Genomic DNA, 70,619 nt, shown 5'->3' on the forward strand with positions numbered 1-70,619 from the left:
TCCCCTTTACAATCTGAAGAGGTGAAGAAAAATTTGGGGTTTTCGGTTGTCAACTCGGAAAAAATCGAGCAATTTAAACGTCAAATCTGAAAAAGTCATACGTTTCGATTTTTTTATTCGATTTTGTTGAGAATTTTCCTGCACCGACTTTTTCAAATTGATTATTTCATCAATGAGTTAAATTTGTGGATGAAAGTTACGTTTAGTTTGTTTTAATAAAAAAATTAGATAAATTCGAGTTTTAGTAAATACCCCCCTTAGTATGCATTTGACATTTTAAAGACAATTTACCAATGGTCATAATTTGCAAATAATACAATAAAAAAGAAAAGATCAAATTTAGCACAAGCAGAAATTGCTTTAGAATACCATTGACTATATAAGGGTAATAAAAAGCATTGTAACTTATATATAGTGAATAAAGTACCCCCTCTTGTAAAATATAAGGATATTATAAGTTACCGAGGAGTTTCATGACCATATAAAATCACGAGGCCGAAGGCTCGATGTAACTTCTAATATCCTCATATTTTACAACTGGGGGTACTTTATTTATTATAATACACAAATTTCAGTGAGTCATGTGACAGAAATGACATCAGAACTCACCGTTTATAAGGATATAATTTACAAGATATTCATAGCTTTTGTGTATTTTATATATATATATATATATATATATATATATATATATATATATATATAATACAAAAAAGCCATGAATATCCTGTAAATTATATCCTTATAAACGGTGAGTTCTGATGTCATCATCAGTTATAAACGGTGAGTTCTGATGTCATTTCTGTCACATGGCTCATTGAAATTTGTGTATTATAATAAATAATGTACCCCCAGTTGCAAAATATGAGGATATTAGAAGTTACCTCGGTATATATAGTGAATAAAGTAACCCCCTCTTGTAAAATATAAGGATATTATAAGTTACAGAGGAGTTTCGTGACCATATAAAAACACGAGCCCGAAAGGCCGATATATATATATATATATATATATATATATATATATAGAAAGCTCCAAAATATTGGATTTCTCCCATGAGTTATATAATTTTTTTTGTTGTTTAATGTTGTAATGTTTTTAATGCCTTAAAGTATGGTAATTTAAATTATGGAAAATATTCAGAATACCACTGGTCCAAAGCCTTCCAGATAATAGAACCAATATTGTACATGTATTTGTTTATGCCATTCTGTTTGGGCTACCAATTCATTGTTATGGATACTGTTCTAGAAACAGTACCAAGCAGTAACTTTTATAAGAATACATATATGTTTCTGTCATTATATTGTTGCTTTCTGTATGTAGTGAAGTACTGAAAGGGCTTGAATTTATTTAGGGCACGCAGTAATTATATGACTTTATTTTGTAGTTCAAAGCGCTGAAAAAAAAGCATCACGGTTTAGTCGACGCAAACAAACTGCGCCACCCAAAACAGTAAGTCTCTCTTTCTGAATTGTGCATATATTTTTTTTATATTCACATTTGGATTTATAAACTATGCAATATTTTGATGGCATGGAAACATTTAGGGTTATTTAACTAATATGCCTAAACATGAAATTATTCCCAATTAATAAGCTGAAATAATGCTAAACCTTATCCAAAGTCTGTGTAAGTAATTCAATTACGCAATTACAATAGAACCTCAATTTTACATAAATTACATTTTGAATTTATTTCTAGCTTACATAGAACCCAGAATTATTCCATAAATATACATTTTCTAAGGTTTTTCCTCTGCACAGCTGCACATTAATTAGTGCAATCTGCCCCATGGGTCTGCACTTCTATATATTGTACTTGTGAGTTCAGGAAGCCTTACATTCTTTTGTTTTGGAGACTCAGAAGCTGATGTATATCAGTTAACTCTCCTCCACAGAAGTCAGACAGTAGAGGAAATTTGCTGAGGATTCGGACATGTGCTAGAGCACTAAGGGGTGCAAAAGTGCACCCCTTAATTCCAACTTTAAAAGCTGGCCATGCTCTGCACTTAGCATCTTATTGGAATTCAAGCACTAGGTGCAAAACACAGCACTGACAAGCAGTAAGTACTGGGCTCCCTAACTTGTTCATCTGATTGACTTGCAGAATACTTACCTGTTTTTATGTGCCAGTAAAGGATAACATTAGAGTTATTATTATAACATATTTATTAATCATTAATATATTCCTCAGCACACAAATACAGGTATGGGATTCATTATCCGGGAAACCATTATCCAGAAAGCTCTGAATTACAGAAAGGCCATCTCCCATAGACTCAATTTTACCAAATAATCCAAATTTTTAAAAATGATTACCTTTTATTTTCTGTATTAATCAAACAGTACCTTGTATTTGATCCCAACTAAGATATAATTAATCCTTATAGGTTTATGTAATGTTTACATTATTTTCTTGTAGACTTAAAGGGGTGGTTCACCTTCAGGTTAACATTTGGTATGTTATAGAATGGTGAATTCTAAGCAATTTTTAAATTGGTCTTCATTTTTTTTTTCTTAATAGTTTTTTAAGTTATTTGCCTTCTTCTTCTGCATCTTTCCAGCTTTTTCACTGAGCCATCTTAAAAAACAAATACTGCGTTTGGCTACAAATTTAGTGATTGCTACTTTTTATTACTCATCTTTCTATTCAGGCCTCTCCTAATCATATTCCAGTCTCTTATTCAAATCAATGCATTGTTGCTATGGTAATTTGGACCCTAGCAATCAGATTGCTGAAATTGAAACCGGTGAAGCACTAAATAAAAAGCTAAATAACTCAAAAACCACAAATAAAAAAAATGAAAACCAATTGCAAATTGTCTCATAATATCACTCTCCTCATCATACTAAAAGTTAATTTAAAGGTGAACAACCCCTTTAAGGTATGAAGATCCAAATTATGGAAAGATCCCTTATTTGGAAAACCCCGTGTCCTGAGTATTCTAGATAACAGGTCCCATACCTCTATATCCATTTACATAGACATATATACATTAATGCCTTGGCTAATTATCTCCTATGTAGATTTGTGTTTTCATTAGGGATGCACCGGATCCACTATTTTGGATTCAGCCGAACTCCTGAATCCTTTGCGAAAGATTCGGCAGAATAACGAACCGAATCCTAATTTGCATTTGTAAATTAGGAATGGAAAGGGGAAAACATGTTTTACTTACTTGTTTTGGGGCAAAAAGTGACGTGATTTCCCTCCCCGCCCCTAATTTGCAAATGCAGAAGGATTCGGCCGAATCCTGTTAAAAAAGGCCGAATCCTGGATTTGGTGCATCCTTAGTTTTCATTCAGTATTTTCATCAAAAGTCACCTTTTTACAATATATATATAAAGGTTTGTTTTTTTTATCAAGGTCCGTATTTATCTCAGCAATTCTAATATCAAACTTCGAGCAACTCTGAATTCCCGAATGGACCTTATTTATGAAGGGAAAAGCCCGAAACAATAGGGTCAGGCAAAACTTCAGAGCTTCCCCGAAAACTCCCAATTGTTCGGAGTTCCCTGCAAAAACTAAGATTTTTGCATCGAAACCCCTGGGTTTTTTTGCGCTGAAACCCAGAAATCATCTGAGTTTTTAGACCATCGGACTTTAATAAATCTGGTTTTTTTTTGCTCTGAAAGCTACTAATTATTCGAGGTTTGGATATTCGGAGCTTAATAAATAACACAGTGTGTTTTGCTCACATCATATAGAAAAGCCTTAGAACGCCGCCAGCCTGCAGCACAGACAAACAGAATGCCCCCACTGTGCCGGCTTCACCCTCCAGCTACGAGACACTGGGGTAAGTTGGCTTCTTCCGTGGACACCCCCTCTCATGACTCCAAGTACAGATGCTGCTCAAGTGACAATAGTGCACTGTGTAATTGAAGTAGGTCAGGTCCCTCATACTCCCTTGACTTAAAACAGTGACAGGTGGCCTAGGTTAAAGGTCATCTCTTTACCATAAAACTGTGTCATGCAGAAATTATCTCATTTCAAACACGTGTCCTGTGAAAAAAAACATATATTGATTTTATAGTGCATTTAAATTTTAGACACTACTATTGTTTAGTGTGAATATGGTCTACAAGGGCTTATACTGCAATATACTGCATCATTGCATTCCTTTATTTATTTAGGAAAGCATGCTTGTTGTACATCCTTGTTTGAACAACAGACTACATTTCTGCAATCTTCCTAAAATTGAAAATAGGTATCTGTTCTTCCAACCTCAGGGTTCATTATAAACACTGGGCCACTTTGCACATGGGCAGCTACCCATAGCAACCAGTGACTGGCTTTTTTTCAGACAGCTGCAGGTTAACAACAAAAGCAAATATTTGATTGGTTGTCATGTCATGGTTACTGCCCAGGTGCAAATTTGCCCAGTTTTTATAAATGAGCCCCGGTACTTGGTGCATAACCATTTGGTTTTGGAAGTATCACAAAACAAGTGAATGTTTGCCCAGTTTTGGATTGGATTTTCCAGATGGCCTGATCAATATATTTGGCATCATCTGAGGGTGGCTGTCATTTTGGTCCCATACAAAGTCAAAAAGCTGCCATTCTGGTCACTCATGTAAATAATAAATTAAAAAACATCAACATTATGCCACAGATGTCTACATCAAGCTGAGGACAATGGCTGTTTTAGCCCCGGACTATACAAGTGAAACTATTTACAATTATCTCATAGGGCTACACCCAAAAATCTGTTCTGCTGATGCTATAACCTTATAGGTGGATTTGCAGTACACAGATTAATATTCTCATTGATCTCCTTCATCAGGTGCAGAGAGCAGCGACCAGAGAACCCCAAAGATGAAGCCACTTTGCCCCTTACTGCTCACAACATCCCAAAAAAAGCACCAAGTCTACTGGAGAAAATTGGGCTGAAACTAAAGAGGACTGTGGAATATATTGGGGCTTCTAACTGTGCCTTTGAAGACGACTGAAGAAAGATAAACCAAAATGAACAACTCAGCCAGTCTCTTCCCTTGCCAATGACTGTAACAAAGCCAAAAATAATGAGAATGAATTAATGATATAATTCTTTCTACTACTAGTGCACTAGCAAATCATTTGCACAAAGGAAAGAATAGCACAAAGATTGAGTTCTAGGTTGTCTTACTGCTTCCCAGTAACTTTGTTTGGAATAACTGCTGCAGCATTAACATGCTCAGCGAAACGAGGTGAACGCTTTGGGGCAGATTTACTAAAAGGTGAAGTGGTTAACGCTAGCGACAATTGGCTAGCGTTACCACCTGCAGGGACATCGCCGATCAACTAACGGGCGCAGGTGCCAATTCGCTAGCGGAAAAGACTCGCTCTAGCGATCATTCGCACTCTTATCGGCAGGCAACTTTTCGCTCTGGCGACTGGTAGTTACTCCGCAAATTCAAGTGTGGATTTTACTGAACGTTACCTCTTTTGCCAGAGTTGCTTTCGCCACCTTCGCCTTCAGACCAGGCGAAGTGCATTAAAGTAGATAGATCTTCCTCAATCTTTTGTCACATTATGTTCTGTGAGACGAAAATGCATCAAAGTCCTTGAACTTGAACTTTTTTTGGGAAACCGGTTTTCCCCATACATTTACAAACATACAGAACATTCATTTTACAGTGGCCACATGTGTAGGGCATTAGAATAACTCTATTGTCTTTATTAAGGTTCCCTGGACATGTGTTTTTAAAAAAACATAATTTGTGAGTATATGCACCAACATTTAACATAAAGACGTCCATACAACTTTAAATTTCCCACACTATGCAAATTGACCTGAGCGCAAGATCCCCAGCGAATTTTCACTAGGCAGAAATGAACGCTAGCGCATCTTCACTATCAAATGCTCGCTTTGCCGAAGTAACGCTAATGAAAAGTCGCCAGTGTTCTGCGCCAACGACAAAACACATTTTAGTGAATTATCTGGCGATGTGTAGCAGTGGGTGGGAAGCGGTTGCTGGCGACAATTCGCCCTTTAGTAAATCTGCCCCTAAATCTTTTTGTTTCACAACATATTTTTGTTATTTTGAAATATTGAATGTTTCTGTACAATGATCCTTCCAAGTAAGATTGTTTTCAGATCTGCAACCAACTGGTTCATGGTGTCTAATGGGAATTCAGCTAGACATTTCCAATAATGGTCTTTTACTTTACCGCTAGAGTCACACCAGGGAAATCGCTGATTCACATCTGCCCTTTCAAATCAACGGCGTTCCCCCCCACACCCCCGGGGATAATGATAATTGATTTGCACCAGAGGAACATCTTAGTTAGAGAGTTAGAGGAATCATTGGAATCACACCAGTAAAACATTAAGGGGGTTATTTATCAAAGATCGAGTTTTAGTGGCTTTTGGAAGGTTTTTATACCTCAGTGAATTCAGAGTTAACAACCCGAAAACTCAAATTAATCGCGTTTTCAGCAGGGAAAAAAACTTAAATTGCTAGAATGAATCGAGTTTTTGATCAAAACCTACAGAAAAAACCCCGAAAATCATGAAGGCTATTAACATCTTCAAATGTTTCAAGGGACCTCTGCCATTGACTTCTACATGACGTTGTTTTAGCTGGAGTATTATCAGATTCAAGCTATTTCCAGCTTTGGGGTATAATAAATCTCAAAAAATTCGAGTTTTTTACAAAAATTTTAGGTTTTTTTTTACCATAAAATTTGAGTTTTTGACTGAAAACTCCCCTCAAAAAACTAGAATTTTTTTGGGAAAACACAACTCGACCTTTGATAAATAACCCCCTAAATATCTAGGATATCTGATAACAAAGACTATTTTGTGAAACTGGTTTATTGAATACATCCTCTACAACTTGTTTTATTTTAAATATCTGAAACTTTTCCTGAGGCTAGAAAAGGCAGTAGAGACTGTAATAACTGTATCTAAGGGCACTATAGCTTTTCTGTATCGTATTGGACAGAATGAGACATAATATCTGGTTCATTAAATGGTAGAGCAGTAAATGTGTGGTGGTGAGTCTGGTCCTTCAGGCAATATGACTTTTGCCTTATGCTGTTGCCAGTGTCCCACTTAAAGCCTTTCAGTTTGTAAGACCCCAAAAAAACATTGTTCCTTTGTTCAATAAAAGATACTGGGGGAGGGTAAGATATCTCTCCTTGCTGTGTTCTTATGCTCTACACTTCCTCGGCAGACTTCTACCGTGCCTCACTCTAGTCACTATAATAAACTAGGGATCTTCAGCCTTCAATATCATCTCACCAGATCATGCTAAAGTACAGCTTCCAGCAACAGAGCAGGCTGCGGCAATATTAGATACCGTATAGAAATGTTTTCTGACCAACATTCTGTTCTTAGTTGGCAATGTGGATTAAATAGAGACTTTTATTCCATAATGATGTCCGAGGAGAAAGGAAATGTTTCTCCTGGCCTCATATATTTTATACTTATGTTATTTATACAAACGTATGTATTTATTTATCTGTGAAATGTTATTTGAGAGTTATTTGTTATTTAGAGATAAATTGTGTTAATTACCATTTTCTTTTCTTTTTTTTTCATTTTATGGTTTTAAGGTCTCATTGTCATCAAGGGTCATTATGGCTTTTCTCCATAGATTAAAAAAAATATTGTCCAACTCCATTCCCAAAGGTTAAGTCTCTGCAAAGCAAGAACTCATCCTGCCATTTAATCTGGGCATCAGAGGGCACTGTTTCATTAGAAACTTTGTAACATGGCAAATTCCATACATACATGTATAAGATAAGTAAAAAAATCCATTAACCAGAAAGTTCCAAATTAAGGTAAGACCATCGCACATAGTGGGGCAAATTCACTAAAGGACGAAGCGCCTAACGCTAGTGTTAATTCGCTAGCGTAGCGCATTTTCGTTAATTCGCCGATTCACTAACGGACACTGGCGTAAATTCGCTAGTGTTACTTCGCATCCTTAAGCCTGGCGAATTTGCACAAAGGACGTAACTACGCAAATTCACTGACGCACGCATTTTTCTGAACGCTACCTTTTACGCTAGACTTCCTTCGCCACCTCAGACCAGGCGAAGTGCAATAGAGTAGATAGGGATGTTTCAAAGTCCCAAAAAACGCTGGCGTTTTTTCTTTTTTTATGGGTGATAGGCTAAAAAAAAGATCGCAAAAAAAATTTGGGGCTCCCCTCCTTCCCCCCTACATTTCCTAACTCATGGCACCTTAAACATAGAGTGGGCACATGTGTAGGGCAAAATAAAAAAATTATTTTCTGTTTTGAAGGTTTCCCAGGCTTGTGTAGTGCTGGTACGTATACTTCCATTGTAAATTCAATTTGGCGCCGTATGCAAATCAAGCATCGCTAGCGTAACTTCGCTTTGCCTGGCGAATTAACGCTAGTGCAACTTCGCAACCTTTGTTTCCCCTGAGCGCAACTTCGGATTTTAGTGAATTAGCGCAGCGATGGCGAAAATTCACCTGGCGAACTGCGGCAAAGCGGACGCTGGCGCAACTACGAATCTTAGTGAATTTGCCCCGTAGACTCCATTTTAATCAAATATTCCAAAATTTGTAAAATTATTTCCTTTCTCTGTAATAATAAAATAGTCCATTGTACTTGATCACAACCAAGATATAATCAATTCTTTTTGACTTAAGGTATTGAGATCCAAATTACGGAAAGATTCCTTATCCTTAAACTCGAGGTCCTGAGCATTGTGGATAACTGGTCCATACCTGTATAAATAAATGCAAAAACACATATAATTAAGACTTACAGGGCAGACAGGCCTTAGCCAATATTTTTTAGGGATCATTTATGGAAAGTTAAAGTGAATTTGACCCTCACATACAAGTAGAGGATATTTTCCTGTAAAGGGGTGGTTTACCTTCACATTCATTTTTAGTATGTTAAAGAAACACTAATTCAATCAGTCTTCATTTTTTCTTTTTTATAGTTTTTGAATTGTCTTTTTCTTTCCAGCTTTCAAATGGGGGTCACTGAACCCATCTAAAAAACAAAAGCTCTGCAAGACTTCAAATTTATTGCTAATTGTATTACTCATCTTTTTAATCTGGTCTTTCCTATTCATGGTCCGGTCTGTTATTCAAATCAGTGCATGGTTGCTTGAGTAACTTGGACCCTAGCAACCAAATTGCTCAAATTGCAAACTGGGCAGCTGCTGAATAAAGAGCTAAATAACCCGCAAATAATAAAAAATGAAAACCAGTTGCAAATTGTCTAAGAATATCACTTTCTGCATTGTACTAAAAGTTTATTAAAAGATGAACAACCCCTTTAAACTACTATAAAGCATCACAGAAAGGATTCAAGTCACTAAAACCTCTGTTGCTTTATTTCTGACCGATGAATATTTGTCAGAAACAGATTTAGTTGTTTATGATGAGGATCATGCATTTATTACATCACTCAAAGTGCCATAAAATAATGTTAATCCAACCACAACCTTCTGAATGATATGCTGTACAATGAAAGACAAAGATAATAGCCATAATTGGGATAATCACTTGTACTGAAATGCAACTAGATCTATTGCAGAAGGTTTTATTTCACTAAATGCCAATGACTCTGTAAAATGATCAACCTTTCTGAAATAAGGGCACAGGTGGGCCACAGGTTGTGCTCCTCCCTAAGCATAAGGTGCAGCATTTTCTTATGGATATTCAATGTTGCTAAACCTCCCATTTTCACTGCACAAACCAAGACAAAGCATTTCGCAGGAGAATAAAATTGGTTTGGTTTTTTTTCCACCATAACTGCATGTATGCATAGCTGTCATGTTCATTTTCTTTTCCCAGGCATTTTTCATAGATATTATACAAATGTAACATAATTATGGCCACAAGAGTTGCTGTTCCAAAGTTTATAGATATTTCCTTCTAGCAAGAAGTGGCACTTAGAGTGACACCCTTGTGACAACCTAGAAATAGATTATCATTGCACTTTATATTGTTATCACATATTTGTATAATGCATGTTCTAAAGGGCTCTATAAAGATTAAACATCTGCCATTGGCTTCTACATGACCTTGACAGGTTTGAGATGCAGTATTCTCGGATTTAGATTTTTAGCAGCTTTTGGGTATAATGAATGTCTAAAAATGCTAGGTTTTTTTTCCACAAAATATTCGAGTTTTCCCCTTAAAAACCTGAACCAGGAAAATTTGATGTGTAATAAATGGGCCCCTAATGTTCCTGCACTGAGCCACACAAAATGGTGCTAGCTACATATAAAACATGCTGAATACTCACTTTGAAGATTCTCATTCATTCAGGTCATGGTATATCTAGAATAAGTATATATATATATATATATATATATATATATATATACAGGGCCGCCATTAGAAATCACGGGGCCCCGTACAACAAAATTTTTGGGGCCCCCTGGGCCCCGCCCACACTGACGACCAAGCTCCGCCCCATATCCCGCCCACATCGCAGTTAAAAGACCACACAGACATCAGCGCTAAAAAAGTAACCCCCCCCCCCCCCACACAAGTTGTAAAAAGCTATTGATGGTCAGGGCCCCCTTATAAAAAAAATTGGGGCCCCAAAAAAAAAAAAATTAAAATTTTTTTTTTTTTAAAAACATTGGTGGCAGGGGCCCCCTGTTAAAAAAAACTTGGGGCCCCAACAAAAAAAATGTAAAAAAAACTAAAAAATAAACAAACATTGGTGGCAGGGGCCCCCTTCTAAGTTAAAAACAAATTGGGGCCCCAAAAAAAAATTTGAAAAATAATTAATTTTTTTTTGAAAAAAAAAAAAAACATTGGCGGCAGGGGCCCCCTTATAAGTTAAAAACAAATTGGGGCCCCAAAAAAAATTTGAAAAAAAATTAATTTTTTTTTGAAAAAAAAAAAACATTGGCGGCAGGGGCCCCCTTATAAGTTAAAAACAAATTGGGGCCCCAAAAAAAAATTTGGAGAAAAAAAATTTTTTTGAAAAAAAAAAAAATGGTGGCAGGGGCCCCCTTACAAGTTAAAAACAAATTGGGGCCCCAAAAAAAATTTAAAAAAAAAATAATTTTTTTTTGAAAAAAAAAAAAAAACTGGTGGCAGGGGCCCCCTTACAAGTTAAAAAAATTTGGGGCCACCAAAAAGAAAATTAATTTTTTTTTAAAAAAAAAACCCAAAAAAAAACAATGGTGGCAAGGGGCCCCTTACGAGTTAAAAAAAAATTGGGGCCCCAAAAACAAAAGTTTTAAAAAAAAGATTGGTGGCAGGGGCCTATAGAATATTAAAATAATACATTGGTGGCCAGGGGATTAAAAAAAAAAAAACCACAAACTGGTGTCCAGTAGAATTGAACTCATGGCTTCAGTACTTCAACTTCGCCTCCTTTCGTGACTTCGGGTCTTTTCACCGCTTCAGGACTTCGGCTTCGGCTGTTTTCGTGACTTCGGGTCTTTTCGGCGCTTCGTGACTTCGGGACTTCGGCTTTTTCCGTGACTTCGGGTCTTTTCGTCGCATCGGCTTTGGCTTTTCGGCACTTCCGCATTCGGCACTGAAGAGGCAAGACGTACGGCTCGGGCGCTCGTAAGGGGGGCCCGGATCTTCAAAAAAATGCAGCGCTGCCGGGCCCCCCTTCATGCCCGGGCCCGGTACGCTTGTCCCCCCTGTCCCCCCCTGATGGCGGCCCTGTATATATATGAGACATGGGATGCCTCAGCACACTCACCAGCGCAAACAGACCTGGTGCTCTGCCTCCCTAGGGACGCCATCTCATCCCCACATATAGACAATTTCTGTTGAATAAGAAGCGACACTTTTTCTTTGCAAAAAGGGTATATTCAATCACATCACAGATGCATCTGTGATGTGATTGAATATATCCTTTTTGCAAAGAAAATCCTGAGTGCCGCTTCTTATTCAACAGAAATTGTCTATATATATATATATATATATATATATACACATATTTAAAACATGCTGTATATACAGTAAATATAATCGATCCAAAATGGCCACTCTTACAGCATTGATCCAGCACGAACAACAAACATGGCTTCAAAATTTAAAGCATTCTAGATATAATATGATCCATCCATAATAATGAAAATAAGTACAGTAGCTTTGTATTCAGATAAACGAGGACCATTATGATCAAAGAACTATGGATAGTGAAAAGAGGAGAAGGTAAGGTTTCTTCTAGGGATGGCAAATCCCGAATCCTTTCTGAAAGTTTCGGCTGAATACCAAACCAAATTGAAACCCTAATTTGCATCTGTAAATTAGGGGGAAAAAAGATCTCCACATTGTATGCTCGGTTAAAATATTTTTTACTTCCTTTGTTTTGTTTGTGTGATGAAAAGCCACATGATTCTGATTCGGTTCAGCCAGGCACTTGGATTTGGCCGAATCCAAATCATGCTGAAAAAAGTTTGAATTTTGGCTGCGGCCCACACTGAATCCTGAATTTGGTGCGTCTTCTTCCTCAAACTCCAATCCTTATAGCAAGTAGGCAATGGGGTTACTAGATTTTTTTTATAAAGAAAGGATAGGGTTCCTAGGGTTCACTATGAACATAATCCCCCGAACTCCCTAGCCAAAGGTGTAGGAGTTAGGGGCCAATAGTAGTGTTGCAGCAGGGTGATTTCTGTACACTTCCCAGAAGTTAGACCTTCAATATATGACCAAAACATTGTGGGTATACGAATAGTCAGCCAGCACTCACCACTTTGATTCTTAGATGTAGCGACCAGGTGCACGTCAATTGGTGTCCACTTCCACCAGCTTCAAAATCCCAAAATCACAATAGACAGCACCAGTCTTGAAGATTTGTTTAAAAAAGCCTTTATTGGAACTTCATGGCTTTATCATCTGAACAAACGCATCAACGTTTCAAGCCGCATGGCCCTTTGTCAAGACATTGTGGGAACCAACAAATCTTCTTAACTTGGATTTTAGGGCTCATTACACCCATTTAAAGTGGATATCAGAAATCTCAGAAGAGGCCATTGCATGTATATGTAGTATATTAACCACTCTTTTCTGCTGATTGCTGATTGCACTCTCCATATCAGCCTGGCTGTAAGAGATAACCACAGTTTGTGGTGAATGTATTACTTGCAAATACAGGTGATTCCATCACAGCTCAGATGTCTCTTCAACAATGAGATTCATGTTCTCTAATTTATAAACACAGGGTATCAATAATCATTTAATCTGGATTATCTAATAGCTCGTATGTTCCGACCCTATTAGATTACACAAAATGCTGATGTATTTTGGATGATGCTTATCTGCATTTGAAACTACAGGACTAGCATGTTTTATATAATGATTTATTAGTATCCAACAAATACAAATATGGCTTACAGTTCATAATAAACTGAGTTTCATTGGATTCTAATTCAAAGGAGGGTTTATCCCGGCGGCTGTAAAAGTACAATTGTCAACATCTCTACCATTGTACAAAGGAATGCTGGGAATGGTAATGTAGTGACACTGACAACGTCCCTTCTACCTCCTTCAAACCCTTCATGTTATTTTTATTTTACTGATACCTTGACTAGCAAAACATGGCAGGAAACAGTATCTCAGAAGGTTTAAAGTTCCTCTGTATTTAATGCCTTCAGCCAGGAGCATATTAAACCAGAACTGTTAACACAAAGCCAGCCCCAGGAGCTCTTAAAATACTTTATTTTTCTAAAAAAAAAACATTGTGATAAATTATTCTACCCAGGAAGGTTTAGTTCATGATTGTGTTTGTACATGCAACTGGCAGGAGAGTTTCAGGACTGGGTGCCGCCCTGAGTCTACCGCAGCAATGACACCCGACCCCTCCGTGTGAGTGGTGGGCAAATTTCTAGTGCAGAGAATGAATTGAGCTCACTGCACTAGAAGGGCCAAAATTCAGATTTAAAAACTGAATTTCATCTCTGAAAGTTACTAGGGATGGCAAAAACATGGGGACTGCTGCCACCAAGGCAGCAGGGCCACTGGCAACTGGTAGCCGAATGCTTTAGCAAGTAATGATGGGCGAATCTGTCCCATTTCAGTTCCCCCCAAAAAAATAGCAAACCTGCAAACATTTGCCAAATGCATTGGGTGTTTTTCTGCATGACTTTTTCTAGGCCACACAACTTTTTTTATTGATACTTTGGAGTCTATGGGCAAAACCTAGAGACAAAAAATGCCCCCTGAACTACTGGCAATTACATATTTGATTTTGACTTTTGTGTATTAACATACTGTAGTAAATATTAACCACAGATTTTTGTAAAACAGTGCCCCACCATCAACAAATTCATCATAAAAATGCTTCTGTTTCTCTACAAAGTGATTTATTTCTCACAGTATTCTGGTAAAGTTAGCCACACATGGATGGGCCAACATTGGGTCAAGTCAGCAGCCTGATAGCTTTTTGGAACAAAAGCCGCTCCAAAATCCTAGAGGCAAATACCTCACAGATGCTTTCCCTGTGGGTTTGCAACCTCACATGACAACATGCCTTGAAAGAAAACAACAAATGGGAAATAAAATTACAAAATCCTTACGGTAAACTGAGTTAGATTAGATTGACTAGATTTCCTGCTTTTCTCTTACACAGTGTAGTGTGAGCACATTAGTGTTGTCCCATGTTTTCCGATGCAAATGTCATTTATGTGATGTATCATGTCTAGGAGTTAGATCATATTCATAATGGCTTTATGCAATGATGTTCATAGAGCCCCTTGTTGGAGTGTCTTTAATGGGGTGCACATAGAGCTGTCAGCCTTTGTCCATGGCCAGCCAATTAGCTGCAGGTATAAGAAGTGGAGCATGTCAAGCATAGAGGAGAAAATATTAACAGCAATACTAAATATGACTTACCCAACTTACAGCCATTCACATTTTCACTTCTGAAGTCTATTGGGGTACTGGAAGTTGTAGTTGAAGAATATCTGAAGTGAATAAGCTGTTATAATAGTATATATTGGTTATAAGTAAAGTTTCCTTAAACAATAATATTATACAGAGCACAAGTATGTTCCAGGTTAGGAGAAATTGTTGGGAAGAAAGGAGTTATCAGTAAAGGGGACATTGAAGCACTTCAGCAAAGTCTGTAGGGAGGTAAAGCTATTTAAATGGGTCTTTTTGAACCTTGTGTGAAGATATATCAGGTCTGTTGGGGCTGGGCATTATGGCACGAAAGAGCTTGAGGAGCTATGCCCATCTTCACGCCAACCAAAGCTCTGTATTGTGAATTCTCCATTTAAAGTTGGTATCCTGAAATGCATACAATTCTGCTTTACAGAGGAAATGGTGATAAGTCTCCAGCTGTACAAGCTAAGCATAAAAGCAAACTATTTTATAGCTGTTATCATTTGAAAATGTTTTGGTAATATTGGTTTTGTATCTGCTGGCTATTTACTATACTGGATTTAAGCAAGAGAGCTCTCTTTTAAGAAGGCTTGCAAGGAGTAAAGAAGTTAATGAGTTTTAAATTAACAAAAAAAAAATCTTTTTTTTTTTTTAACACTAAAATGTATGCGACCTTTTCATATATAGACCAGATGACCTGCCTGTCACTCATATAATTGCTTTCCATCTGGTGTCTGGAATAGACAAAGCTCGGGCGTTTGGCAGACCAGGAGGATGCATGCATGCTGGTCCACTTCTAATCGAATACCCCAAACACATGTTGACCTTGCTTTATATTTTTTCCTTGCCTTGAAGGGCCATTCATGAATTTGTAAACTGATTGTCTATTGAATTATATGGCCTCCCTCTCTAACCAGTGGCACACTTCTGTCAGTCATAAAGCTGCACAAAAGACAAAGACAGACTTTGGGCATCAATCACTCTCACAATAAGACAGTTTAATAACACGGAGATACTCAACAAGGTGACACAGCAGCATTTGTTACTGGGTGAAGTTACTGTTTATCATAAATTACTATTTTATTGAACTTTGTTTTACATGCAACATAACAAGGGTCACAGGGATAGATCGCTATAAAGAACATTTTTAAGATGTATACATAATTATGGAGCTTTAATCCATGACTATGCATCAAGTCGAAGCCAGTGGAAAGCAAGGAAGAAGTCTGCTTCCAATTTGAGTGAAGAGGGTAACATCCAAATTTGTTGTGTGATTATATTTTTCAGTGTGATTTTATTTAGCTACAGGTATGGGACCTGTTATAGCCAGAATGCTCGGGACCTGGGGTTTTCCGTATAAAGAATCTGTCATTTGTATCTCCATACCTTAAGTCTACTAAAAGATCATTTAAACATTTATTAAAATTGAAAGGATTGTTTAAACTGCAATAAGAATTAATTATATATTAGTTATGATCAAGTACAAGGGACTATTTTATTTTTTACAGAGAAAACATTTTTAAAATGTTGATTTATTTGATTACAATGGCCATCCTATAATTTGGAACTTTCGGGATAATGGGTTTCTGGATAACGGATCCTATATATAGAATTTGTCATGTTTCAAAGTTTCTGCTGACAGTACCCTCTGATGCCCAGATAAAATGACAGGACGAGTTCAAGCTTTGCAGAAAAATAAGCATTGGGAATGGACTATATTATTCTGATCTATGGAAAAAAGCCATGTATCCATAATGTCTTTCTAACCCCTTGATGCCAAATGAGCCCATAAAACCATAAGATGAAAAAAAAAAAAAAGAAAATGGTAATTAACACAATTTATTTCTATGAAAGTGAAAATATTTCACAGATAAATACATATATAGGTTGTAGAAATAACATAAATAATGCATACAAATAATGGATCTTTCCGTAATTTGGATCTTCTGATCATAAATTTACTAGAAAATCATGTAAACATTAGGGGGCAGATTTATCAAGGGTCGAATTTCGAGGGTTAAAAAACCCTCAAATTCGACCCTCGAAGTAAAATCCTTCGAATTAGAATATCGAATTCGAAGGATTTACACCAATAAAAATCGAATAAAAATCGTTAGATCGAGCGATAAAATCCTTCGAATCGATCGAATTTGACCCATTCAATGGTCGAAGTACCCAAAAAAATACTTTGAAATTCTAATTTTTTTTCATTCGAATTATTCCCTCGAGTTTAGTAAATCTGCCCCCACATAAACCCAATAGACTGTTTTTTCTTCCAATAAGGATTAATTATATCTTAGTTTGGAACAAGTACAAGATACTGTTTTATTATTACAGAGAAAAAGAAAATAATTTAAAAAAAATTGGATTATTTGAATACAATAGAGTCTATTGTTGATGGCCTTTTGGTAATTTGCAGCTTTTTGGATAACGGGTTTGCGGATAACAGATCCCATAGCGGTATCAGCTGTTTGAAAGCTTCCCATACAAGGGCCAACACGGTTGAAAGCTTAGTGACCAGTGTATCTGAACATTATACCAATAGGGGCTCAGTTGCATATTGATCGGGAAGGCTGGAAAATCCTATCAGTTATCAATCACATCAAGTTATACAGCGAAGTGTAATTCTCTGCGTCCATAGCTAGACACAAATTTTGATAACCATAGAATATAATAAAATAACTAGAGTATGGGGCTCAAGGATAGTATTAACACAATGCGTGATTAGGTGGGAGTTGTGGGTATATCTGAACTAACATGCCAGCATTCGTAGTAGATAAAAAGGAAGTATGTCTTTAGGTTGGGACCGGTTATCCAGAATGCTTGGGATTTGGGATTTTCCATATAATGGATCACCATACCTTAAGTCTACTAAAAAATCATGTAAACATTAAATAAACACAGTAAGGCTGTTTTGCCTCCAATAAGGATTAATTATATCTTACTCGGGATCAAAACAATGTTCTGTTTTATTATTACAGAGATAAAGGATATTTTTTTTTTAAAATGTGAATTATTTGATGAAAATTAAGTCTATGGGAGCTTGCCATCCTGTAATTTTGAATAACAGGTTTCTGAAGGATGGATCCCATACCTGTACTGAATAGGAAATCATGAATGTATGCATTCTATATGCTGTTCGGACAGGAAAAAAACATTTCCTCTTTGTTTATTTTGTTTCGTTACAGCTGCTATCATGGAAGTCCTTTCATTCTTGTCTCAGTTGACTGAAGAGCCTGTGAATTAGTCCTTAGACACCCTTCTCAAGATCAATTTCCCTTTGTTCCAATTGATTAGTCCACATTGCCATAAAAAGGCTGTTTTGCATAACAGAAAGAGCCAAAACAAATCCACTTCTAGTATAATACTATTGGATTAATAAGTGTGTGAGGCTGTTCTGTTCTAACATGAAATCTGTACCCTCTCTGTGTTTGGTTTACTTGGAACACCTACATATCACGTGGATACTGCCGGGAGTATTTTGTAGCAATTGCTTTGCTTCTTTTGTCTATGGCAGGGGTAGGCAACCTGCGGCTCCGGAGCCTCACGCGGCTCTTCATCTTGCTTGCTGCGGCTCAGTCTTGCAGCTTTGCCTGTCACATTGTCTATACAGCCCTCGCACCTGCTGGTGGCTTCTTGAGTGTGTGACCGTGATAAGCTATTAGCTTAATGTGATCGCACACTCCAGAAGCCGCCAGCAGGTGCGAGGGCTGTATAGACATCCCAGGCAAGACCATGCCGCAGCAAGATGATTCATTGCGGTCCTTACTGCGGTCGCACACTCAAGACAAGAGAGAAGCCTCCAGAGTCCAGTTGCAGCAGGTGCAAGGGCTATAGACGTGGCTGTGACGCATATTTATTGACGTCTATAGCCCTCACCTTTAAACAGATGAGAACACTAGCATTTAATAGGGCTACTCAGTGTTTAGTTTATTTCAAAGTAGGCCTTCACATTGCACTTTTGTTGTTGTAACAGTTAAAATTAAAAAAAGGTTAAAACTTTTAAAAGATTATAAGCGGTGTTTTGCGACTATTTTTCTTTAGTGGAAGAGGGGGCAAAATGGCTCTTTTGATAGTAAAGGTTGCTGACCCCTGGTCTATGGAGTATACCTACTATTGGGTATATTGAGGCCCAATCAATAGGAAAAATGTAATATGGAATGATTTTTAGTAGTACAATCTGATTTTCTTTATTACCTGTTAAAGCAGTATATGCATTACATAGGTGCAAATCATTAATAATGAAATGAAGTGTGAATCTGGTTCTGTAGCTCAAATGGAAAAGTGAATAATTACTCTGCTTTTTGGACATTGTGTCTACATCCCAGCTGATGCAGTGGCTCAGCTCACATAAGGGTGCCTGCACCCGGAGCAGCTACGTCATCTGGGGTGAAGGCACATGGAGCAGATTTCATCACTGAGTATACATTTCAGCCCCATTTGGCATTAGCCTAAGGCTGATGCAAGCGAATGGGCTGATTCTTGTCCTGCATTTATCCACAGGCCGACAATAAGCCCCATTTTGAATTAAGCTGGCCATAGACTTGCAGATTTACATTCATATCGGACGAACCATCTCCCGACCTGCTACTAACCATTCAGATCAAAAAAAGTAGTAGTAATAAACGACGATCGCCATCGGACGAAAAATGTCGGGACACTCCACAACGGCCAGAAAATCGTACAGAACGGTCTATGGTCAGCTTTACCCTAAAGAAAAACGCAATAGGAGTGGATCATTATCTCCTTGTTGTGATGGTAGATTTTATTAATACTTTAAAGAGTGGCTTGGAAGACTTCTTGGATGTTTGTTTTTTGCTTAACCCAAATTACCTACATAACTATAAAACTGAATAAGTAAAAAATATATAAAAATCTTCCCCAGTGGCCAAATTGTCTCGAAAAATAATAGAATCCTTTCTTTGCTTTATAATGATATAAATAATGATCCCCAGCCAGTGACCCTTTAATTCTTGTTGAACTAGAACAGATGCTGAATTTGTAGTTAAGCAGCAAATAAAGGGCTTAATATTGGACATCCATGTATAGCAGCCAAGGAAATAAAGGCTAACCAATAGTAATCCTGTTGCATGAAGCCCATTGGTACAAAGATTCTTGGTCAAGGTGCAATTAACATTACACAATGAATAGAAATAGAATTTGCATACCATTATTGCCATGTCACCTCTGTAGTTTTTTGGGGGGGTTATTGTATTTTTGTCAGTCACATCCAGGCGCAAGCACCTGTATTCAACATACATCTTATCACTAAGGGGTGAGAAATTCAGTTATAAATCAACACATTTTTCTGAAATGATCCAGAAGATGATTGTGGCCTTGCAAAACAGAAGGGCTATTGACTGCACAGCATGGGGCCCATGCTCAGAGCACAATCACATGCATTAGTCTCCAGCATAGCAGACTGCACAGACAAAGGCCAGTCAATGGGATTATTTCACGCTACACTGAAGTTGAATAACCAATACAGCTGACCTGGGATGAGCATTCAATTCATGGCAAAACCTTTTTTTTCTTTTCTCTTGTTCATTTGCATTTTGCAAGTAACAACTAAGGATTTAGGTCTAGCGCCAGAAATAAAAAGCGACTGGCCCTTGGGGGTTTATATGTAGTGACTGGGGAGCTGGACAAGTTCCAGGCTTGTAACATATGCATTAGTGAATAACGGTGTGTGGCCTGGGGGCTGCCTTTACATGCAGGAAAGACAGAGACCAAACATAAGATGACTGCTACACTCTGAGAAAATAAAGATACTCTTGAATACCCCAAATACAGCCTAAAATGTATTGTGTTCTAATGGGTATCAGAAGGATCCTACAGCACAGACAGACACTGGGAACTACTTATTTTGAATGTACTGCAGAAAGTAAAGTCTGAAATAGGCCGAATGGCTATACAGATATGGAAGCGGTTATCCAGAATGCTCAGGACCTGGATACGGTGTCTTTCCATAATTTGGATCTCGATGCCTCAAGTCTACTATTTTAAACATGTAATAAATCCAATAGGATTGTATTGCCTCCAATAACGGTTAATTATATCTTAAGATGGCTATACACCCAAACGAGCAGATCTTTCCCCCCCCCCCCGATATGCCCATCAAAAGGTGAACAATATTGGGCTAATCTGATCATTCAGCCCTACAGCCAAACTATCGCATTACAACAAGGGCATACCAGAGGAAGGGACGAGGACTGCATCAACTAGCCGTTGTGATTTCCTGCCCAATCAAGATCTGGACTATTTTTTTGCCATATAACAGTCTGGGAGGCCTGCTGGAGGGTCCCATACACTGGCAGATAAGCAGGCCAATCGGTGTAAAGGACCCGAATAGACATTAGGGATGCACCGAATCCACTATTTTGGATTTGGCCGAACCCCCGAATCCTTTGTGAAAGATTCGGCCAAATACCGAACACTAATTTGCATATGCAAATTAGGGGTTGGAAGGGGAAACATTTTTACTTCCTTGTTTTGTGAGAAAAAGTCATGCGATTTCCCTCCCCACCCCTAATTTGCATATGCAAATTAGAATTCGGATTAAGCCGGGCAAAAGGATTCAGCCAAGTCCGAATCCTGCTGAAAAAGGCTGAATCCCGAACCGAATCCTGGATTCGGTGCATCCCTAATAGACATTATGGCCACCTTTAGTTGGGATCAAGTACAACAATGTTGTTTTATTATCTCCCATTGACTCTATGGGAGATGGCCTTTCTGTGATTCAGGACTTTCTGTATAACGGGTTTCCAGATAACAGATCCCATACCTGTACTAGAATGGTGTACTAAATGCCTGCTTTGTGGTACAAACGTACTGTACCATATAGGGCCACATGCTTAGCCTCCATTATCTGTCCGGATCTATTCTGTAATTAGATTGTACTTCCCATTATAAATGTTAATTAATAGTGCATTATTTGATGCAAAGAACCGACCACAACAAATAACAACCAACTATTTTTAAACAGTTTTATTTTATGACATCTGGAAACAAAATGAATGTACATAAAACTGGGAAATGTTAGAATACAATGCAGAGATACAGACAATTATTCTGCTTGCCCTTTGTCCTATGGTGCCCAAAGGAGCCACAAGACTGCTTGCTTTTAACCAATTGCATGGGACAGAACTGAGAAGGAAAACTAACTTAAAATAAAGCACACACATCAAATGCAGACTCCAATGACGCTGTCCGATAGTATTACATGTTTAGGAATAAATATTACTTTGCAAGTTTCACTGCTACATCAGGGGGTTTAGTGTTCAGCATTGTGGAGGACAAACCAGCCCAACTCACACATTAAGCCATAGGAGGGGCATTGAAGTGAACTGTACACATTTCTGCAGACTAAGATTAAGTTAATGGCACACACATGTTATTCCTCTTGTATTAACAATCTTGAGGCTTATTAAAGAAAAGTGGCAGTATCAAATCCTGTAAAAATGGTATACAGGCACATTTACCCTTCAAAACAGGCCTGACCACATTATCACATTTATTATAAAAGAAAAGTAATCAAGTGCAATTCCACCCATTTTGTATGGGTGCAAAGTCAAAACTTGAGGAATAGCTTTATGTGACATTAACCTTGCCGGGGGGAGGCAATATGCTCAATGTACTGTATATTACAATAAAAAAAGTTAAAAAAGGCAAGTAAGAAAAGCATTTACCTAAAGCAGGTGCCAGATGTCTAATGAGAATGTGGTTGCACAGAAAAGATATTTTGTGTAAGTAAACATTTTAGCCTTCTCCTAGAAAAAATTGGAATATAAAGCTAGGAATTCTGCATACATTTTTTTTTGGCAGCGGTTGGTGCCAACGTTATTTGTATTAGTATTTTAACAGAAAACTCAGCTTCATCATTTATGGTAGGACTACACGGCCGTTTTCGGCACAGTTCTGCTTCTCAATGAAGCTCAGGCAATCAGGTGCCTGACTTATTGCGCGAGTGCCCAACCAACTCTATTTTGGTGAAGGTGAAAAGCACAGAGTAGATATTGGGCAAGTAAAGCAGTGCTCTCTTATACCTTTTCTGCCTGATATGAGGTTAAACGTTTTCAACCCCAAAGCTAATATCTGCCCATGCTTCAAATGCAGGTGCAGAAAAGGTAAGACAGTATTCTCTTAACAAACAGAGGTTCTTGAGTCTCATATTCCGTAAGGAAACAAAACGGAGTTAGCTTGGTGTTCAGGATGTAGTCGGTTAACCCTGATACTGTTTGAGGGGTATTAACATTTTCTAAAATAGTATAGTGAATAACCCCCAAGGCATCAACCTACTTCTTTTTATGAGAGGGAATCACTGTTCAGATTCTTTTTAAGTACAGTGCATGTAATGCTCATTCATTCCATCTCTCAGTAGCAGCCCATTCTGCTCCTGTCTATAGCAGCATATATTGGAGGAGGAGGAGAGGAACTTCAAATGTATAAATAATAATAAAATACCAAACTACAGTATAGCATTCTACAGTATTTACCAGTCAGTAAATACGTTGCCAAGCGCACCATTTTACTACATACAGTACTTTCTCTACGTTACAAGCAAGACAATCCATCAAAAAATATATATATAAATAATAAGTGCAAATACCTAATAGTAGGCAACTAAAGCAACTGACGTTGCTTTTTATCAAACGTGCAAAGCTCGGAGAGGCCAAATATATTAAACAAAGATCCGAAGCTGAATTGTTCTCTAAAATGTGACAGGTTAAAGATAAAAAGCTTAAAAAGAACCTCCATGTTGCATTCTGGGAAAGTGAATTGACAATACCAGAGTAGAAGGTTTGATTTCTTGCAGTACACTGATGCTTCTGAAATGACTGCTTTTCTGTGGGTGTTGTTCTTTCAAAAACATGATTTAAAATATAGTGCAAAAAACTTGCTGGTAATGTTCTTTTTAGCAGAAGTTACTGAAACTTAACCTAACAGCCTGTCCTGTTGGCCATGCATGGAAAGAAATTGTTATATATATGTGTATATATATATATATATATATATATATATATATATATATATATATGTGTATATATATATATATATATATATATATATATATATATATATATATATATATATATATATATATATATATATATATATATATATATATATATATATATATATATACATACATACACAATGACCTGTACCTGCAAGCATAAAGCAATGCAGAGGGGAAACACTCAAGTTCCCACACCCTGTACAATACATTCAAACATCCTATCACATTTCTCAGCCTGAGAAACAAATACTGATACATTCTATCTCAGAAAGTCAAAGTTTCCTTGTCGGCTACCTATATTGTAAGTACCCATTTATATATAAATATCCATAACACTGTAAGTATCTTGATATGTTCTTACAGGATTCTATTAGTGCAACTGCTTCACCTTCCTGACATCTAAATGAAGTACCAGACATTTTTAATCTTTAAAAAGCATTGGCCACAAATGCACACACACATATAACAAAGCATAAAAAAAGTCTCCGTATGAAAATCTGTTACAAAAGGATTTGTCAGAATAAATACATAGAGGAGTTGACTGTCTCTGACCCCTTTCACTCGGGAACATTTACACGGTGGACACTTTTTTTTTTTAATATTGATTTACAATAAATATGTATTTCCTAAATGATATCACTTGTCAAACTCTTTAAAAGACGGCTTTGATCGAAAACAAGGAGTATATTCCAGGAAGAAGAAAGCTTCTTAGCCTATTTAACAGCCTTTCCCAAAAAATTGTAAATGGAAAGAAGATAAGGCAGCTGCTGAACTCTCTGCTTAGGAAGACTCATACATAACCAGTAAGAGGCTCATAGAAAGAAGCTGGCTGACCATAATCACAGTATAAAGTCTTGAAATTATGATCAATTTTGGTATTGCAAATCCAAGGAGATTAAAAAAAGGTCTTAATTATCTGTAAATCAGATATAGCAAAAAATACTCCCATATGGCACATTACAAGGTCTTGAAATTATTATCAGTTTGGATATTGAAAATACAAATACAGAAAAATATACACGTCTCATGCGATTGTCCGTTTAAAAAGCATGTTGTGAATGAAAAGAAAAAAATCCTTATAATTACACACCTCACCTAGAGAACTATGCTTGTAGTGTTCTCACTTAAGTCAGGTCATGAAGAAGAACTACATGGTTACGCTAGTCCTGCTCAGGATGTAAATAAGCTTAAGATCTACAGAGCTTGTAAAAAAAACAACTAACTTTTTAAAGTTATACTAAATAATACATTCTATAATATTATACATGTGCTGCAAAAGTTCGACTGTACAATTATTAAGAAAAATATTAATTATTTTAGTGCACAGTGTAAAAATGGGGGCAACTGGCATCACCAGTTATCTGACATTCATAAAATGAGGTGCCTTAGTCCAGAACTGGAAGTTGGTTTGTAGGTATCAAGGTATCTCCTTGCTTGCTCCGTCATGATTAATTGGTCTTCTGTCTTCCCATACACAACAGCTTCCCATTCGCAGAGAGGCTGAAAGGCAAATACACAATTGTAAGAATCAAGTAAATACTGTGGGGTCTCACTAAGGACTGAATAACATATACAGGTATAGGATCCCTTATCCAGAAACTTGTTATCCAGAAAGTTCTGAATTACTGGTAGGCCCTCTCCCATGGATTCCATTTTAATCAAATAGCTATTAAAAATTATTACATTCTTCCATGTAATAAAACAGTACCTTCTATGTTATCTAACCAAGATATAATTACTCCACATTGGAGGAAAACCCATCCTATTGAGTTTAATGTTTTAAAGGGGAACTATCGCGAAAATGAAAATTTTATATAAGCTTCGGCATATGGAAATAAGAAACTTTCTAAAATAATCAATTAAAAATTCTGTATTGTTTCTGAAATAATCAAGTTTATCTTCACTATTCCTCTCTCAGCATCTGTTTCTCTTCATGTAGGAGTTGGGTGTCAGATATTCATTGACAGTTAGATCCGATATATCTTATTGATTCCATTCCTAGCAGATGCATTAGAGCTCACCAGAAATCCTGTCTCTCTACATGCAGAATTTGTGCAAAAGGCAGTTATTTTGTTAGATTTTGTTTGTACTGGAATCAGTTATTTGAGTGAGCTCTAATACATCTGCTAGGAAAGGAAGCCCCCCTATAAGATATATTGGATCTAACTGTCAATTACTATTTGACACCCAACGCCTGCATGAAGACAAATTCAAGAGACACAGATGCTGAGAGAAGGATAGTGAACATAAACTTGATTATTTCTGAAACCATGTAGAATTTTCCATTGCTTTTTATTTAGAAAGTTTCTGATTTCAGTATGGTCATTTTTTATTTTCACAATAGTTCCCTTTAATGAATTTTCAGTAGACGTAAGGTATAGAGATCCAAATTACAGAAAGACCCCTTATTCGGAAAACCCCAGGTCCTGAGCATTCTGGATGATACCTGTCCCATACCTGTACTTGTGTTTATATCCCAGTAGAGGTGTGCATTTGGCATTAGATACTGTAATACATGCTTCTACATATTGTATAATAAACTCTAAATTCTTCAATGTATTGTTGTTGAAAGTTGATCAAGAACTGCAACACCATATGAAAGGGAGTGCAACCACCACCTCCTGTTGAACTCCTTGGTTTGTTATTAAAAAAAAAAAGATGATGTGTAATAATGCAGAACAATAACTGCTTATACATTTACACAGAATTATATAGCAAATAGTATACCCATTATCGTAAATTATAAGGAGACTAAAAATTACAGAGTAGTTGACTGACTTTAAAGACACAACACTTTAGGCCAAGTCCTTTTGTGCAAGTCATATTTTTCTAAAGGGGTATATTGGTTTTTATGATACATAAAATACACATTCAGAGGCCTATTTACTTACATTCTCTAAAAATTCTGTTTTTAAAAAATGTTTCTAAAACTCAAAAAATGCAAGATTTATAAAGTGTTAAAACCATGAAAAACTTGAATATAGAAATCAATAGGAGCTGCGCTGATCCTTTTGGTCCATTTTTTTTTAGCAGTTCAGTTTTTTTTGCTAGCATTTGTCTGAAAAACTTAAATTTTTTTAGATGTTTTAATTTTTTTTATTTGGATCATTTATTATATTTGAATCTTTCAATAAATGACAAGCCATTTGTGGGTTTTAGAGAAAATTTTTTATTTCTGGGTTTTTCCTAAAACCACAATGAGAATGTTAATAAATGGGCCTCTCAGTGTGTCAAATTATTCAAGTTACATCACCAAGAACAGATTATAACTGATGATATAAATAAACACAATTTATATAGTGAATAAAGTACCCCCTCTTGTAAAATATATAGTGAATAAAATACTATTGTAAAATATGAGGATACTATAAGTCATTGAGGAGTTCCATGACCATATAAAACTCTGAGGTTAATTATAATATCCTCATATTTGCCAACAAGGGATACACAAGTTTTAGTGAGTCAGGTCACAAAAACTCTCTATAAACACTGTTTATAAGGATATCATTTACAAGATATTCATGGCTTTTGTGTATTATAAGGATATTGTAAGTTATATTTTATACAGGTCATGGAACTCCAAGGTGACTTCCAATATTCTCATATTTTGCAGCAGGGGGTACTTTATTATAATACACAAGTTTCAGTGAGTCATTTGATAGAAATGACATCACTAATGTCAGATAACTGATGACTAAGCACCGTTTTTTTAAGGATATTATTTACCGGATATTCATGGCTCTTGTGTATTAAGGATATACTTTACAGATTACTCAATACTCTGTGTAATATATAGTGAATAAAGTACCCCCTCTTGTAAAATATAAGGATATTATAAGTTACTGAGGAGTTTCATGACCATATAAAAACACGAGGCCGAAGGCCGAGTGTTTTTATACAGGTCATGGAACTCCGAGGTAACTTATAATATCCTCATATTTTGCAACTGGGGGTACTTTATTTATTATAATACACAAATTTCAATGAGTCATGTGACAGAAATGACATCAGAACTCACCGTTTATAACTGATGACATCAGAACTCACCGTTTATAAGGATATAATTTACAGGATATTCATGGCTTTTGTGTATTATATGTGTATATTCTATCATTTATAATTCATTATAGTGATTTTAAAGCATCTGCATCCTGTTTATTTATTTCATGTCCCATACATGTTCCACTGACCTAGTATCCTTTGCTGTTCAGATGTTACTGAGAGACAGAAGCATTGTCATTTTTGCTCAGATGTAAGCTGTTCAATGTGCCATTCAGACCATTGTGTTCTAAAGGCAAGTCATCATTAGCAAACTAAGGCTAAGGTTTATACAGCTATCTGAAATACCCGTCTAGACCAGCTTTTCTTCCACTATATTCAGTAGTTAAGATCTGGGATGGTGACAACATAGCATCATATGTTTGTCTTTGTTTCCAGCTTGTACTGGTCTTTATAGTTTGAACGTATTACTGCTTTCAGATTAAAGTCTTCCATGGGACAGAATTATCCAAGTATACAAATGTGTGTGCTTCAACCACCTCACAAGAACCCTTTTCAGGCAGAGTGCAGAGCAGTCCAGAGACCCTTGCCAGGGGTCAAGCATGTAGTAGAGAAGAAATAACTGCAGCACCTCCTAGTTGCAAAAGTGAAAAAGTTGTGTTTATTGGTCAGTAACCAACTGGTTACTGACCAATAAACACAACTTTTTCACTTTTGCAACTAAGAGGTGCTGCAGTTATTTCTTCTTCTCATTTCATGGGACAGAATGGCAGAATGACTGACGTAAATCCAACATACCTGCACAGAACTTTGCAACTTGACATTTCTCGTGGCAGGAATGTACTTTTTCCTTTGCATTACACTTCCTTTACGAGTGTCGGTGTTCTCATCACACTTTTGGTCTTGTCTCTCCCCCAAAGGTATCATGAGAAAAGATGTAGGAAGTGTATTCCCATTCTGATAATAAAAAGGTATTATGGATTGTTGTTTTGACTGCCAAATAAATTACCAATGTAAATTTGGTCGTAAAGTCTGAAATTGTGATTTTGGTAGCATAATAAAAAAGAAACTTCTGCACATTAGTCATCGATACCATGATGTCTGCATTTTAGGGACAAATATTCATCCCTTTTGAAATGTAATATTAGTAAGGGTAAATATTTTATTATGTTTTTCCAGAAAATGTTCATACTCATGTAACTACAGTTTTCAAGCGTAAGTAATTCAACACACAACCACACTACAACCTAATTTTATTTTTGTCATAATAATTTCTGCATGGCTTGCTTCCAACTGCATATTGCTTGCCGATACAAAAAGAAAATATTCCATACCTGAGATTGAGAAACTTCATCCGGAGCCAGGAAATCAGCACCAAGTTCCTCTTTATCGCAGCTGTCAAGGATCAATGATTTGCGAACTTTCCTCACCGTAGAAACGTGCTAAACAATAACAACAATGCTAGTTATAGTAACTGCATATATCTGATTAAACTACAGAAACATCACTAAAAGTCTCATCGCCATGCTGTATGCCTTGCAACAGCCGATGTACATGAGGACCCCCAGGAGGAGCTCTGATGCAAGTGGGAAACTTATGTAGACACCATACTTGATGAGGAGTGGCAGGAAGCACAAGAAGCTGCTCAACTGGTATCACCAAACTGTAGGTTACGTACGATCTAAATATATGTTTTCCACGGGGAATATTATACCCCAATAAGACTGTACCATATAAATCCAGACACACTCCAGAATTGTAGCATGATTAAGCCATATTGGGTAAAAATACTTGATACTTTAGATGCTGTTCTACAGATTACAATTTCCAGAACACCCAAACTATATGTATTCTAGCTGTGGTACACGATTTAAAACTAAACCAATATCCTTCTCAAGGAGACACTTTTTTTGGCAAAAGTTTAGAACCCCCTGCTTTTTGCAGAGTTGAGCAACAGGGAGCCCAGAGTTTGGCATTCCTACCAAATTCCATAAAATCTGAGGCCCATGGAGCCTATCTGTTAGACTAGTCTCAGAATAATGCAGTGCAGTAATACTACACTGAAATGTTCTATGGAATAGCCATCATTGGCACTGATTTTTGATGTATAGTTCTCAACGCTGTTATAGTAACCAGTTAGCCAGTATGTAATCCGGTACCATTTTTATATACATGCACAGCTAATGTTACTCTATTGTGATGTAAAGTCAATAAAAACTACCTGAATTAAAAACAAAACCTACAGAAACATAGTTAAAGGGAATTCTAACCTCATGTTTCATTGGTTTACAATCAGATTCCTTTTCCTCTTTTATGAAGACATCTTTCTCAGTTTCTTCCTTTAAAACCTCCATGATATCCTCTTCAACAAAGATCAGAGGCTGCATCTGAAACACAGCAACACAAAAATGTATTCCTAATTTAACAAAAAAAAAATGCCCTGTTAGACTAAAAATGTATAGTTATTGCCATTTTTTATTATTCATCGTTCTATTCAAGTCCTCTCCTATTAATATTCCAGTCTCTTATTCAAATCAGTGCATGGTTAGTAGGGTAATTTGGACCCTAACAACCAGATTGCTAAATTGCAAGCTGGAGAGCTGTTGATTAAGAAGCTAAATTTATTTATATATTGGATTTGAAGGGATATGATATAGGCATAGTTGTGCATTCCTGGGAAACCCTAAACAACCCAATTACTGGCTTTGGCTGGATACTAGGGTAAGAGAATGCAGAATGCTTGAATATTGTATAGTAAAAGTAACCAAGAGCAGCAAATCAGATGATTGCCTCCTAATAAATGCTTCTTGATCATTGGTTGCTTTCGATTATTAGATCTATTGCAAACTTTATGGTATTTTTTACATGTCCTATAGGGAATTTGAATGATAACTCATTTCCCTAAGTCTGGGTGATAAAGAAAATGCCCAGTAGTAGCTCTGCACCATTTATTACTGCTACAAATGTGCCAGTGTGCATTTTCTAGTGGCGTGTAGCAATATGCCAGTCTTTGCATCGCACCCTACTTGGGTTGGCAATGAAAAAAACCCACATGCAACTGGCCTCAAACATGACGAAAGTTTTTACTTGCATACATACCACGGTTCTGAGGGGTCCGTACTTCTTTTCCTGGGCAGCAAGAGCATTTTTAAATGGAGTAGGTGTTCTAGGAGTCACGGCCATTAAAGATCTTCTTATAGTAGGTGTTCTAAAGCTATTTAACATAAGTATTTTAGTTTAGTGATATTCAGCAAGTTTAGCAATACACTCAATACTGAAACATTTCTAAATTTAGAAGTTTTCTTCATTTGAGAGCACTAAAAAGAATGTTATGGATTTTTCACATATTTGACCAGAAAACAATTGCATTGCTGTTAGAATCTAGACAGTTCCATATACAAAAGAGAAATATAATAGGGCTCACTGCATGGGGCATTGTGCAAATAGCCACAGGCCTCTGAGCTCCGTTTTGGAGAGCAGAAAAAAGCAGGGCTGGGTTACCTGCCGTGTTCAAATAAATGTATAAAGTTCCTGTCCCAGTCTGTCTGCTTCACCTGAACTAACACAACAGTACCATTTAACTCACTGTTAGCCAATCAGTTTATCACAACTACACTCTCAATATAGTGCAGCCTGTATAGGCATCCTCCCCATCTGTCCCCACCATACATATCATTTCAAGATGCAAGGTAGAAGCCTCAGAACACTGCTCTCGTCACTGAATGTTGCATCTGGCTCTAAGTCTGGAGGCATTAATCCACCTACAATGAGCACTAAAGGGCACACCCTTCCACACCTTAGTGCTGTTGCACTTGCTCCCTCTAGGATCATAAATGACCCCTAATGAGTGTGTGTGAGCAGAATTAAGGAATAAGCAGTAGTGAAAGGCACATATGTGATTAAACATTTGGCATTACATAGCTCTTTGAATAATGTCCATATGAGCATTGTCTTCTTTCTTTCTTTTTCTTTGTGACTAAGGTTACAAAGCTACACAGTAGATGAGGTTGAAAAAGGTTTTTGTCCAAGTACATCCTGTTTAAAGAGATAGTGTAACTTTAAGCAACTTTTAGTATGTTATAGGTGGTCCTATTCTTGTCCACTTTTCAGCTCCTCTTTTTTTGTTTTTTATATACTTACCTTCTTCTTCTGCCTCTTTCCAAATTTCAAATGAGGGTCACTGACCCTGGCAGCAAAAAGTTCTTGCTCTGTGAGGCTGCGATTTTATATTAGCTACTTTATTGTACCTTATCGTTTTTATTTGGGCCCTCTCCTGCTCATCCTCTAGTCTCTCATTCAAACCACTGTCTGGTTATCACAGCAACTAAATAGCTACTGAATTTACATTTGTAGAGCTGCTGAACATATAGCTAAATAATCCAAAAATGAAGACCAATTGCAAATGACCTAAAAATATCACGGTCTATGCCATACTAAAAGTTAATATAAAGGTGAACTACCCTGGTTATAACAGTTCTCCACCTTGCCAAAGGCATCTAGATGGAAAAAGTACTACTATGCTAAGAATATAAATATGTGTAATACCAATGATAATTCCTTTTTTCTGACATATTTACCTCTGCCAGCAGCAGCATAAGGGTCAGGGCACACAGACAGATTCAGGGAGATTAGTCGCCCAGCGACACATCTCCTCTTTCTTCGGGCAACTAATCTCCCCGAACTGCCTCGCCGCCAGCTAAAATGAAAATAGGCGGCGGGGTGACACTCGGCGAGATTCGTTTTCCGAAGTTTCCTTGTGAGGCAATTCGGGTGACTTCGGAAAGCGAATCACACCGAGTGCCATCCCGCCGGTCGGTTTGCATTTTAGCCAACGGGAAGGCATGGGAGGCAGTTCGGGAGCTAAGTCAGCCCGAAGAAAGAGGAGATTTGTCGTCGGGCGACTAATATCCCTGAATCTGCCTGTGTGCCCTGACCCTAACAGGAACAAAGAAAAAAAGGTTCCCTGTATCTAAGGGTTCAGAAATGAGCCTGATTTATTGAAGCCACAAACAAAAACACACAATAATTGGGATCTTTCAAAAAGCTAAATGATGCTAAAAGTTCACAAGTGTCAGGGTCACTTGAAATGAGAATAAACATGGCAACGACAAGATATAGGTGTTGTATGTATGTGTGTTGTATGTATACGTGTGTGGAATATAGTAATATCAATAAAAATAAGAAGTAAAAAAAAAAAAATAGTATAAAAAGTATATTAGCAATCATCTTGGAGTAATTGACGCTTAGTATGTCATTTAGTGTCACATGACTCACTAAAACTTGTGTATTAAAAGTTATGAATAGGTATTTAAAATTCACCTCTGAGTTAGATATAAAAGCACCTCGGCCTCATGCCAAGACATACAAATATACAAACAGTACAGACACACATACAAGCACCATACTACAAAGAGGAAAAAAACAGCTTAATCTATAATTAATGTTATACATGAAACAGTAAAGACCTTAGAGGGCTACTGATTTTTTGGTTACAGAATGAAATGATCTTTATTATGGCTGAATCATATTATTCAAAGCAGAATTAGGCGCGGCACACAAGCTTGTAATTATAATGTATTTACCAGATTTATTTTGGCTACAGACCAGAATCGTATTATTGCCATAACTCAATATTCTTGTGCAAATGCCAGAACAAAGTGAGGCCTTGCAGGCTGAAGAACAACCTAGGATACACAGTGCATTTCCTTAAACACCCAATGACTTACCCAGCATTTTCTTTATCTTTTTTAGGTGTAATTTGCCTCTGTAGGGGAGTTGCAGAGATTTTCTGCCCACATACTGGCGTGGAGGTGAGAGGTAGGTTGTCAAGATTCAAATGGTTTTGAACATTTCCAGAGCGAAATAACTTGAAAGGAATAAAGAAGAAAAGGTATTTGATTTTTATTTGTTTTTAGTGTTTAACTATTCTTTTAAGGGGTTGTTCACCTTCAATTAACTTTTGTAGAAAGTGATATTCTAAGGCAATTTGCAGTTTGTTTTAATTTTTTATTTGCGTTATTTAGCTTTTTATTCAGCAGCTTTCCAGTTTGCAATTTCAGCAGTCTGATTGCAAGGGCCCAAATTATCCTAGCAACTATGCATTTATTTGAATAAGAAATTGGAATATGAATAGGAGAGGCCTGAATAGAAAGATGAGTAAATAAAAGTAGCAGTAACAAAACATTTGTAGCCTTATAGAGCATTTGTTTCTACATGTTGCAGATTGTCTCAGAATATCACTCTCTACATCATCATACTAAGTTAGCTCAGATTTAAAAAACCCATTTAAAGAGGTTTTTTTTTCCATGATAACCTGGTCACTGTTCATTTGGAGTTGTAATTTTTTAATTTAACACTGCCAGAGCAAGCTATATGACAGCTCCAACTAATTTCAACAACTGTAAATTTACAAATATACCAGAGACTTTGCAATAACATGCGCAGAGTTTGCTCCAGTTCTAGTAACTCATAGCAAGCAATCAGCAGGGAGCATTTACTGGCCTGATGATTTAGGGTAAGTCCACACAGGGCGTTTTGGGGAGATTTCCAGGCCACTTTGGAAAACGAACCGCCGCGTGTGATTAGCGCTGGCGTTTTTTCATTTTAGCCGGCGCAGGAACAGGGAAGGCGTTTGGGGAGATTGGTCGCGGCAAAAAACGAGGCGATTAGTCGCCAGACGACCAAATCTCCCAAAAACGCCCTGTGTGAAATAACCCCTAAAAGCAAACAAGAGATTGGATCATATGGGTTAATAAGTCTACAGCAAACAATTTGCCTTTTATTGCAGTTTCCTTCTGTGCTCCACTTAGAAATAATAAGCATATCTTTTCTTTAAAGATCATAATGTTGTTATACCTGTAAGGGGGAATACTGGCGTGTTTTTACTGGTGTCCCCTTTAGAACAACATTGCTGGCATCCCGTACTTCTGGAGTAAGCGACAAATCAGAGTGAATTTTCTTCTTCCTTAGAATTGTCGGGGGTGAGTAAAACTTTATAGCAGGAGATGAGGAGAGCACTCTACTTGCTGAACCCCTTCCATCCGCCTGCACCAAGCAAGAGTTAAGTGCACACTCTGGAGAAATCTCATGGATCCATTTCATTGGCGTCTGCTTGGCAGGGGAAGCAGTAAAGGGCAACTCAAAGCTTTCAATGTTATTCCAATCAACAGTATCCTGTTAAATATAAAAAAGGTTTATAGGATATGTTTATGGCATAAAAATGTACCAATGTCTAGTACAGGTATGGGATCTGTTATCCGGAAACTCATTATCCAGAAATCTTTGAATTATGGAAAGGGGGTCTCTAATAGACCCACATTATTTATAATTATTCCCTTTTTCTCTGTAATAATAAAACACTGTTTTTAATAATAAAACAGTTTATTTAATGTTTACATGATTTTCTAGTAAAATTAAGATTCAGATTACGGAAAGATCCGTTATCCGGAAAACCTCAGGTGCTGATCATTCTGGATAATAGGTCTCATATACCTGTAGTTCATATTCTGATGATACCATCATCTTCAATTAAAGTGCTGATATCAGTGCAATATTTCATATCATTTGAGAGATAACGTTCTAGGGAGGCATCGGGCTCATAAGTACAACCCCATACCTGTTCCAGCCTTGTTTTCTGTTTTGCACTCAATACCTGTGTTAGTATTTTTTGTGGGCATTTATTATTTAGGAATCTTAAAAATGTACACATAAAACTATACTGTGAATTCAGAGATAACATTTATATTAATGAATATTACAGTATAAATGCTTATTTTTGTTTTAGGATCTATTATGCTTAACATATTTCTCTTTCTAACATGGAAACTGCCTGAATCATAAAAGAGTAAAGCATGCCCAGCTTCCAACCTTTTAACAACTGCTGAACCATATTAAAAAGACTGCTACCAACCATCAAGTACGGAACGTTCACAAGTGATCGTCCATGCAATGTCCATTTTATTTAAGAAAAGAAATATTGCATATTTAAATAATAGGCAGAAAGTTATATTCAAAACATGCCCTATTCACTGCAATAATACTAAAAAAAGGGTGTATACTGCCACTTTATATACAGGTGTATGAAAACTACACTGACATCAAGGGAATATACTTAACCTGAAGATTAAATATTGTAGTATCTATTAATGTGACTACATCCAATGATTGTTGGGAGCATATAATATTTAGGAGTTTACATTATTTTACAATTTAAAAGAAAAGCACATTATCCCTTTAAACATTACTGTCCTATAAAATCACAGCAAATTACCTTGCTGCAATGGGAATGCAAAAGCGTTAGGGGGATAGATCACTTTAAAACTATGATTTAGTAAAATTCATATATTCCTATTGTAAATCTATCTGCAAATTAGCCTTCTGTTTTTTTTATTTGCTGGGGTCAGGGACCCCATTAACCAAGTTGAATTTTCAGTTGCAGGCCAAAAATAGGTAGAAGCAACATACAAAATAACTGAAGAAGACCAACTGAAAGCTTGCTTTATAATAAGTTCATCTAAACAATACTTTTGCACTTACCACATCAATCAGCTCTAAGGTTTCTGAAAATTCTGGGATTGTCTCCAGAGGCTGCAGTACAATGTTTGCTTCTGGAGCCAAAATCTTGTCCTCCACACTTTGCTGCCCAGAGGTGTTGGGTATTTCATCTAGGCTATAGAAGTCATGTGTTTGTTCTTCTAAGTGGCTCATTGTATTGGACATGCTCTCCCCCATATGATAACTTTCTGACCAGCTTAAAGAACTCCCCTACAAAGAGAAATGAACAGACAGGGGACACAGATACAGATTATTGGCATGCCAAGTGAAGCCTATAACATGTACAATGTGCACATTACTGTTATCATGAAAAAATTACAATAATACTGGAGATAGAAATAGCATTGTCTTGAAACAGCCAATGTCTAGTTTTCTACACATTGACTCTTCATAAAAATGCGGTTTACACATTAAAACTGCCAAAAACAAAAATCAGTAGCACAAATTTTAACCAAGGAAAAAGCAGGCCTGGTAGAATTTATGGTATCGCTCTGTACAGGACATGATATGTGCAAACAGGTGGTTGTCCCAAATACAGTCGATTTCATCTGGTTCAGCCCCAAATGAAACCAAACTGTACCCCAATTAATACATTACCATGTCCCGGTTTCTTTATTTTACAGGTATGCAACCTATTATCCAAAAGCCTCAGGACCTGGGGGTTTTGCAGATAACAGATCATTCTATAATTTGGATCTCCACGCCATAAGTCTACAAACTGTTTTTCCCTCCAATAAGGATTAATTATGTCTTAGTTTGGATCAAGTACAAGCTACTGTTGCATTATTACAGAAAAAAAAGGACATTTTTTAAAAAATTTAGGTTATTCGTATAAAATGGAGTCTATGGGAGACATCCTTTCCATAATTCGGAGCTTTCTGGATAACGGGTTTCCAGATAACGGATCTCATACCTATACCAGAATGACAGCAGGGCTTAGAAGAAGCAAAGCATTTTCTATAGTATCAAGACACAGACAGTGTGAGAGACAAGGCAGTATCTGCAGTTAGAAAACCTTTTTATAATCTAGGTTTCCCACAAAAAAGTATTTTTAACTTGTATTTTATATTTCCAAAGGCTTGTAGTGTCTGATGGCTTAATTCTTTGTTGAGCATTAATTGTGTAAATTCCTCTCTGCACAAAATAAAAACATTTGATGCACATTCACTTGCAGAGTTCACAAGATCCTCAGACAGCAGTTCATACTGCACCTGTATCAAGATATATGGCACTGTGAAATGAACTAGATTCTTTCTAATTTTAGTGAAGGTGGGTGTTTACAATCCAGATCTAGCACCATAGGTGCTGAAGCATCTGCTTAAACCATAATGAAGAAAGTGTTTGAAAATTAAAAAGACAGAGAAGAGCCACATAGAAGGTTAATAGAAAGAATTCTGGGGAAAGGGTCACACAATTCTTACAGATGGTACCCGCTTTCTTCTGACTTCATTCTCAGCTGACATAAGTAGCAACTCAAGTTCCTTTATTCTCTTTTCTTTTTCAGGATCATCCGCATCAACAAAGGGCTGCTGAGAAAGGCATGTGAGATAACAGGGAAAGAGGAAGAACAATAGTCATGAAGAAAGAAAGGAGGAGTTTCACACACTTTAGGACAGCTTAGTAAAGTGAAGACGACAAGTGGATGAGTTTCAGTTTTTGATATTTTAGCAGTAAAAATTGGTGTACTGTATATGTGTCTGCAACAGTTAAGAATCTTTACTGTTGTTTATTGCCATCAAGGTGCCACATTTGGCAAGAACACTTTAGAAAGAAGACCTACATAGTATTACCAGTCTGACCACTGGTCCCAGTTAGGCTCCCTAACATGAGCTGTCCCTGCACCTGGGTACTGATATATATATATATATATATATATATAGCATGAATGTTTAGAACAGCAGGATGCAACATAGATTTAGGTCTGAGTTGATGATTCAGCCACCATGCACGTACCAAAACTTTTAGTGATACATCATCTATTGTCACCTTTATATTTGGACAGGCTAAAGCAGTCAGTGCCTGTCAGTTCACTTAGATATACTAGTAGGAAAAACACACCGTGTGCCACTAGCCTAAGGCTGTCAAGGGACGTATTTCCATCGGAGATCTTAAAACTAAATTTATATATTACCACTGGTCGCTTTTTGGGGAAGGCTAAGACTCCCTGAAAACCTTGGGTTTTCTCTGACTATAAATGTATTTACCCTACAGCAGTGATCCCCAACCAGTAGCTCCTGAGCAACATGTTGCTCTCCAACCCCTTGAATGTTGCTCCCAGTGGCCTCAAAAGAGGTGTTTGTTTTTGAATTCCAGGCTTGGAGCTTTGGTTGTATAAAAATCAGGTGTACTGCCAAACAGAGCCTCAATGTAGGTTGACAATCCACACAGGGGCTACTAGACTACAAGTAAATTTTTCATGCTAGTGTTGCTCCCCAACTCCTTTACTTCTGATTGTTGCTCACGGGTTCAATAAGTTGGGGATCCCTGCCCTACAGGGAAGCGAGAAAGGCATTGAAAGGGAAAATGTGATTAAATCAAAGAAAGTATGCCATGTACGCACAAATGCTGTGTAACTATTTCAGTCTGCTCTACCAAATTTTGACTGTTACTATTAAAGGGCAGGTTCAACTTTAAGTTAGCTTTTATTATGTTATAGGATGGGCATTTGAATTATTTAAACTTTTTCTTCACTTTCGAGCTTTCAAATGGAGGTCACTGACCCCATCTAAAAACAAATGCTCTGTAAGGCTACAAATGCAATGTTATTGGTACTTTTTATTACCCATCTTTCTTTCTATTCAGGCCTCTCCTATTCATATTCCACTCCACCCTAGCAACCAGACTGCTGGAATAGCAAACTTGAGAGCTGCTGAATAAAAAACTAAATAACTTAATAACCACAAATAATGGAAAAAAATTAAAACCAATTACAAATTGTCTCAGAATAAGACTCTCTACATCATACTAAAAGTTAATTCAAAGGTGAACAATCCTTTTAACTAAACTTGTTACATTAAGGTTAATGTCGTCAATATGGAAATTAGATTCAGCCACTTGAACAACTAATTATTTTATTCATGTAACAGTTTCAAGAGATTTTATACACAAAGATATATAAAGCAAGTTTTGTACACATCTATGAATAATTTAACATTATATTGCCAAAGGAAATCAAGTAAGGACTGTCCATTAGTAAGTAGCTATTTTATGTTTGTATCAATGGAAAAAAACAGTTAATTTCAGCAACAGTCTATATTTCCACCAGATTTGTGTTTTCTTTCATGCCCTATATATTCATTTTTTGGTACAGTGAACTTTACCTGGATAAAAGAAAAGGAATTTTGAATCTCTATGCAGTTGTCATCGTGGGACAAAGAGCTATATCTTGGAATCTGAAAGCAAAGAATATACTTGTGTTACTGCCAATGTATTGGGTTATAAAATTCACTCTGAAATAACAAATAAAACATAAAATGCACATTTGATAACAACATAGCAATATTTATTATGGATGGTCTGGCATTACCCAAGAGTTGAAGCATTGCTCAGCTTTTAAAGTGAGGATGACTTAATAGGCACAGTGTGCGGGTGCAGATAAATGGATATGATCAGCATCAACTTAAAACCAAAAAAGAGCAATATCAAGGAGTGATGACTGTATAAAAAAATTGAAAAATGTTGCAGAATGTGTAAAACATATATTTCTAATTATATATAAGTTAGAGAAGTGCCATATTTGTACATCAACAGCAAAACTGTCATTACCTGTGTCTGGACTGGAATATAAAACTGGTTTTGTGCTTGCAAGTGATTAGGTGCGGCACAGGATTTGGCCTGGAGTTTGGACGGTCGGTCACAGTTCATTAGATCCTGTAAATAGCCTTCTTGCTCCACCTTTCGTTTCATGGTAGAATTCCAGTGATTTTTTATCGAATTATCAGTCCTAAAATAAAATGCAAAAATAATAAAGAATGCATTTGTTTTCTCAATATAATACTGCATACTATGTTTATATGGAGTATGGAAAGCAACTACATATAAATGAATACTATATATACTCCAGACCTCTGGAGACTGCTTCATCCATTTAAAATATCAGCTTTATTTACTCATTTAAAAAAACATCCATCAAATGGAGATATTATGATGCTCCATTCATTTGATCCGTTTCGTGCTCAAAAGAATTCGCTTCTGAAGCAGTGGAGAGACACCATGAAACGTGTCAAGATTATGGTGCATCATAAAATCTCAATTTGATGGGTGTTTTTTTAAATCAATAAATAAAGCTGATATTTTAAATGGATGAAGCTGAGTCTCCAGTGCTCTATGATTGTGACTTTACTATTGGTTAAGGACACCAGATCTGGGGGTGTGGTACATGTACCAGGACGGAGTAAAGCTTCTTGCCAAAGTCACACAGTTTCAGTGAGTGCTCCCCTCCATCTACTGTTTTCACGCAATACAATTATTAACTTAGAGTGCTTTACAAAAATTATACCTCATTCACATCAGTCCATCCCAAAGTAGAGCTTACATTCTATGGTCCCTTTCACATGTACACAACACATACATCAGGGTCAATTTTGTCAAGTGCCTCTATGCCTGTATGTTTTTGGTATATGGAAGAAAACAGTGAGAACACAGAGAAAAACCCTACAGACACAACATACAAACTCCCAGGTCAAAAACAAACACATTATCTCAGCAAGCAAGCATCCACATATTTTTATATATATGGAAAAGTTGCCAATCATGAAGGGAGACTGATGCCAGTATTATCTTGGTCAATGGGCTTTTTTCTTCTCTAAGACAGTGTTAATAACCAACAAAAACTTGTATACCTGCCCGGAAGTAGCTTGGCAATTTCTGCCCATCTGTTCCCCATGCGCTTGTGGGCACTGTATATGATGCGATCCTCTTCTTCTGTCCAGGAGGACTTTTTCACATCAGGGTTTAGGTGATTGTGCCATCTCTCCCTGCACTGCTTTCCGATTCTCCCTTTTAAATGCTTGGCAATTATAGACCATTTCTTGGGGCCATATTTATGAACTAATTCAATAACCTGGAAGATCATAGTTAAAAAAAATTGTACTCTTCTAATTATCATTAATTTAGTCAATAATATGAAAACAGATCTGAAAACAGATTTAGAAAATTACTGGAAGCAAAGAGTCTCACACTTAATAACAGCAAATGGCTTATACTGTATATATATATATATATATATATATATATATATATATATATATATATATATATATATATATATATAGTGCCAACATATTCCACAGCACTTTCTACATCATTCACACCAGTCCTTGCCTCAGTGGAGCTTACAAACAAGAGAAAGTTGTGCTCACCACTAATTTTTAAAAATCATTAGGCGGGGGTGCAATGAGGCTGTGACCACAAAATACATATAGACAAATACAAGAGTCCCCTGCACTCAACCCATTATCAATATATTTAAGACAGAGACATTTTGTGCATACTGCTACTGAAAAATGCCTTACCCTTTAAACAAAACAGGGATTGTTTGTCCATATATTACAATATTTTTAAGATGGCCAACTACGTCAAAGTCATCCCATATCTGGCCAGTCCTATGCTCAATTTTCATCTGATTCATTAAGAATTCACTTGCTTAATTATATATTTTACAAAGGGATTAAGTTTTACCTGCAACTTACTTACTATATATATATATATATATATATATATATATATATATATATATATATATATATATATATATATATATATATATATATATATATATATATATATATATATATATATATATATATATATATATTTGTCTATACATTTTATTTTATTATAGATCCTAGTTTCTGTATGATGAGGGCCTGGACTCGTGCAACTGATTTAGCAGAAAAAAAGCTGAACATACCTGCACTACATGTTTGTTCACCTGCACCTTATTTCATGCTTTGTGCAGATGCTTAGTACTATAGATCCTAGTTCCTGGAACATGTAACTGTGGCAGAGGCAAGAGTTTCTTCAATACCTATTTGCTTTAACTACCATTTTTTTAAACTTGGAAAAATAGATTTCTTTTTAAAATTTTAATGAAGGAATTAGTTATGGGTTACTGCAAAGCAAGAAAGAGGTCTTGTAAAAAATAGGCAGAGAAGTGCAGTTCTAGATAATCATGACATAATCCAATTTACCCTTTGATCCTCCTCTTTGGTCCATGGTCCTTTGACAAGTTCAGGACTCAAAACCTTGTGCCAACGATGCTGGCACTGTACTTCTGAACGGTTCTACAATTGATAGAAGAAAGCAATACATAAAGTTTGTGTTCAAGACAAAAAACCCATCTGCCTCTAGATAACTCTGTATAATACTGCTACAGGTATGGGATCCTTTATCTGGAAACCTGTTATCCAGAAGGCTGCCAATTACAGAAAGGCCATCTTCAACAGATGCCATTTTAAATTAAAAGTTAAAAATAAATTCCTTTTTCTTTGTAATAATAAAATATTGCCTTGTACATCTAGTATAGGTAAATCTAAAAATAACTGGACTTGCTGAGTAATCAATGAAGATGTTTCACTACTCATCCGAGCAGCTTCTTCAGATTGCCTTGTACTTTATTCAAACTGAAAAATAATTCATCCTCATTGGCAACAAAACAACTCTAATGGGTTTATCTAATGTTTAAATGATTTTCTAGTAGACTTAAGGTATGAAGATCCAAATTACAGAAAGATCTATTTTTGAACATCCCAGGTCCCAAGCATTCTGGATAACAGGTCCATTACCTGTACTTTAATCGGAAGTCATATCAGCTTGCTTCCCACCACACAGCCAGTATTTTCCCCCTTAACTCCCTCTCTTCTGTCTGTAAGTGATTAGAAAGGGCAAGTAAGGATGGCATTTTCTCCATGGCATGGTGTATTACAAGCACTGCTAAGATCTGATAGACAGAAGGCAGTACTTCTTGCTTGTCCCCTGTACTAAATATATACCATCCGCACATATGTTTGCTTCTTTCCTAAGTTTTGCAGTAAACACTGGCTGAGCAGTAGTAAAATAACACTGTTAACACTGCACAACTCATAGGAAATTTTTATCACCAATTAAAATGGTGCATACTTTTAGGCTGTACCGGTGAATAATAGGCTGCCCTAATTATTACAAATAATTTTATATTCTTTATTTCCACTGAAAATTGCCATATCCCCCTCCATTTTGTTCAGTAACGTAACTTGTGGGGGGGGGGGTGCCTGGTGCAGGACGTGCAGCCGGGCCCCCACCCCGCTCCGTACGCGATTTTCACTGAGGTTTTAATCGTTGATCGAGCTGCCGGGGTGCGGGCCCTGGTCCAATCGCACCCCCTGCTCCCCCGGTAGTTCCACCACTGCTTTTCTGCACAGAAATCACTAGCACATTTAACCCAAATTAATTGCTACTGATTTTCCAATGAAGGGCCCATGCTTTCCACTACCTGTCTGATCACTTAGATTGCAAGTCTGCGTGCATAACATCATACTTACAATAAAGTGGCGAGCTACCACACCCCAGTCTTCTCCATGCTTTTCGACCAGCTTCTTCACCTTGTCATCCTGCCAACATATGAACAAACTTAGTGTTCCTTTATAAGAAAGTATGAATCAGGCAAAACCATCTCCAGTAATAGGTTACCTCATCTTTTGTCCATCGTAATTTGCTCCATGGTTTCTTTGGCCCTTTCTGAAGCGAGACATCGTAATCATGTTCTGTAAACTGACCATCCTCCTCTTCGTCTTCACTATGGAGAGAAAGCATATGATTGTAAATAAGGATGACAACTATAAAGCCGGGTTTAAAAAAGCACACTAATGCAAGAATGAGTCGGTATAATGCTAATGAATTTCCTTCCAATTAGTAAGAGGATATTTAAAATCTCATGGAATGTATAGGAAACAAGCAGAAAGAGGCAATACTAATCTATTCCATGGATACATCACATAAATTCCCATTGTTTTATTCATACCATGTCTTACACTATTAATGTTTGGACAGATTAGTTACTAGATGGTCTGTGCTAGGTGGGCATATTTCTAAATAAAGCATTGTTCATCAATTAATGAATTAGTTTTACACATTAACAGATTACAATCAAGACTGTCTACATGGATCTCTGACATGAAAGTATGAAGAATAAATGTCACTGTATTTTAAAAGCCTTTATATTTAATATCTCTGTTAGAGTATGATATAAATGGTAATCATAATAACCATTAATCGAAAATTTTTGATAGCCTTCTCCCTAGTGCCTAAGGCACTGCATTGACTACATAGCACTTTCTCCTGTTTGAGGTTCAACACTGCTTAAAGGAGAAGGAAAGCGTGCATTAGTGTGAAAAGCCGAACTTTAACTAAAAAGTCGGCTTTTTCATTCTACTGCACATGCGTCCGCCCCGGGAAATTTGAAGAAAGAAGAAGTCGGAAGTGGATCGATCTGTGAAGCTCACTGGTATAACCCCTGGCCGGTGCTCCTATCAGCAGAAAACTGCGCCGGCCCGGGGTTTCAGGTAAGTAAATACATTCACTTGGGAGTGCCTAACATTTGGCACCACCAAGTGCTAAACGACTTTCCTTCTCCTTTAAGGACATAGGACATTTTTTTTATCAAAACTTGAGCTCCTTTTCAAATAAATCTAAAATTTTAAGTGCTGTGATTCAGGGATTTAACCTACAAAAAAAACCTTCAGAGAAAGTTAGAACAAAAAGCAAAATTCCCTGCCTTCTGGTTTCCCTTTCATCTGTTTAGATGGGATGAATATAAATCTCAAAGATAACATTGCTTATTACTAGCACAACTGCAGCCTGGAAACATTAAGGGGCCGATTCACTAACTTCGAGTGAAGGATTCAAAGTAAAAAAACTTTGAATTTCGAAGTGTTTTTTGGGCTACTTCGACCATCGAATGGGCTACTTCGACCTTCGAATCGAAGGATTCGAACTAAAAATCGTTCGACTATTCGATAGTCGAAGTACTGATCAAACGATCAATCGAACTATTTGCGCTAAAATCCTTCGACTTCGATATTCGAAGTCGAAGGATTTTAATTCCCAGTCGAATATCAAGGGTTAATTAAACCTCGATATTCGACCCTTGGTGAATCGGACCCTTAAATAAAATCATACAGTGATTTTATGAGTTAATATATATAAATCTGTAAACTGAAACCAAATACAAATGTCAATAATCACTTATACAACATAAAAGATGCAGAGAAATGTTTAAGCATGTATAAAAAAAACGGCATTATTTCATTAACCCGCTTCCCTGTAACAGATCATAAAATTTACAATCTGTGCATGAAAAGCTGCAGTATTTCCCTGTTTGGTGGAAAGTGGTGGTCAAAACACTCCTATTCATACCACCACCACTATTGTAACTGAATCAGAAGTGACACTGTGAAAAGCACCCAGAGTTTGTTGTGAAGAACATGAACCTCCATTTAAAAAACCCCCAAGGAGATGTGGGATATATGAATCAGGTGATTTTCTAAAATTGCATAAACATGTTTAAGCTGGCCATAGACGCAAAGATCCGATCGTACGAATCATTGAATGATCGGACTTCCACATCTCCCGACCTGCCACTAACCATTCAGATCAAATATAGTAGAAAAGAACAGATCAGCCGATGTTCTGCCCCTGACAGCAATCGTACGGAAGTTATGTCCGACAAAGCTAGTGACAGTCTCCCACTGAAAATCGTACGATCGGCAATACATGCAGAGATATTATCGGCAGCCGACAGAAATTTTCTAACCTGTCCGATCGACCAAACGACAGATCTCCACCGGACGAAAAATGTCTGGACTCTCCACACACGGTCCGAATATCGGATCTTTGCGTCTATGGCCAGTTTTACTCTTTGGAGTTTGGAGTAGAAAGGTATATTTACCCTTTTCGAATTGGCTAATTATTATTTAGTTAATGGGTCAATGATCCTTATTTGAAAGCTGGGAGAGTCAGAAGAAAAAGGTAAATAATTCTAAAACTATAAATAAGAAAATATAAAGATGAATTGCAAAGTTGCTTAGAATTACTGGTTCTATAACATACTGCACCACCTCTTTAAGTAATAACAGGTTGTCCTTAAAAAAACAAACAGTTTTTCTGGGTAGACAACCCCCCCCTCCAAAGAAATGTCCATAAAAGCACAAAATGTTCAGAAATTGCCTGACGGATAACACAAATAAAGTGTAAAAGGAAGTTGGAAGTTATAATAGTTATATTACATTTTTATTTATATTAAAGACTCCTGTGTTACAGTATTGTAAACATCAGAAACCCGATGAAACAAATGATCTGTGACTATGAAACAAATGATCTGTGACTCTTTGCTAGCTTGTGCTTTTATTATTCAAATCCAAATCAGGGCTGTTTTTTCATTAAAGAAAGGATGCAAATCTAGTTACATGACTACCAACCTAGAAGCACGCTTTTTTTGCTGCATGCAAAATGTAACTCAAACATATTTACCAATTCACTCAAAATACTTTTTTTTTCTCTGCAGCATTTAACATAAAAATAAATAAAATAAACCAGTGGGTAGTAAAGGGCTTCATTAACAGCATAGTATTCTAAATATATTTGTTATAATTAGCTACTCCGTTCTGTTAGTTTATGTGCCGCTATTTCATAAAGGGGCTCTTGGTTAGATTTTGTCCCAAGAGTATCTGTGCTCTCGGCATACAATGAACTCCTTATACTGTACAATGTGCCAAAGCAGAATATCAATAATACATCTGTAATTTTATACACAGAAGGACACTGTGACACTGGACTTACGTTTTCATGTTATATATAACATTGCTTTATATTAACAGCCATTTATTGGGGGGAAACAAGTATATATTTCACACACCTTGTCTTCTGCAATGAACACAGCATGGCTGGTTTACTATAACAAATGGCTTCTTTTCCACCTACAGTGCCTAAGGAACTTGGCAGGAAACAGTTAATGGCTTACAGTGATGCAATACACTTTCTGGCGCTACATGGGTTTACCATATAAACAGAGTCACTTTTTCCAATGTGCATTCCTTTGCTGTGAAGGCAAAGGCTGGGCTGCCAGTGATATGAGATGGCATGTACACTGCAATAATTACACAAAAAGCTATTGGTCTCAATGTGCCAAGTGAACAATGTGTTTACACGACTGTCCTATGTATACATATGAAAATGGAAAGATCTGGGGGAAACTGGAAAAATAAGTTTAAACCATATTATGTCAATATTTGTTTATTTGCGTGGTAAATTATTGTCATCACCATCTTTTATTAATATAGAAGCAGCAACACTTTATAGTACAGGTATCCGGAAACCCATTTTCCAGAAAGCCCCAAATGTTGGGATGGTCATCCCCAATACTGTCCATTATACAGTAAATAAAGTACCTCCCTTGTAAAATATTAGGATATTATAAGTTACCAAGGCGTTCCATGACCATATAAAAACACGAGGAAAAATGTCATGGAACTCCGAGGTTACTTCTAATATCCTCATACTTTGCAACAGGGATACTTTATTTATTATAATGCACAAGTTTCAGTGAGTCGTGACAGAAATGACATCAATAAGCTTTGATTATAACCAATGACATCACTAAGCACTGTTTATAAGGATATAATTGACATTGCTCTGATATTCATGGCTCTTAAGTATTATAATGAAATAATTCTAATTATATTATCCTAATGTTAAAAGTGATTTCGGTTTCCCTGTAATAATAAAACAGGACTTTGTACTAAGCTGCATGAATCCATATTGGTGGCAAAACGAGTTTATTTCATGTGTAAAAGATTTTAAGCGGTATTTATGTATGGAGATCCAAATGACGTAAAGATCCCTTTATATGGAGAACCCCCAGGTCCCAAGCATTCTGGATAATAGATCCTATACCTGTCACATTATAACTAACATGGAACATGAAATACATTAACAAATAAGGGTTTCAAAATGAGACAATTTTATAAGAAAACAGTCAAGAAGAAGCTTGAACTCAGACATGAATGCTCTATGCCAGGAGCCTCCAACCTTTTTCACCTGTGAGCAACATTCAGATGCAAAAATATCTGGAGAGCAAGACGAGCATGAAACAAGTCCCTGTGGTGCCAAATAAGGACTGTGATTGGGTATTTGGTAGCACTAGAGTAGTGGACTGGCAGCCTACAAGAGGCTCTGCTTGGCACTATAATTAGTTTTTATGCAATTAAAACGCGGCTCCAAGCCTGGAATTCAAAAATCATCCACTGCTTTGAGGCCACTGGGAGCAACATCCAAGGGGTTGGTGAGCAACATGTTGCTCGCGATCTACTGGTTGGGGGATCACTGCTCTATGCAGTGTGTGTGTGTTTTCTAAATGGAAAAAGACTATACAGGACCTGTGGGTAAGCAAACTGTCCAGCAGATAGCCAGCAAATTAAACACAACACATAAGGAAAGTTAAGGTTATATATATTTAAATAAATATGTATATTTTCCCTTTGCTTGGATGTCCAGTACAGAAAGATGCAATAGAACAGCGCTGGTAAACATTTTACATTCAGTGGACCAGTTATTTCTCATATGGTATGTTTGGGGTGAATTATATTAAAATGATGCCGTCACCATTGCAGTCAGTGGTGCTGCAGACTGAGGCTCATAAGAATCAAAAAAGTCGAAAATCAAAGTAAACTTTATTGTCATCTCAGCAGCATACAAATATACAGTGAGACGAGACAACGTGGCTCCAGCTAGTACATCACAAAAAGGCACTTAAAAATACACAATAAATATGTAAACATAAAATGTGCAATATATAGGCAGAAATTGGATATATACATGTGTAAACCTTTAGAATTGTGCAAATAAATTAACAGTTCACAAAGTTAAGTTCACCGTTCAGGTATGTCTGGAATGTAGTGGGAGGACAGGCAGTAAGTTGAGGAGTCTGATCGCTTGTGGAAAAAAGCTTTCGCGCAGCCTGGTTGTCCAGGCTTTAATACTGCGAAAGCGTCTGCCGGATGGGAGCAGCGTGAACAGTCCGTGTGAGGGGTGTGTGGAGTCGAGTGCAATGCACGAGGCCTTTCTTACACAGCGCTTGTGGAAGATGTCCTGCAGTGATGGAAGAGCCGCTCCAATGATGTTGCCAGCTGCTCTGACAGTCTGCTGTAGACTTTTCCGGTCAGCAGAGCTGGCACTACTGTACCAGATGGAGATGCAGCTCGTAAGGACGTTCTCTATGGTGCCCCTGTAGAACACTGTGAGGGTGGGAGGCGGAAGGCTGGCCCGTTTCAGTCGTCTTAGGAAGTGAAGACGCTGCTGAGCCTTTTTGGTGATGGAGGCGGTGTTGGTGGTCCAGGTGAGGTCATCAGAGATGTGGACTCCCAGGAATTTGGTGTTCTTTACTGTCTCTACTGTGGAGCCGTTGATGTTGAGTGGTGTGTGAGCAGGGAGAGTTCTCCTGAAGTCGACGATCATCTCTTTCGTTTTATCCACATTCAGTGACAGGTTGTTCTCACTGCACCAGACTGCCAGCTGCTGAACCTCATCTCTGTACGCCGACTCGTCGTTGTGGTTGATGAGCACCACCACAGTTGTGTCATCGGCGAACTTGATGATGTGGTTCAAGCTGTGTCTAGCTATGCAGTCATGTGTCAGCAATGTGTACAACAATGTGCTGAGAACACATCCATGAGGAGCTCCTGTGCTCAATCTGATGGTGCTGGAAACCTTGTAGCCGATACGAACAGACTGAGGCCTCTCTGACAGAAAGTCCAAGATCCAATTGCACAAAGAGGTACTCAATCCCAGCTCTCTTAGTTTCCCACTCAGCTTTTGAGGGATGATGGTATTGAATGCTGAGCTAAAGTCTATAAACAGCATTCTCACATAACTGTCTTTCTTGTCCAGATGAGTTAGTGAGAGGTGGGCCACATCCATAGTGACATCAACCCAGCCAGAGACCCAACTATGCCTTGTGTTGTGCCCCCAATTCTTCTACCTGCTCTGCCTAATACTCTCAATGGAAAATTTTACTTAAAAAGGTGAGCACCGTACTACAAAAAATAACTACTCCTTCCAGGTTAAATCAGAAATCGCAAACTTTGGATAGCAGCCAATAAAAATCTGAGGAGGCTAGTTTTCAAAAACAGAAAATAATGTCATATCTACAGTGGGCAAGTTTGTATAAAATTTTACATAGACACTGCTGATAAACACTGTAGAATTAGTTCACATTGGAGGGGAAACTAGAACATAGTAAGTTTGAAGCCTCTCCAATTTGCCTCAAAGGGGGAAATTCCTTCTTGACAATTGGACCAGTCCCTGGATCAACTTGGTACACAACTTGTATAACATGTAGAAGTTACTGTGCGATCGGAAAAATGTATTTAGCGCCCCCATAAATCTTTGGAATAAGCCATTTTTATAAACATTTATTAAAATTGAGCCCCTTATGCATACTGGGCCTCCACAAGTAGCAGAATCAGTTTCCTCTATAGTTACAAAATGTTATATGGAGATTTGACTTGCTTATATTGGAAAGCTTGTGGAATTTTAAGATAACCGGAAGTTTCTGTGCCACATTCAGGGTAGTGAAACTCTGGTACATGCGGTCACAGGCTTTGAACCACAAAACTAAAACTTCCTGTGTTACATGTCTGTGAAGATTTTTATTCATTCAGGTCATGATATACAGTATCTAATAACACAGCCAACACCTAGTGAAGACACATGAAAACACTGCTGGTAGTTCAGCCAACACCTGCCAAAGAATTTCAATGGAATTACTGTGATTGCATTAAAGTGACTGTATTGGCCTTTTCCGGAAATTCCCTACTACTCTCTCCAATTGAAGAAACCACTTGGATGAGTGCTGAAATATTTGCAGGTTTACTCAGCAAAAATTGGACAGTTGGGAGGTATGGCTAAGTGAGTAAAGCTGGCCATAGACGCAATGATACCATTGTACAAAACGAAGACTTGTGCGATTTTCGGACCATGTGTGGAGTATCGCCACATTTTTCATACCATGGCAATCGGTTTTTCAGTCGATAATACTGCCGACTGTAACTACTACCATAACTGTGTTTGTAGTAATTCAGAAGCAATTAGCTATGTAGAAAGATCTGTTGTAACCCTAGATACGTATAATGAAGATCAGAGTGATAACCTTCCCACCAGTACTACAGTAAGGGCACACTTGAAAGTGAGAATTGTGAATAGCACATGCTTTTCTGGGAATAGCTGGAGCCTAGTCAACATAGTACTACATACATATTTATATATTTTTACTTATGAGAAGCAATATATAAATATATCACTCTAAAAGCGAAACACCTTAAAGGGTACCTATTACATCAAAAATGCCCCCCACTGGAGATGCATACTAACAAAGCCCCCTAGCACTGCCCCCCACTGCTCTGTTAGGCCACATCTCCACACAAGTCTAATTGACTTTATATTGTGTACCTGAAGAAGGAGGTTGTTCCTATTAAAATGACTAGCAACAGCCTACAAGTAAATGCTACTACAGGTATTTTAAGAATGTTCGCATTTTCTAATTTTTGCATAATATTAGTAACGCAGGGCATCTAGAACTGCTGGGATATTTGTACATTCCTCCAACAGGAAAACAATGCCAAAACTTCTTACTCTATGTGCTCTCTTCAACAGCAGGAGAACGTTGCATGCGTGGCAAAAATCCACTTGCCTGTAACCTAGCACAAGCTGTTTATTTGTTTTGCTTGGTTGAACAAAAGTTGGTTTTCCACTTCATGAAGTCATTTACTTTTACCACCAAGTGTATCACATGCAAACGCTCAGTTACAGTTTTCTTCTCATAGACCCACTAAATCTCCACTTATTCTAATTGGGGGCACATTACAGACTCTTAAGGCCTGTGGAGTGCCAGTAAAATACACTGCTCCTCAAATTTAAAAAATTTATGGTGTCTTAAAGGGGTCGTTCGCCCTTTAAATTAACTTTTAGTATGATGTAGAGAGTGATATTGTAAAGCTGGCCATAGATGTTGAGATTTTTAAAAGATCAGATCCTGATCGTGAGACCACGATCTTCTCAGAACGATCGTACGATCGTACGAATTTACCATCAACTAAAAAGACCAATTTACCAGGAAAACAAAGGGGAGCTGCCTGCTTGGCCCTGCAAACATAGATAGATTGCACTGGGACCGACAAAGATTTTTTGACCTGGCCGATCAATTTCCCGACAGATGTCGGCCGAAAAATCGTAAGATGTACGATCGTTCGAATACCACTAACCACACGATAATTGGTCGGGCTTCCCTAAAATCGGTCGTTCGGCAAGAAGAATCGTCGCGTCTATGGGGAGCTTAAGACAATTTGCAATTGGTTTTCATTTTTTATTATTGGTATTTTTGAGTTATTTAGCTTTTTATTCAGCTGTTCTCCAGTTTGCAATTTCAGCAATCTGGTTACTAGGGCCCAAATTATCCTAGCAACCATGCATTGATTTGGATAACAGAGTGGAATATGAATAGGAGAGGCCTGGATAGAAAAAGATAGAATAAAAAGTAGCAATAAAAATAAACTGGCAGCCTTACAGAGCATTTGTTTTTTAGATTGGGTCTGCGACCCCCATTTGAAAGCTGGAAAGAGTCAGAAAAGAAAGGCAGATAATTTGAAAACTAGAAAAAGTTAAGGCCAATTGAAAAGTTGCTTACAATTAGCTATTCTATAATATATACTAAAATTTATCTTAAAGGGGTGGTTCACCTTTAAGGTAACTTTTAGTATGTTGTAGAATGGGCAATTCTAAGCAACTTTCCATTATTTATTTTTTATAGTATTAAAGTTATTTGCCTTTTTCTTCTGACTCTTTGCAGATTTCACTGACCCCTTCTAAAAAGCAAATGCTCTGTAGGGCTACATATGTATTGCTATTGTTACTTTTTATTACTGATCCTTCTATTCAGGCCCTTTCCTATTCATATTCCCGTCTCTTATTCAAATGCATGGTAGCTAGGGTAATTTGGACCCTAGCTACCAGATAGCTTAAAATACAAATTGAAGAGCTGCTGAATAAAAATCTAAATAACTCAAAAAACACAAATAATAAAAAATGAAAACCAATTGCAAATTGTCTCAGAATATCACTCTCTACATCATACTAAAAGTGAATTCAAAGGTGAACAACCCCTTTTATGTGAAAACAAGTTTACAAACAGCATCAGCCAATGTTCTTTGTTCTGTTTAAGGGAATAGTTTGTTTCTCCTTTTTTCTAACACCTTGAGAACTAATAATAAGTGATGCTTGCAGTGCTTCAAATAATTAAATTCTTTACTTTCTATAAGGAAATGAAAAAGCAACATTTCTTGTTCGTGCTGCCAGCCAAAGTAACCGCGCAGCAAATGGGATAATAGTGCTTGTCTGTTCTTGATCTGCTCACACTTTCTGGGTGAAATGGTCTCTTTGTAGGTCAACAGACTACAATTACAACGGTCAGTCCTTCTGCATCAGCATAAGTCAGTTTAGAATGCCAGAAGGAAGTAAGAAAAAACCCAAATGTTATAAATCACCACAATGTGGTTTTCAATAAAAAAAAACACAACTATTATTGTATATAATTAAAAATAATAAAAATTGCCAACACACACACACACACAACAAAAACAGAGCAAGGAAAAAAACCACTAAACGCTACACTTAAAGGACAGCTTATACCAGTACCGCATATATTTATTAACAAGAAATAGTACCGTTTGGATGCAGATACTTCTCAGAGTTTCCATAATGCTAGATTACCATAATGTTTAATCAATACGGGAATCAGATGGAATATAACAATCGCCACCCCTCAATGTGTACATAAATGATGGGACATAAGGGTCCTTGCATTTGCCCAATACATGTTCTGCACAATTCTATTAAGCTAATTCTGTTTTTACTGTGTAATGACAACAGTGCACGCAACACATTTTGGAGAATGTAGACAATTGTGTAGGCACATTTTCCATCACTTGCAAGCACCTACCACTCAAAAGTTTTTTTATCACATGGCCATTAGCAAGAAATATTAATGGAGAGATCCATGGGAAAATCCAGAGCTGTGCATCTTCTCTGTCATAGGACTTGTTGTGCAAGTACAAAAAGCCTTTTCCAGTTAGACCATTTTACCCTAATATTTAGCAGGGCCTTAGCTCTCCTTTAAACCTGACTAGGTGCTGTGCCCTGCTTGCTCCATGAAATATCAATTCCACTTGATCGCACATTTTCCAACAAGAATGTTTCAAACCATTTTCCATCACACAATGTGTTTCAAATAAACTCTAGCAAAAGGCAGAATTTTGGAAATGTTCCACAAGGCTTGTCGCACAACAGTTGTGTAATATACCCAATTTTCTTTGTCAAAGGAAAATATATTATGATAAATGTGGTGGGTGAACATCACTTGCCTAAATGTCTTCAGAGACAAAGTAACACTGTGCCTTGACAAACATTTACTAAACCTGCAAAATCACTGATGATAGTTTACTGTCCATAGGTAGGTAACAAAATGTAGAAAATGTATTTCTAAACAACTTTCTAATACATATTAACTACAACTTTTAATTTAATGTAGTATTATTATAAATGTAATTACCATTGAAAGACATTTCTGTCCTTTGCTATTACCTGCACTGTTGGTTCTGACTACATGTACCACTGAAACAATGTTATGTACTTTTGTTATTTTTACAGGCCTGTTAAAGTAGTGGTTCACCTTTGAGGTAACTCTTAGAATGTTATAAAATGTCTAATTCCTAGCAGCTTTGCAAATGGTCTTTATCATTTATATTTTATAGTTTTTGAGGGTTTGAGTCTTTTTCTGCTGACTCTTTGCAACTTTTAAATGGGACTCATTGACCCCCATCTAAAAAACAAATGCTCTGTAAGGCTACAAAGTTATTGTTATAGCTACTTTTTATTATTCATCTTTCTATTCAGGCCCTCTCCTATTAATATTCCATTCTCATATTTAATTCAGCCCATCATTGCTAGGGTAATCTGGACCCTAGCAACCAGACTGCTGAAATTGCAAAGTGGAGAGCTGCTGAATAAAAGTTTAATGACGCATAAACCCCAAATAATAAATAGTGAAAATCAATTGCAAACTGACGCAGTATATCACTCTCTACATCATACGAAAAGTTAATCCAGAGGCGAACAGCCCCTTTAAAGGGGGTTATTGATATAAACAATTTGCAATTGGTCTTCACTTTTCATTTTTTGTGTTTTCTTTTTATTGAGTTTTTGTTTAGCAGCTTTCCAGTGTTGAATTTCAGCTGTTATCTGGTTGCTAGGTCCACTATACCCAAGTTACCAGGAAATGGCTTGAATAAGAGACTAGAATATAAATAGCAGAGGCCTGAATAGTGAGGTAAGTAATAAAAAGTTGCAAATACTATAAAAACATTGATATGCTAATGAATAACTATCATCAATATTGGCGTGCGATGCTCCTATTTATGTGTTAAACATACTGTACATGATATATACATGTTTAGCTCTTAGGTTATAGTTGATAAACAACCCTGCTCTATCTAAATAGGGCAAACAGCTGCTTACGTCAAAATCACTGATGTGCTGCAAGGTGTCACTTCTTGAAAATGGAAAATATGCGGTTTACCACATTATAACAGCTGTACAGTCAACCTATGACTTTCACATTGAACTAATTACAGCCTTCTGTTACAGAATAGCAAGAAAGATTTGAGCATTATAGACCAGACTACAGAAAATGAACAGATATTACTATAACTCTACTACTACTAAAATAGGCTTACCTGTGACCTGTCAAACCCATCATACTTTGTGTTAGCCCATCTATAGAAACCACAATACTATAGGTTTATTCATTTTATGCCTATATACAAGAGGCAATGAGTAGTTGCTGTGTATACTTGTGTCAATGGGCTGGGGTAATGTTTTCTATGGCAAACCACATAATTCCATAGACACCATAAGATTAAAGGAACAGTAACATCAATAAATGAAAGTGTTTTAAAGTAATACAAATACTGTGCTGCACTGCACTGGTAAAACTGCTGTGTTTGCTTCAGAAACACTACAGGTATGGGATCCATTATCTGGAAACCCGCTGTCCAGAAAGCTCTGAATTACGCAAAGGCTGTCTCCCATAGACCCCATTTTATCCAAATAACCCAAATTGTTAAAAATGATTTCCTTTTTCTTTGTAGTAATAAAAACGGTACCTTGTACTTGATCCAAACTAAGATATAACTAATCCTTATTGGAACTTGGAAGCAAACCCAAGGCTGGGTTTATTTAATGTTTATATGATTTTTCTAGTAGATTTAGGTATGAAGATCCAAATTATGGAAATATGTTATCTGGAAAACTCCAGGTCCCGAGCATTCCGGATAACAGGTCCCATACCTGTACTTTTGTTTATATAAATAAGCTGCTGTGTGGGCAGCCATTCGAAGGAGAAAAGCCTCAGGTTATACAGCAGATAAGCTCTGTAGAACATAATGTTATCCATTATTTATCCTGTGCCATATAGCCTTTTTTCAATTTCCACCTTTGCTACACAGCAGCTTGTTTATATGAACTATAGTAGTGTTTCTGAAGCAAACACATCAGTTTTACCAGTGCAAGGCAACAGTACATGATATTTTTATTACTTTACTTTCATTTTTTGGTGTTAATATTCATTTAGGGAAATGGCACAACAGGAGATTAATCGATAGCGATAATTCTCTGCATCTGCATGTCGACTAATCTCCTGTAATCTGCAGTAAAAGCTTTTCATAGACAATAATGTGAATCGCTGGTGGTAAAACCCATGTATCGCTTCAGTTTCTCAAAACCGTTTGAAGTTTTCTCTTGTAGCAACTTCAAGTGGTTTTGGGAGACTGAAGCGCCACATGGGTTTTACAACCAGCGATTCACATTATTGTCTACAGTACAGCTTTTAATGGAGATTTCAGATTAGTCGCCCTCACAAGCAGAGATTTATTGCTAGTGATACATCTCCTGGTGTGCCATTGCCCTTAAGGGGCAGATTTATCAAAATGTGACATTAGAGCTCACCACAGAAAATTCACTCACTTTCTATTCATTCATATGGGACTTTTAAAATCATATTTATCAATGGGTTTACCATGATTCAAAAAAAAAATCCCATAATGACAAACAGATAGAGAGTGAAGCTGCAACAATGATCTAACAAAGTGATCCCCAACCAGTAGCTTTTGAGCAACATGTTGCCCCCCAACCCCTTGGATGTTGCTCCCAGTGGCCTCAAATCAGTAATTTATTTTTGAATTCCAGGCTTGGAGGTAAGTTTTGGTTGTATAAAAACCATGTGTACTGCCAAACAGAGCTTCAATGTAGGTCGATTATCCGCATAGGGGCTACCAAATGGCCAATCACAGCACTTAACATTTTTCATGCTAGTGTTGCTCTCCAACTCCGTTTACTTCTGAATGTTGCTCACGGGTTCAAAAGGTTGGGGATCCCTGATCTAACATGTCCAGTCCCATAAAAATCACATCCAAAATCCTCTCCACAGAGTCACCTGAAAGTCATATACAAGGTGAAAAGGTTTCTCTTTAAATATCTGGTAACGCATGTTACCCTGATACTACATGGTGCACGTCCGCTATATCAAAATCAATTTAATGCATGATTCAGTTACAATGCCAACTATCAATATACATTGTTCTTAAAGGGGTTGTTCATCTTTGAGATAACCTTAAGTATGATGTAGAGAGTAATATTTGGAGACAATTTGCAATTGGTTTTAATTTTTTTATTATTTGTGTTTTGTTCTGGTTGCTAGTGTCCAAATTACCCCAGCAACCATGCACTAATATGAATAGGAGACTGGAATAAGAATGGGAGAGGGCCTGAATAGAAAGATGGGTAATAAAAAGTAGCAATAACAATACAGTTGCAGCCTTACAGAGCATTTGTTTTTTTAGGTGGCGTCAGTGACCCCAATTTGAAAGCTGGAAACAGTCAGAAGGCAAATCATAAAAAAAATACAAAAAAATAAATAAATAATGAAGACCAATTAAAAAGTTGCTTAGAATTGTCCATTCTATAACATAGTAACTCAAAGGTGAACTTCTAAACTCCTAAAAATGAATGGATCCAAACTTAGAGTGGTACACTGACCACCTCTGAACTTCCTGTTTGTATTGGATTATGAAACATTAACAGTTTAGACAGTTTTATACTGTTAGGTTGGCTTTCAACTTAACAGCTCTCTTAGAAGGGCCCAGAGTGTCAGCGACCCTAACTATGTACTTCCTATGCATCTCCTGTATTTTGTTAACCATAGCATTGCTGATTCAAAGTTTAGCCAAAATCCTGGTACTAGCAGCCTAAAAAATATCCCAGAAATTGCAAAAAAACTGAAAATGAATGTAAACTGCAAAAGCGCTCAGGGAAGAATACGGAGTATGTTTATGTCAATTCATTTATAAGGGGTTTACATTATTTTGTGTCAATTAAAAATCTTTTTTCCCCCTTTTAAACTTGATTATGAATAGCCAAATTATATGTCCGGCCATTGAAATCTAGCTGACCATACATGCCCAGATATTGTCAAGCAGTGTCCTAGACACAAAACGCGTCAGGCATGAGTTTTTCATACAAATAAAATTTTCTTTTTATTCAACATTTATCTGATCCATGGGTGACCTATTCGAGTGCCTTGCTCCAACATCTGGTTTTCTGACTTGCCATGCTTCCCACCTATCTAATAATACCTTGGGGGGGGGGGTCATTTTGACAAAGCATCTTGCAAATCTATTGGATTCCAGTATCTCTGTTGGCGCTTAAAATCATATCCACTTATGTCCATTCCCATTGGGTGGGATATCTGAATATGCAGAAGTCATTGGAGCTACAGCTACTCCTGACTTACTATCTGATCTGCATGTTAGAGCCACAACACTGGCAAAGGGGAACAAGTTTATTTGGCCATAAACTTGGCACAATAGCTGCCGATTCAGTCCATGGCCAATAAGTGTAAGGTTGGTCAGAGCATGACCACTTTCAATGAAAAGAAAGGGTATAGACAACAAATGAAATGGGTAATAAGATAAAGAGGGAAAAACTGTGTAGCAGCCAAGTGAGCACAACAACCAACCCACCGCTTTTACAGAAATCTGCAACTTGTGGTGTTTCTGGACAACAACTCCCAGCACCCTTCAGAACTGGATATTGGAAGTGAAGTTGAGCAAGGACAGGTTTCAGACCTTTGTTAAACAGACGCCATTCATTTGTGCCATTATAAAATGGATCAGTGATACAGGGCATGGATGGGTGAAATGTTATCTGTGCTTAACATAAAGGAGAGCTAAACAAAAGCAGCACTGGGGAAACAGCAGAGCAGCAGACTGGCCATTAGTGGGGGGTTGCCATGTTGCACCCCAATAGACAGACGTCCCAACAGCTGATAAACCCCAGGGACCGGCACATAGAAACAACAGGTTATACAATGTAGCACAGCAATGGCACATGGACACGGTGTATCAGCACAACCAGCGTCTGCATCACTCACTCACTCACTCACTCACTCACTCACTCACTCTCCCACTCACTCTCTCCGACCCATTCTCACCTGCGCGCCCTCCCAGCCATCCCTCGCAAGTCGCAGACCCACGTAACACTTCTAAGGAACTGCCGTTATTCCGAGAAAACGATCCGCAGGTGGAAGGCAGCTGCCAGCAATCATGTCCTCCTTCCCGCGAGTGACCGTTCTTCTACCGGATGCTCCGAGGCTAACGGCGCAATGGAATCTGCGTCACCAGCCCAACGGCTCCACCAGCTCGAGCCCAGTGCCCACTGGCCAAGCGTTCTGCCAAATGCGGGCGCCCGGGCAGCGCTGTCAACAGGGGGCGTGGCTAGGAGGGAGAGTGAAGAAAAACACCCAATAGAAAGCCCTAGAGAAAGAGGTGGGGCCAATGTGGGTCCAGCGGGTGGGATTGATGTATGACGGGAGATGGGACACCCAAGCAAAACTTGATTTCTTTTCCCGCGCTGCCATTTAAGTGGGGGTCGCTGTCTGCTGGATAAGCGGATTTACAGCGACAATGTTGTTTGTCGCGGATATAGCTTTTTTAGTTGCCATGTTTGACTGAATTAGTTGGAGCCGCACTTCTGCTTTCCCTGAGCTTGGGGCGAGACAGCTGTCAGGCAGGGAGGGGGTGGGAGAGGCGCAGCTGGTGCTTTTTATGCCGCTGTCCAGTCCCACGTCTGCTGGTGTCACCGCCGCTCCTTTTATATGACATACGTGCAACGTCACAGCAGCTCATCATAGTGACGTGTAGGAGTTCACAAGCGCCTCAGGTCTTGCTCCAACTATTCCATAGAAAGGGCAACGTTCGCCAGGATCTAGTCCTCCATAAGCAGCCAATCAGATTTTTGCTCTTGACCAGATTTGTTTGTTGCTACGGGTTACTAGACCTGCACGTTGCCTTACATTAAAGCCTCTAAACAATAGTCTAATAATTCCCCATACCATAAAATAAGGGGTCTCTCTCTCTCTCTAGTAAATAAAGTACCCCCTCATGTTAAACATATATAGTGGATAATGTACCCCCTACTGTAATTTATAAAGATATTATAAGTCACTGAGGAGCAGCCTCATGCTTTTATACAGGTCACATAGCTCCGAGGTGACTTCTGAAATCTTTATAAATTTCTGGTAGGGGTACATTATGCAATATAATCTACATTTTGTGGGGGGGTCAGCTTCAAAATTTTTGTCGCCGGCATCTGTTTTGGGCACGCCCACGTCTGTTTCGGACGCACAGCGTCAAATTCCAGCGCGATGCGTCAAAATTCGGCAGCCTGGGGGCCCTTGTTATAAACGGTGCGTTCTGACGTCAGAACGCGCCGTTTATAAGGATATCATTTACAGTCTGGTCCCATAGGGAAATGACCAGACTGTACATCATATGCATATAATTTACAGGATATTCATGGCTCTTGTATATCATATATATATATATATATATATATATATATATATATATATATATATATATATATATATATATATATATATATAAACAATGCGCTGGTGCACTCAAAAATCCAAAGTGTAGTCACTCCCTGGGTGCTGGTTACAAATCTATAAATATACAAAGCTTCAAATGAACCAGACACACATATTTACATGATACGTCATATGAAAAAGTTTGGGAACCCCTCTTAATTCTTTGGAGTTTTGTTTATCATTGGCTGAGCTTTCAAAGTAGCAACTTCCTTTTAATATACAACATGCCTTATGGAAACAGTAGTATTTCAGCAGTGACATAAAGTTTATTGGATTAACAGAAAATATGCAATATGCATCATAAAATTAGACAAAAATTTGTGCACCCCAACAGAGATATTAAATAAATACTTAGTTGAGCCTCCTTTTGCAAATGTAACAACCTCTAGACACCTCCTATAGCCTTTGATGAGTGTCTGGATTCTGGATGGCAGTATTTTTGACCATTCGTCCATACAAAATCTCTCCAGTTCAGTTAAATTTGATGGCTGCCGAGCATGGACAGCCTGCTTCAAATCATCCCATAGATTTTCCATGATATTCAAACCGGGGGACTGTGATGACCATTCCAGAATAATGTTCTTCTCCCTCTGCATAAATGCCTTTGTAGATGTCGAAGTGTGTTTAGGGTCATTGTCTTGTTGGAATATCCAACCCCTAAGTAACTTCAACTTTGTGACTGAAAAATTTGTTCATATTGGGTTGAATTCATCCGACCCTCGACTTTAACAAGGGCCCCAGTCCCTGAACTAGCCACACAGTCCCACAGCATGATGGAACCTCCACCAAATTTGACAGTAGGTAGCAGGTGTTTTTCTTGGAATGCAGTGTTTTTCTTTCGCCATGCAAAGTGCTTTTTATTATGACCAAATAACTAAATATTTGTCTTATCAGTCCAAAGCACTTTGTTCCAAAATGACTGTGGTTTGTCTAAATGAGCTTTTGCATTTACAACAAGCGACTTTTTGTGGCGTGAGTACAGAAAGGTCTTCTCTCTCATCACCCTGCCATACAGATGTTCTTTGTGGAAATTGCGTTGAATTGTAGAATGATGTACAGATACACCATCTGCAGCAAGATGTTCTTGCAGGTCTTTGGAGGTGATCTTTGGGTTGTCTGTAACCATTCTCACAATCCTCCGAATATGCCGCTTCTGTATTTTTCTTGGCCTGCCAGACCTGGGTTTTACAGCAACTGTGCCTGTGGCCTTTCAGTTCCTGATTACATTCCTTACAGTTGAAACTGACAGTTTAAACCTCTGCAATAGCTTTTTGTAGCCTTTCCCTAAACCATGATACTGAACAATCTTTGTTTTCAGATCTTTTGAGCATTGCTTTGAGGATCCCATGCTGTCACTCTTCAGAGGAGAGTCAAACAGAAGCACAACTTGCAATTGGCCACCTTAAATACCTTTTCTCATGATTGGACACACCTGCCTATGAGGTTCAATGCTTAACGAGATAATCAAACCAATTTGATGTTGTCAGTAATCAGTATTGAGCAGTTCCATGCATTCAAATTAGCAAAACTATAAGGGTTCCTAAATTTTTGCACAGTCAGTTTTTCACATTTGATTTAATTTCATACAACTGAATACTGCTTCATTAATCTTTGTTCAGAAAACACCCCAGTACTCAGATCTTCCTGGGAAATGAAACTGTAGCAAGTGGAAAATAGCAAAAAGAAAAGAAAATTAGCAAAAATTAGAAAAATCCTTCTGCATTTTTCAAATTTTTGCTAATTTTCTTTTCTTTTTGCTATTTTCCTAATTGGAAATATATTGCATTGCACATTAATTACACCCCCAGGATTGGACACTGTTTTGATTCCAAGTTAATGGACATATCTTTATTCATGAGGGGGTGGGTTTCACGTGTTATTTAAACCTTGTTCACTTATGTGGTTGTATCACCTGAAGAAGGGGGAATGTCCCTGAAACGTTGTGACGCTAAAATAAACACGTAAGGGGCTTGTCCCCGGTTTGAAATTGCCACGAGTGCCGGCACCTATTTTTTTGTTCCTGGTAAATGAAAGACATACCACTTTTTTGTTGAAACTGAGGCAACTTTGGGCGACTATTGAAAACGCATCACCGCGTGTGCATTAGCGCAGGCGACTTTTCATTGCAGCCTATGGGGAAAAACGCTGAGGCAGTTCGGGGAGATAGTCGCTCAAAAACTAGGCGATTAATCGGCAGGCGACAAAATCTCCCCGAATCTCCTCATGTGGACTAGCCCTAAAGGCATATATTTTGGTATTCTGTATGTCAGGTCTCATGCTGTGCCTTGATGCTTCTGCCTTACACCCCTATTGTACATGCTCACTTTCACATTTAACCAGTTGTTGCTGTGCTCAGTCTAAATTAAAATAGAGCCATATTTTAACTGTATAGGGTATAAACTGATCACTGTAAATGGGTGGTTCACCTTTAAGTTAGTATGTTATAGAATGGCCAGTTCTAAGCAACTTTCCTTTTGGTCTTCATTATTTATTTTCCTATTTAATGACTCTTTCCAGCTTTCAATTGGGGGTCACTGACCCTTTCTAAAAAAACAAATGCTCTTTAAGTCTACAAATGTATTATTATTGCTACTTTTTTTTACTCATCCTTTCTATCCAGGCCTCTCCTATTCATATTCCAGTCCCTTATTCAAATCAATAGATGGTTTCTACGGTAATTTGGACCCTAGCAAACCAGATTGCGAAAACTGCAAAGTGGAGAGCTGCTGAATAAAAAGCTAACTCAAAAACCACAAATAAAAACCAATTGCAGAATATCACTCTCTACATCATACTTAAAGTAAACTCAAATGTGAACAACTGCTTTACAGTGTATCACAGCAGCCAAGAAGTAGATACAATGAATCAATTAAAAGTATTTGGGGTTGTGGCACCATCTAGTGATCACAATGAGGTTCTGCAATATATATATATATATATATATATATATATATATATATATATATATATATATATATATATATATATATATATATATATATATATATATATATATATATATATATATAAATATGTAAGACTTTGTTTAGGAGGGTTCAAATGCTCTATATAATGCAAAGACATGCAGTAATATATGTAACTGCATTTGTCACTCTGTCCTTTGGAATGAACCAGTTTTAATGTACCATTAGTATTTGGAGACCAGCAGCCCTTAACTACAGAATGAGTAACTTAAATCACAGACAGTAGCACTTAGCATGTTTCTTTTCTCCTACATAGCTACACACAAAAGTGTTTTTTGCATAAAAAATAAATATAAATTGTAACTGAATTGGTTTATCCATTTTTTTATTTTTGCGGTCACTCTTGGTTTACACATAGTATAGCAGATATCTGCCTGTTAATTAGTTTCTATTACTATAGCAGAATACCTAAAATATATCCCCGCCCTAGGAAAAAGAAACTGAGCTGGATTGGTCATAACCATAAAGATTTGTTATAGCTTATTGTGCTAACATTAGCAGAACATTGGAATGCACTTGATGTCTGTATACCTAGGAAAGGATTCCATGCAGTTGACAAAAAAATAAAGCATTCACAAAAGCGGGGTAAGAAATATTATTGGAATAAATCATATTCACAAAAAAATACAGGTATGGGACCCGTTATCCAGAATGCTCAGGACCTGGGGTTTTCCGTAATTTGGATCTTCATACCTTGTCATTAAACCAAATAAGATGATTTTGCTTCCAATAAGGATTAATTGTATCTCAGTTTGGATCAAGTACAAGCTACTGTTTTATTATTACAGAGAAAAAGGAAATCATTTTTTCAAAATTTGGACTATTTGATTATAATGGAGTCTATGGGAGATATCCGTAATTTGGAGCTTTCTGGATAATGGGTTTCCAGATAATGGATCCCATACCTGTAAATATATATATTTCCATTAGACAAACAGAGAAAATAAACATGAACATATAAAGTACCTTTAAGATTCACTCAAGAAATTGTAGACATCGAATTGGACTGCTGACTGGATAGTAGTTTTGTCCTTGTGCCAGTTTTTGTCCTTTACGTAAACTAGTACATAAAATCATTGAGAGAGGTAACTGGTGTAATGTTTTATTAACCACGGACAGTACCACAGAACTCTCCCCTATCCCATTTAAAGAACTAAAAAAGTAGCTAGAAATGTTGTACATTATGTTTTAGGCTTCTGTACCAGCCCAAGTCAACCACAGCCCTTTAGCAGTAAAGATCTTTGTTTCCAAAGATGCCCCAGTAGCTCCCCATCTTCTTTTCTGCTGCTGTCAGTTACTGAGCTTAGGGACCGACTCACAATATACTGTACACAATAATATAAATGTCACAAAATAAGGCTGATTAGTAATTAATACAGGTAATTACTACATGGCAGCACAGAAACCAGTGCAACTAGCATCAGAATTTAATAATCAGCCCTGTAGCGTCATCTTATATTACAGGCCAACCTCATTTTCCGTTGGATAATTTTCGACGACCCCCTAAGCTTAGCTTCTCAACAGCTGCTCAGAGCCCACTGAGCATGTGAGTGTCACAGACACTTTCCAAGATGGTGACCCCCTGTGACAAGTTTGAAGTCCTGGATCATTGCTGATATTGCGAAGCTAAAACTTTAGGCTGGTGCACTAAGGTCATTATATAAAATACGTTTTTTTTTAGCCATTTTAATTTATAGTGTTTAGTTCTCCTTTAATGGAACACGGTCATTCATGCAAAGGGGAAATTCAGGCAAATGGAAAAACCACTGAAATTGTATTGCCCATATGAAAAGTAGCAGTTTTTAAACCCCAAAATGCATTTTTTCTGTCATTTTTATTAACTTGTAAAAATGTTATAATATATGTGGATGAAGCTGTGCTTTTACTAGTGGCTATGTATGTTTCATGTATGCACAGTAGTCAAATATTTGTTTGTTAGTAGTAGGCTGGTCAGCTACTGTTGCAGAAAAATTTAACTGAGTTTTCATTTGTTTTTATGATGATTTCACTGTGGGACATTATTTTTTTATTTACAATTCACTCTTGAAGAGGGTGAGATACTTTGATCACTGTGAGGTCCCTTGGCAATGGTCTCCAGTTTAACAATGTCCCCACAGTCTTTATATAGAATTGTCAGTACTATTGCTGATTCAATACTGTAATATAATACAGTAAAAGACACACATTTCATTGAAAAGATTTATCTGTATGTGAAAGGTACATGTTAAAGCAGAAAACTCACAGACAAAAACAAGAGGTCCACTGCACTCAACCATTTATCAATGTATTAAAGGGGGTATTCACCCACTGTAAATAAATCCTTCGACTCAGGCTCCTCAGTTTATGGACTCCTACTCCTCTGTTTTTAAAGGAACAGTAACGACAAAAACCGAAAGTGTATCAAAGTAATTAAAATATAACGTACTGTTGCTTTGCACTGGTAAAAACTGTGTTTGTGCTTTAGAAGACTACTATAGTTTATATAAACAAGCTGCTGTGTAGCCATGGCGGCAGCCATTCAAACTGCTGGGAAAAAAGGAACAGGTTACATAGCAGATGACATTTATTTATGTTCAATGTAACCTGATTTTCATTTTTTCCAGCATCATGAATGGCTGCCCCCATTGCTACACAGCAGCTTGTTTATATAAACTATAGTCGTTTCTCCAAAGCAAACACACTGCTTTCATCAGTATATACCAACAGTATATTATATGTTAATTACTTTAGAACACTTTAATTTTTGGTGTTATGGATCCTAATATAAATTCCATGTTGATTTTAGGGGATACGGTCATGGGAAAACAGGACAGTTAATGGTGCTGGCCCAGCAGATTTATGCACTGAAATCTGTTTTTCAAAAGAGCAAACTGATTTTCTATATTTCATTTTGAAATCTGACATGGGGCTAGACAAATTGTCAGTTTCCCAGATGCCCCCAGTTGTGTGACTTGTGCTGATAAACTTCAGTCATTCTTTACTGCTGCACTGCAAGTTAAAGTGAAATCAACCCCCCTCCCCCCCCCCCACCCAGCAGCAGATCAGCATCTGATATAAGATATCAGGACAGTACTCAACAGTAAAAATCCAAGTCCCACTGCGACCATATTTGGTTACATTGAATAGGAGAAACAATAGCCTGTCAGAAAGCAGTTCCATAGTGCAGCACTGGCTCTTTCTGAAAGCACATGACCAGGCAAAATGACCTGAGATGGCTGCCAACACACCAATATTACAACAACAAAAAGTACACTTTGATTTGGAATGAAATTTTATATGGTAGTGTGAATTATTTGCAGTGTAAACAGTGTAATTTAGGAATAAAAAATCATGACAGAATCCCTTTAAAGAAAGTCAGGAAAATGAAGCAGCTTTGAATAAATTATGCCAAATGCAATCACGACAACAGTAAAGACACAGTCAATTGATGGTTCCAAATATAGATTTAACATAGTTTAATAGAGCAATCCAACTTCAAATACTGTACAATCAAGTGTAATATAGTACACTATATACTATTATTATACACTATTGTTACATTGCAAATGAAAAGGTAAATCATTCGGCACAGCAATCACTAAACAAAAAAAAAAAACGAATTTACTAAATAAAAGCCAGTGCAATGAAGATGGTTAATATCTACTGAATGTCTAACAGTAATCATAGGGACTCTTAAAACATTGCTGCTTAATATTTACACAATAAATTGCTATCTACACAATGGAATTCTAACCAGGAGTCCATCTATAAAGTGCTCTAACGTTTCAGTCTTGGCAAAACTTAGCCAGCACTACTATAACAAAATACACGTCTATCAAATTCTTATTTTATTATTTACTGATGAAAACATTAAATTGTCTTTTGTATTCTGGGGAATCCAGGCCTATTTAAGATTTGAAATCACCCATAATGTATTTTATAGGCTATAAGCTTTACAGCTTGGATAGTAAAGAGCAAGCAAAGTCCAACCTGCCGTTCAACCAACTCCTAGCATTCTACAGCAGCCCAGACTGGAAATTCCTATTCAGCATGCTGTAGCATACACAGTATATGGGCACATAAGGCACTCAATGACTGTGTTTTAAAGGGGGACTATCGTGAAAATGGAAATTTGATATAAGCTTCATCATACTGAAATGAAAAACTTTCTAAATATAATCAATTAAAAATTCTGTACCGTTTCTGAAATTATACAGTTTATGTTCACTATCCCTCTCTCAGCATCTGTTTCTCTTTATTCTGTCTTCATGCAGGAGTTGGGTGTCAGATGATGAGCCAATCTATCTTATAAGGGAGCACCTTTTACCTAGAAGATGTATTAGCGCTCACTCAATTAAAATCACCAGACATCATGTCTCTCTACATGCAGAATTTGTTTGTACTAGAATCAGTTATTTGAGTGAACTCTAACTCATCTGCTAGGAAAGGGAGCCCCCCTATAAGATATATTGGATCTAACTGTCAATGAATTACTGACACCTTTTGCCTAGAAGATGTATTAGAGCTCACTCGATTAAAATCACCAGACATCATGTCTCTCTACATGCAGAATTTGTTTGTGCTAGAATCAGGGATTTTAGTGAACTCTAATTAATCTGCTAGGAAAGGAAGCCCCCCCCCCCGCATAAAGACAGAATGGAGAGAAACAGATGCTGAGAGAGGGATAGTAAACATAAACTTGATTATTTCAGAAACAATGCAGATTTTTTAATTGATTATATTTAGAAAATTTCTTGTTTCAGAATGATGAAGCTTAAATAAAATTTTCATTTTCTGAATAGTTCCCCTTTAAATAAATTAACAAAAAAAAAAAATGTGATGATTCACTTGAACATTTCTTATAATATTTCTGAGGCTACATCTCATTTTTGATAAGAATAATACTGAAACCCAAAAAATCAAATACTAAACACACTATTTCATTTTTTGTTTAAGGCATTATATTGGCATCAGCAGAGAAGAGCATCTTAACGGGCTATTCTTGTAATAAAAGTGGAGTACTACTGAGCAACCTCGTTACGTGACCTTTCTGGTGCGACCTGCAATGCATTGCTCTTTAGCTGCTTCCATCAGTACAAAGGCAAAGTGGTATATATGATTCATTAAAGCTCTGCTAGAGGCTTTCATAAGCAGTCATTTCATGCATTTGTCTGCTTCCTGTTCACTATATTTCAAACAAGGATTTAGCTTCTGGCATTTGTAGCATGGGGTTTTTCCAAGACACAAGCCTTCCTATAATGCAATAATAATTTGTCTATTGTTATAGGATTCAGCTGTCTATTCTGTGCGTTTTTTTAAGGTCAGATCTGCCAAGTCCAGAAGCAGCTTCGACAAAAGAATGTCCCTACCACTAAGAGAAGCGGTGGGAATACAGGGTACTAGCCGAGCCTTATTTTCTTCAGATGACCCTCGCATAAAGCATATCTTTCATCACTTTCAGACAGCATTGATCTTTTCAGACTACAACATTCTGAAGCAATTCTGACATGCACATACAGGAACTGTCTGCATTCTCTTATCAAGTCAAAAGGACATGATGATAAAGGCTCGCACATACAGTGCAGTTCTTATGGACATTACATCCTACATATACAAGTTTATAATACACAAGAGCCTGTCTTGTAAATAATATCCTTATAAATGGTGCTTAGCGATGTAATCGGTTATAATCGGAGCTTATTAGTGATGTCATAATTCATTGAAACGTGTATTATAATAAAGTACCCATGTTGCAAAATATGAGGATATTAGAAGTCACCCTGGAATTCCATGACCTGATCCATGACCTTCGGCCTCGTGCTTTTATATGGTCATGGAACTCCTCTGTATCATATCCTTATATTTTACAATAGGGGGTATATATATATATATATATATATATATATATATATATACTTGGCTTTACATGTGATTTCTTCAATACACTTTGACTATTCACAAAATATCTCGGTGTTGCTGGTCATTTTTTCCTATAGATAGATAGATAGATATATATATATATATATATATATATATATATATATATATATATATATATATATATATAAAAACACACACAGGTATGGGACCTATTACCCAGAGTGTTTGGGACCTGTGGTTTTCTGGATAACAGATCTTTCCGTAATTTGGATCTCCATACCTTAAGTATACTAGAAAATTATGTAAACATTAAATAAACCACAAAAGCTGATTTTGCTTCCAATAAGGATTAAT

The 70,619-nt window shown here is 37.2% G+C and overlaps 2 protein-coding genes across 6 annotated transcripts in view; one reads left to right on the plus strand and one right to left on the minus strand.

Moving 5' to 3' along the window:
- Window positions 1–5,318, plus strand: part of vxn.L (vexin L homeolog) — a 9,525-nt gene extending 4,207 nt beyond the window's left edge. For both annotated transcript variants that reach the window (XM_018268050.2, XM_041566452.1), the window contains 3 exons: window positions 1,391–1,455; window positions 3,711–3,799; window positions 4,787–5,318. In XM_018268050.2, coding sequence (XP_018123539.1) covers window positions 1,391–1,455; window positions 3,711–3,799; window positions 4,787–4,952 — 320 coding nt within the window. In that variant the 3' untranslated portion in view covers window positions 4,953–5,318. The remainder of the gene's footprint in view (window positions 1–1,390; window positions 1,456–3,710; window positions 3,800–4,786) is intronic.
- Window positions 5,319–23,908: 18,590 nt separating this feature from the next.
- Window positions 23,909–60,593, minus strand: mybl1.L (MYB proto-oncogene like 1 L homeolog). 4 transcript variants are annotated; one of them, XM_018266313.2, is made up of 16 exons: window positions 59,983–60,593; window positions 44,022–44,127; window positions 43,874–43,942; window positions 42,545–42,637; window positions 41,195–41,415; window positions 40,119–40,296; window positions 39,674–39,745; window positions 37,775–37,879; window positions 36,336–36,563; window positions 34,656–34,973; window positions 33,527–33,666; window positions 30,900–31,014; window positions 30,071–30,187; window positions 29,135–29,242; window positions 28,599–28,757; window positions 23,909–25,301 (listed from the first exon to the last, which is right to left on the minus strand). In XM_018266313.2, the coding sequence occupies exons 1-16, from the start codon at window positions 60,000–60,002 to the stop codon at window positions 25,170–25,172; spliced, it is 2,181 nt and encodes a 726-aa protein (XP_018121802.1). In that variant the 5' UTR covers window positions 60,003–60,593; the 3' UTR covers window positions 23,909–25,169.
- Between the last annotated feature and the right edge of the window lie 10,026 nt (window positions 60,594–70,619).

This window comes from Xenopus laevis, chromosome 6L (genome assembly GCF_017654675.1).
Source record: "Xenopus laevis strain J_2021 chromosome 6L, Xenopus_laevis_v10.1, whole genome shotgun sequence".
Taxonomy (NCBI): domain Eukaryota; kingdom Metazoa; phylum Chordata; class Amphibia; order Anura; family Pipidae; genus Xenopus; species Xenopus laevis.

Excerpts from the sequence above, each read along its gene's own strand:
- mybl1.L (XM_018266313.2), bottom strand. The coding sequence starts at position 60,002 with ATGGCTGGGAGGGCGCGCAG. Across the intron at positions 31,015-33,526 it reads AAAGATAAAGAAAATGCTGG|CTTTAGAACACCTACTATAA; the intron begins GTAAGTCATTGG and ends TATGTTAAATAG. Across the intron at positions 30,188-30,899 it reads ACGGACCCCTCAGAACCGTG|ATGCAGCCTCTGATCTTTGT; the intron begins GTATGTATGCAA and ends GCTGTGTTTCAG.